This window comes from Lolium rigidum, chromosome 1 (assembly GCF_022539505.1).
Source record: "Lolium rigidum isolate FL_2022 chromosome 1, APGP_CSIRO_Lrig_0.1, whole genome shotgun sequence".
NCBI lineage: Eukaryota > Viridiplantae > Streptophyta > Magnoliopsida > Poales > Poaceae > Lolium > Lolium rigidum.
In genome coordinates, this window is record NC_061508.1 from 62353330 (window position 1) to 62423976 (window position 70647).

At 44.2% G+C, this 70647-nt stretch overlaps 1 long non-coding RNA gene across 1 annotated transcript; it reads right to left on the bottom strand.

Moving 5' to 3' along the window:
• Positions 1-46851: 46851 nt before the first annotated feature.
• Positions 46852-47541, bottom strand: LOC124674195. Its single transcript, XR_006992956.1, has 3 exons — positions 47325-47541; positions 47134-47204; positions 46852-46948 (listed from the first exon to the last, which is right to left on the bottom strand). It is a non-coding gene; the product is annotated as an uncharacterized LOC124674195 (long non-coding RNA).
• Between the last annotated feature and the right edge of the window lie 23106 nt (positions 47542-70647).

Consider the following 70647-nt stretch of genomic DNA (forward strand, 5'->3'; position numbering starts at 1 on the left):
TTTATCCCCAATATTAAACTCTCTTTTGATGATCCTTCTATCATGCCATTTTTTAACTTTTTCTTTAAAGAGTTTAGCATTTTCATAAGCTTCACTTCTCCATTCATCTAGAGAACTTAATTGTAACAACCTCTTATCACCGGCAAGTTTAGGATCTTTATTTAATTCTCTAACAGCTCGATAAGCTTTGTGTTCTAGTTCTAAAGGTAAATGACAAGCTTTTCCGTAAACCATTTTATAAGGTGACATTCCCATGGGGTTTTTATAAGCAGTTCTATAAGCCCATAATGCATCTTTCAATTTACTAGCCCAATTCTTTCTAGATTTACTAACGGTTTTCTGCAAGATAGATTTAATTTCTCTATTTGATAATTCTACTTGACCACTACTTTGAGGGTGATAAGCGGATGCAATTCTATGATTAATACCATACTTAGCAAGAGTTTTTCTAAAACCTCCATGAATAAAATGAGAACCTCCATCAGTCATAATATATCTGGGTACTCCAAATCTAGGAAAAATAATATCTAAAAGCATTTTTAAAGAGGTCTCACCATCAGCACTTTTTGTAGGTATGGCTTCCACCCACTTAGTAACGTAATCAACAGCAACAAGTATATGAGTGTTACCTTTTGAAGAGGGAAATGGTCCCATGAAGTCAAATCCCCAACAATCAAACGGTTCAATAACAAGAGTATAATTCATAGGCATTTCATTGCGTCTGGAGATATTACCAACCCTTCGACATTCATCACAAGATAAAATAAACTTCCTTGCATCTTTGAAGAGAGTTGGCCAATAAAAACCTGATTGTAGAACCTTTTGCGCGGTTCTATCTCCAGCGTGATGTCCTCCATAAGCACTTGCCATGGCATTTACTCAATATCTCTTGTTGTTCATATTACGGAACACACCTTCGCATAATACCATCCACTCCTTCTTTATATAAGTGTGGGTCATCCAGAAATAATGCCTCAAGTCATAAAAGAATTTCATCCTCTGCTGAGCTGAAAAGGTTGGAGGCAAGTACTTGGAAACAATAAAGTTAGCATAATCAGCATACCAAGGACTGTCTCGCGAGCTCACCTTTATTACAGCCAATTGTTCATTTGGAAAACTATCATTAACAGGAACAGGATCATAAGCAATATTTTCCAATCTAGACAAATTATCAGTAACAGGATTATCAGCACCTTTCCTATCTACATTATGTAAATCAAATTCTTGCAAAAGAAGTACCCATCTAATAAGCCTCGGCTTAGCATCTTTCTTTGTCATAAGGTATCTAATTGCAGCATGATCAGTGTGAATTGTAACTTTTGAATCAACAATATAAGATCTAAATTTATCACAAGCAAAGACTACAGCTAACAATTCTTTTTCAGTAGTAGCATAATTTCTTTGAGCGGCATCAAGAGTCTTGCTAGCATAATGAATAACATTTAATTTTTTATCTACTCGCTGTCCAAGAACAGCGCCTACGACAAAATCACTAGCATCACACATAATTTCAAAAGGTAAATTCCAATCGGGAGGTTCAACTATAGGAGCGGTTGTTAAGGCTTTCTTTAGAGTTTCAAAAGCTTCCTTACAATCATCATCAAAAACAAAAGGTACATCTTTTTGAAGAAGATTAGTAAGAGGTTTTGAAATCTTGGAGAAATCTTTAATAAATCTCCTATAAAACCCAGCATGACCAAGAACACTACGAATACCTTTAACATCCCTCGGATAGGGCATCTTCTCAATAGCTTCAACTTTAGCTCTACCAACTTCAATACCTCTCTCAGAAATTTTATGTCCCAATACAATTCCTTCATTAACCATAAAGTGGCATTTCTCCCAATTAAGAACAAGGTTAGTTTCTTCACATCTCTGCAAAACTTTATCAAGGTTTCGCAAGCAACTATCAAATGAATTCCCATAGACAGAAAAATCATCCATGAATACTTCCACAATACTCTCACAAAAGCCATGAAAAATAGCGGACATGCATCTTTGAAAAGTAGCGGGAGCATTACATAAACCAAAAGGCATACGCCTATAAGCATAAGTTCCATAGGGACAAGTAAAAGTGGTTTTCTCTTGATCTTTAGCTTTAACAGACAATTTGTGAAAACCCGAATAACCATCAAGAAAGCAAAAATGAGTATTTTTAGATAACCTTTCTAGCATTTGATCAATAAATGGTAAAGGGTAATGATCTTTCTTAGTAACTTTATTAACTTTTCGATAATCAATGCACATTCTATACCCTACAACTACTCTTTGAGGTATGAGCTCATCATTATCATTAGGCACAACGGTCATTCCTCCTTTCTTAGGAACGCAATGCACGGGACTAACCCATCTACTATCGGCAATAGGATATATAATACCGGCTTCAAGAAGTCGTAATACCTCATTTCTTACCACATCCTTCATCTTAGGAATTAGACGACGCTGAGGTTCAACAACGAGGCTTTGCATCATCTTCCATATTAATGGCGTGTTGGCAAATAGAGGGAGAAATCCCCTTCAAGTCATCAAGAGTATAGCCAATAGCACCTCGGTGTTTCTTCAATATTTGCAATAATCTTCCTTCTTCAAACTCTGTAAGCTTAGAACTAATAATAACATGATATATTTTCTTATCATCAATATGAGCATATTTAAGATTATCAGGTAAAGGCTTTAAATCAAAAACAGGATCTTCCTTTGGTGGCGGTGTTGTACCCAAGTCTTCCACCGGTAAATCATGCTTGAGAATAGGTTGGCGAAGAAAAATCTCCTCAAGCTCCTCTCTTTCTTTCCTAAAAACTTCACTCTCGCTATCCTCCAAATGTTGCTGCAAAGGATTGTTAGGAACAAGAACAATAGATGCACACTGCTCCATTTTAAAATCATTACTAGGCAAATCAGCTTTATAAGGAGTTTTGGTAAATGTGGAAAAGTTAAACTCATAAGATTCACCAGCAAATTTAGTCAAAATTTTCTCTTTCTTGCAATCTATAATAGCTCCACAAGTATTTAGAAAAGGTCTACCAAAAATGATAGGACAATAATCACTAGCAGCGAGAACCAAGTACCAAAAAGTCGGCGGGATATTTAATCTTACCACATAGAACTTCCACATCTCGAACAATACCAATTGGTGAAATAGTTTCTCTATTAGCCAGCTGAATAACCACATCAATTTCTTCAAGTTCACAAGAATCAATTTCGTGCATAATCTCCGTGTAAAGCTCATAAGGTATAGCACTAACACTTGCACCAATATCACATAAACCATAATAGCAATGATCACCAATTTTAACGAGATAGCATAGGAACAGTAGCTTGTTTGGGTTTATTAGGATGTGAAACAATATTAGAAGCATCTTCACGAGAAAATAATATGACCATCCTCTACATTTTCGGTCACAAGATCTTTAACTATGGCAATAGCAGGTTCAACTTTTATTTGTTCTTCGGGTTCTCTAGGTTTCTTTTCACTTTTATGAACCGCACTATTTATAACGAGTACTCTTTCATTTTAGCGGGAAAAGGAGTTTTTTCAATATAAGCTTCGGGAATAACACGATCGAGCGAGTTTCAATTACAACACACTTATTAATAGATGAATCAATTTTATCTTTATATGGTTCATGATACTTATCAAAATTCTTCTTAGGCAATTCATAATGAGAGGCAAAAGCTTTATAAAGGTTTGCGGCAACTTGAGAATCAAGGCCATATGTAGCAGTCATATTACGAAATGTATCGGTATCCATAAAAGCTTCAATGCATTTATAATCATAAATTATACCCGATTCTCTATCTTTGTCGTTCTCCCATCCTTCGGTATTTTCTTGGATCCGATCAAGAAGGTCCCTTTTAAACTTTTCTTTGTTGCGTGTGAATGATCCGGAACAAGAAGTATCCGGCAAGGTCTTGTCTTGAAAAGAAAGTCTTGCATAGAAATTATCAATAATAACATTACCAGGAAGCTCATGAATGGGGCATTTGAGCATTAAAGACTTCAATCTCCCCCAAGCTTGGGCAATACTCTCTCCATCATGAGGCAAGAAATTACATATGCGGTTCCGATCTTTGTGAATTTCACTTGGAGGATAAAATTTTGAATAGAATAAAGGCACAATGTCCTCCCAGTCAAGAGAATCACCATTCTTCAGCAATTTATACCAATGCGCCGCTTTACCAGACATCGATATAGAGAATAGTTTCTTCCTAACTTCATTCATTGCAATACCTGCACATTTGAATAACCCGCATAATTCATGCAAAAACGAGTAAATGATCACCGGGATGGACGAGTTCCATCCCCTTCATAGCGGTTATCCATAACATGTTCAATAATTTTCGTAGGTATTTTATATGGTATTACTTCCTCACACAGCGCCTCATCCACTACCGTTGCGGTAGTAGTAGATTTCCCAAATAGAAATTGAAGAGAAGATCTCTCCATAATGACTTATAGCGACGAGCAGAAATAAAATCAGCACAAACGAGTAAAGGTTTTCCTTACCAATTCCGCTTACCAATAGCGCTTCACTCCCGGAAACGGCGCCGGAAAATAGTCTTGATGACCCACAAGTATAGGGGGTGTATCGTAGTATCTTCGATAAGTAAGAATGTCGATCCCAACGAGGAGCGAGAAGGTGTTGACAAGCAGTTTCGATGAAGGTTTCACTTGTAAATGCTCACGAGACAAGTATTCGGGGGTTTTGATGTAACGAGATGAAATAAGTACGAGTAGGTAAAATGCGAGAGAAATAATTGCAGCGAGTGGCCCAATCCTTTTTAGCACAAAGGACAAGCCGGTTTGTTTACTTATAATGACCAAACGTTCTCGAGGACACACGGGATTTTAGTCTAGTGCTTTCGCTACATACGGCTGATTAATCTTCATTGTTTTGATAAGTGTTGTGTGGGTGAACCTGTGCTAATGTACCGCCCTTCCTAGGACTAATACATACTTGTGATTATACCCCTTGCAAGCATCCGCAACTACAAGAAAGTAATTAAGATAAATCTAACCACGGCCTTAAACTGCGAGATCCTGCGATCCCTCCTGCATCGATATACCAACGGGGGTTTAGGTTTCGTCACTCCGGCAACCCCGCAATCGGCAAACGAGTACAAGATGCATTCCCCTAGGCCCATAAATGGTGAAGTGTCGTGTAGTCGACGTTCACACGACACCACTAGAAGAATAACACCACAACTTAAATATCATAACATTGAATATTACTCAACTATAGTTCACTACTAACATTTAGACTTCACCCATGTCCTCAAGAACTAAACGAACTACTCACGAGACATCATATGGAACATGATCAGAGGTGATATGATGATGAATAACAATCTGAACATAAACTTGGTTCAATGGTTTCACTCAATAGCATCAACAACAAGTATGAATAGATACCGGGAGAGTTTCCCCTATCAAACAATCAAGATCAAACCCAAATTGCTACGGCGGTGACGAGGTGCTGCGGAGGAGATGGCGGTGATGATGGTGGAGATGATGATGATGGTGATGGAGATGATGTCCAGCTCGATGGCGGTGACGATGGCGTCGATTTCCGCCTCCGGGAGGGAATTTCCCGGCGGATTCCCGCCCGCCGGAGAGCTCTTTTCTCTCTGGTGTTCTCCGCCCCGCAGAGGCGGCTGTAACCCTTCGTGAGGATTCCTCTGTGGCTTAGCTCTTCGGGACGAAGGGTTTCGCGAAGAAAAGGAGGCGAAAGGGGTCGTGGGCCCCCCAGACCACATGGCGGCGCGGCCAGGGCATGGGCCGCGCCGCCCTAGGGTGTGGGCCCACCACGGGTCCTCCTGGCCCCTCCTTCCGGCTTCCTTCGTCATCCGGAAAAATAGGATTTTTGGTAAAACTCCCTTCCACGAGTTGATCTTCCGAAATATTGCATTCGACGGTGCTTTTTCCAGCGAGAATCCTGGCTCCGGTGCTCGATCTCCAAATAATCATGAAACATGCAAAATAGATGAAATAACATAAGTATTGTGTTCCAATATGAAATATATCAATGAATAACAGCAAATTATGATATAAAATAGTGATGCAATTTGGACGTATCAAGAAGCAGACGTGGCTAGCTAAGTACGCCACTCCGACAAACCTCCAGAGCTCAGCTCCTGCAGTTGGCTCAGAGCTGGAAAAGCAAGCATGGCTGGCTAAGTATGCCACCCCGGCGAATCTTCAGGGTTCGACGCTTACAGCCATCACCGCGGATCAGATTTGTACAATTCTGAAAGACCAGTTCGGCATGATGCCGAAAAGGAGGACAATCGGCTATTCCAAGCCGTACCCCAACGAGTACGAATTGATTCCGCTACCACCCAAATATCGGCTCCCTGACTTCACAAAGTTTAATGGATCAGATGGTTCCAGCTCCATCGAGCATGTGAGCCGATATTTGGCACAGCTGGGCACGATCTCAGCATCGGACGAGCTGCGTGTGAGGTTCTTCGCACGGTCCCTCACGGGATCGGCTTTCGGGTGGTACACATCGCTGCCACCAAACTCAATCCGGACTTGGAAGCGATTGGAAGAACAGTTCCACGTGCGGTATCACTCGGAGGCTTCCGAGGCTGGCATTGCCGATCTAGCACAAGTACGACGAAGCGCGGGGAAACGGTGGCGAGAATACGTCCAGCGCTTCAGGGCCGTTAGGAACCGATGCTATTCGGTTCATGTAAGTGAAAAAGAAGCAGTCGAGTTGGCGGTGGTGGGTCTCTCATCATCGATCAAGGACGTAGCCTCCCAAGCAGACTACCCTTCACTGGCGCACATGGTGCAAAATCTGTCAGCATATGAACAGCGCCACCCAGATGTTTACCAGGATAAATTCAAGCGTGCGGTGGTCCTGGTTGAGGCGGATGAAGATGAAGGTGCTCGCGGGAGATCAAGAGGTAGCGATGGCTGAATGGACTCGGGGGCAAGCCCCGTGTCCTGTAAGTGGGTTAAGCCACAAGGTCCTCCAAAAGGGTTTGACTTCGACGTGACCAAAGCTGAGCAGATTTTCGACCTCTTACTCAAGGAGAAGCAGCTAAAGTTACCCGAAGGCCACAAGATCCCCACGGTGCAACAGCTGAACGGAAAGCCATACTGCAAATGGCATAACACGTTCACCCACGCCACCAACGACTGCGGGGTGTGGCGTCAACGGAGTCCAAATGGCGATAGAACAAGGGCGGCTAATTTTCAGCCGGTACGCCATGAAGGTCGACACACACCCCTTCCCCGCCGTTAACATGGTGGAGTATACTTACCATGGAGGGTGCCAGCCAGATTTCTCGTGCAATATCAACATGGTAGAACCCGGGCACCACTGCGGTAAGGACGGAGATGAGGGCAGCTGCTCTCATAGCAAGGACACGAGAGGAAGCCGCTCCACGCGATCGGCTCCGCCACGATGGCAAGCTCTACATCACAGAGGGAGAAGTGAGGAACGTAAGATATCAGCGACCTCTCTCTGATCACCTCCTCAACAAGTATGTCGGTCAATACGACCAACGCCGGCGATACAACGACGATGATGAAAAAGATCGTCTGGCTAGGGACGACAGGAGACGTCGTCGGCATGATCGCGACGAGGAGCGATATGAGCGCCACGCCAAGGAAAAGTCGAGAGAGCAAGACGACGAGGATAGGCACCGGGACTACCCCTTCTTCGGACAACTGCTCGGGATTCGGGAATGAGCCGATTGCCTACAATCGGCAACCGCCAGAATGTAAACAAAAGAAGAAGGATGCAGCTAACGTGTCCGTGTTCAAACGTCTAGGGCCTCTCCCGCCTCGGAACAAGCATGCTGAGTCCACTCGGGTCGAAGATCTCGAGGAACTAGAGGACGATGATGAAGAAGAAGACAAGTATCATCGGCCAAGGTGGTGCCCTGATGGGCTCAGCCGTTCCCAAAAATGAAGGGTTCAGTGTCTACGTGGGTTGGAGGAAGCTGAAAGGTTATACCTGCACACGTTGAGGAAGGCGCGGCCTGATCTGGCCGCTAAAATTCAGCGAACCCTGGACGAAGAAGGTCGGCCACAAAGGAAAGAGTGGCACCCCAGACAAAAGAAAGCCGATGATGAGACATCGGCTGGCACAAACATGGTCTTCATCCTTCCAACGGAGTTTAGTGCTCCAAGATTAGACGAAGCACCTGTGGCACAACTGGACTGCGGCCCACGGCCGGTCATCTTTGAGAAGCCACGAGAGAGCATCGACATGACAAAGGACGGGGTTAGGCTGGTTTTATCCACCGGCCTGACCGTGTAACGAAAGCAACATCGATGGACAAACGTGGCGATGCCGATCCAAGTGATCGGCCCCAAGGATTTATGGAGGAACATTGCAAAACCTTCATCGAGCAAGCAACATGGAGGCCGATTCCAGCAATCGGCCAAAATTATCCTCACCATACATTCTGCTTGGGTTCAGCATTTGATCCAACAGGGAATACCGAAGAGGCTGATACCCTCAATTACTTGAAAGAATCGGCTCGGGGGCACCTAGGTGGATAAAACACGAGGATATGAAGTGGAGGTGTCTTTCAAATGCCCAGCAGCCCAAGATATTCTTTGATGATGGGTATTGAAGTATGGGGGCCGATACATAAATCGGCCGTAAAAAAATTGAAATTTTTTTAAGCACAGCCGATGCGCAGACATCGACTTGAGGATAGAAAGCCGATGCATAGCCATCGACTCTAGCACAAATTTCATGGGATCTACCAGTGGCATGTGCAAAACACAAAGGACCTCCAGCTCCGTGTAAGAGGAGTTCTATTTCTGAGCCGTTGTGTGATCATCTGCAATATCGACTTTCAACGGAGGAGGGGTGTGTGGTGACCCTGCATACCACTGCATGTTGTAGTATGCCAGTCGTTGATATAACATTCACGAAGTACCATTCCGCAAATATTACATCCCTCAGAGTAGTACAACAGAACATAGCAGGGTCCCTAACTCATTCACTTATTATTACAAGCATCAAACATATATTGTCTTGGAGCTCCTCTTGGGTCCTAAGAGGAATACTCCTGGGTTCGAGGTGAACCCAACTCAACTTACAATATAGGAGTCTCATTAAACTATACATTTATTGCCTCGAGCAGCTAAATACTAAGAGTTCGGCTGCTCGGTTACTACTACTACTGGATGTCTCTAGGCTTGATCTCCTCCGGAAGCCTTCCCGGATCCGTAGACTATGAGATAGTCTACGCCTTCAACACCTCCTGAGAGGTCAGGTTCTTCATAGCCGATGATCTCGGCTCCTTCATTGTTGTCGTAGTCCTCCTCCAGACGATTCGGACAATCTAAGCATGGGATTTAAGAGTGGTATGAGTACGAGCGTACTCAACAAGTTCATTATAGATAAGAGGTGTTTAATGCACTAGCTACGATATTAGACCAGAAAGTCTAATACCAATGCAAGTTTTGATAAACGTTTCTTCAAGAGATTGCTTTTATTTCAAAGAGCTATGTCCGTCAGCCTTCACCGGTTTACTAGAACTTCATGGTTTTCCTTTCCGGCCGCGTTCGCAGTTCCTCGATCCCGGAACAGGGAGTGACAGGTCACGGTTCTTTACACTCTGCAGAGGTGTGTTGCTTTACCCATAAGAGATCTTAACCTTGGTGCCAACCGGGCAGCTTTCCCGTCCACACTTCCTTCGGTGTGAGGCCCGGTATAAGGTCTAGCCAATCATGTTCCTCCGCTACCTCGAACACCCACCCTTTGTTGCATGCCCCGACCACGGGTCCACGTCGGTCCCATTATTCCTGTAGATTTCAAGGTGGACCCCGACCACGACAACGAGTGCTGGGCTCTACCATACACTCCTACGCCGGTAGCTGCAACCCATCCTAGACCGCAATACCGTGGGGACTTAGGACTCCCCAGCCTCACCATCTTGCTCCTTCGGGCGACAAGTGTACTACGGACTATGCCGTGGGGACTTAGGACTCCCCAGCCTCACCGCTTGCCCCCTTGGATTACAAGTGTACTACGGTAAAGCGCATCCGTTGATGAACGAGAGGTGGAAACACTTTTGACTACTCCGTCCCACTCCGGATCTTATGGTTAACACGGGTATTACGGCACAAGAATCACTGGCGACATTTGTTGTTTAATCCTAGATGGATATAAACCCGTGCAATGGAACCTCCACCATATCGACACAATCCATGGTTCCATTGCCCACCACTTAGTCATATTCATAGTTATGAAAGTAGTGGTTTTGATTTTTGTGCAATAGTGATAACCATAATACTTTGCAAGTAATTTGATAAAAATACTCAAATGACATGAGCAAGTGATGAACTTGCTCGAACAACTGCAAAGTTTTGCGGTTGGATGGTGTGGACTGACCCTTGTCCTCTGTCTGCTGAAAAATAGCATCATTGTCCGATAAGGGCAATGGTTAAAGAAGCAATTATGCATGATTCCAATTTTAGGGTTTGTTTCCCCCTTCCGATGTCGTTGTTATTTTATGAGAGGTTAATACTAAGATAGATTTGGAGATACTATATTTAGTGTAAATACAACCTTGAAATGTTGTCAAGGTGTTTTGAAGTCCAAATGCATTAATGGACTTATTTTTATTATTGAAAATTATATGTGTGATTTAAATGATTATTTAAATCCTCAAATTAAGACTCATTCTTAATTGTCTTCAAAAATTCTCTTTGATATTTTATTTAGATAGAGAATTTTATGCTGATCTATTTTCATATTTTTAATTATTTTTCTAGAGCTATTAATAATTTTCTATGATTATTCAAAGTTTCAGCATTTTTATTTGTTTGTGAAAAGACAAAAACACCCCTGGGCCCACCTGTCGGTGCAACCCAGTGGGTTAGGTCGAACCGACCGGCCCGGTCCGGCTCGACCAGCCCCACTCCTCTCTCTTCTCCTTACGCGCGATCGAACCCTAACCCTAACCTGCTCTGGCGACTCGCGTCGCCTCCGCCTTCGCCGCTCGATTCCGGCGAGATTCGCCGGACTTGGCCCCCGCCATGGTGCGCAATCAACGCGCCACACGACGGCGGTCAATCCTATCCGCGTCAATCTGACGCGGGCGACCTGCTGCTCTCGGTCTCGTCCCCGTCTGGTGCTAGGGTTACGGGATCCGCTCGATCCCGCCGTTCCTGGCGCTCCTGGTGCTTGGACTCCGCCCTGGCTTCGCCGCCGTGGTGCGGGTGGTGCCGTGGTGTCGCCATGGCCTGGCTTGGCTTGGCGCCGCCGGCGCTGCGGCGTGTGCCGCCGTGGCCGCCATGGCCGTGCCTATCTGCTCGACCACGGTAAGTGCGCCACTCTTTCTTCTCCTTTGTATTCTATTTCTTCTCCTCCTAGCTTGAGATGCGGCTACTCCCCTTCATGGAGAGACCATCTCGTGCTTGCTGCTATTGCTCTACTAGGCTGCTCGTTGCTGTGCTTGCTTCGTTGCGATGCTTCTGTCATTGCTGTGCGCATGCTTGCTAGGCTTCTCGTTGCTATCCTGGATGCTAGCTACTGCTTGCTCTCTTGCTAAGCATCTGCTGCTCGTTGTCTTGTTACCATGGCCACAGACTACTGTATTCACACTTGTGTTTGTGCTTGTGCTTCTCTCGTGCCTCTGTTCTTGATGCTATTCTTGTCAATTTCTCGAGTGTATTCATATGAATTGTCCGACTTGATTGCGAGTATGCAATCCTTGCAAGTTTGCAAGAGCCAGTGCCTTTTGGTGCAATTCAGTGTGTTACAATTCATAGACCTGCTCCCTTGAGCATGCCTATGGGTTAAACAACACCATCCCTTGATGGTGTGCTTCTGCATATAATTATATGTTATATTTATGATTATCTGCTTTGCTATTGTTCCTGTTCTGTGGCTGATTCACTTGTCTGACATGTGTTGGTGCTATAATTGATGTTTAACATACCGTAGCATGCTCTTGCATGCATGCGGTGGTCATATGATCACCAGTTTCTTGTAGAAATTGCTCTATGTTGTCCGTGCCTCACTTGTGGTTCACTCTGGTGCTCATCCGAGTGTTGTTTGTGCTACATACGGGCTTAGCTTTGTGGGTGTTGTTCTTCGGCTTAAGTATCATCGATGCTTGCGGTGAGCCTTTGGTTTCTTGTCAAGATGTTGGTGCTTTTGTTCTCTGGACTGTTTCATTTATACGTAATTCCTGGTTTTACTAGATGGATAAATGATGTGAACTAATTAACAGTGATGATCATATGGATTTAATTTGCTTGGCTAGAGGGATGCCAACACTTGTTGGGGACCCTAGCCCACTCTGAACCCACCTGGGTGATGATATATGTGCATGGCTTCTTTGTTGGAATTGGTTAAGTGGTTGAGGTGATCTGGCGGTATTCATGTGCTGCCACGGGATGGCTCCCCTATTTGGTGGCTTTACGTGATGGATAGATGCTCACTGGCTAGTCACTTAGTGAATTTCCGAGTAGCCTTGATGTTGATAATTAGGATAGGCACATGTTGCCTGTCAATCGATGGTTTAGCTAGGTCAATAGGTGCTTTGTGATTCGAATGGCTGCAAGGAGTAAATCCATGCTTGGATTTCTCTGGTTTTGACATCTTGTGTTGTCAAAACCGGTGTTCCCTGGTTTATTTTCCTTTTAGCCTTGGTTGTACTTGCTGGCACCAATTGGTTTAGTAACCAAATGATGATACACCCGGGGTTTTCTACCCTTCTGTGCTCCTGTGATGCAAGCATGCTTAAGTATGAGCAAGATATGATCTTGCTCAGGCTCTTGTGTGGTATACCTCACTCCAGCTCCTAGAAATATTGTTGGTGTAGAGGGTTTGCTTCTGTGCTGGTCTTTTGCTTGCCCTGCTCCTCCTAGCAAGCTTGAGGTCTTGGTTTAATTTCTGGTGATTGTGAATAGATGAGACAGCTCTAGCTGTTCACCTGTTCTTGGTGTTCTTGGCTGTTCTTGGTGCCTGGTGACTTACCCTGCTGCTTGGTCGATGAATGAGCTAGGGTTTGCTGTGGAAAAGTTTTTATATGGTTGGCCCTTGCTTCTCTGATCGACAGCTCCACCTTTCTCTTTGGGTGATTCACTGTGTATGTGTCTTGCATGCACACGGCCATGTGAGCGAGTCGTGTGTGTGTGTATGCTGATACCCTGTACTTGGCTGTGGGAGTTGGATCAGCTCGGCAGACTTGATATTATCCACTATTTCCATTCTTTTTAACTAGCCAAGTGGCTATGCCACTTGGCATAACTTCTTTCTTTGTTGTGCTTGTGTGCAGGAATCAAGAATTGATCAAGTTGATCCAGAAGATCATCAAGTCCAAGATCAAGTGAAGATGTTCTTGTAGTATTAGGATATTTAGATAACTTGTAATTTTTCCTTTTAATTTTTCTATTTCTTCAATTCTTGTAATGTGTTGTAATTCAATAATTCAATTCTGAATATTGTAAAAGACAATGTATTATGTGTGTGATTATCAATAAAGCTCCAATTTTCCTTAATGAGTTTTATATAGTTGTTTTACTATTTATATTCCTAATTACTTATAATTGTTTATTGAATTATCTCAAGTTTGAATTATGAGATAACCATTTGATGTTTGAATTTGAAATTCAAATTCAACCTTAAATTTGAATTCAATCATGCAACTTAATTTTGAATTCAATCATGCAACTTAAGTTTGTGATGCAACATCCCTTCTCTCTTCTCCAAAACCCTAGTTTAGTTGAATAAGAGCAAGTTTGTCGCACTCTCGAAACCCTAACCCTGTAAGGTGTCGAGAGAGAAACTTGTTCTCCTTTGATGCAGTTTTTGTTTAAAAGCGCGAAATTTCCCCGTAAATTACAATGCAATGCACATCCCTTTCTAAAATCTACCCCTCGATCGTCTCTAAACCTGGGACATTACAGCCTTTCCCCCTTAAAGAAAACTTCGTCCCGAAGTTGTGGTTGTAATACCTGAACAGTTCGGGGTATGTTTTCCTCAAGTCTTCTTCCTTTTCCCAGGTGGCTTCCCTCTCGGGATGATGCTTCCATTGTATCTTGCAGTACTTGATCGCCTTATTTCTGAGTTGTTTCCAGCTTTCCTCGAGAATCTTGGCTGGCTTCTCGATGTATGTCAAGTCTGGTTGTAACTCGAGCTCATCATGTGATATTGGTTCATCAGGGGTCTTTAAGCATTTCCTGATTTGCGACACATGGAATACATTATGAACTTGTGCTAATCTTCCCGGTAGATCCAATTCAAAGGCTAAACCTCGATTCTGACTCAGTATCTTGAAAGGTCCTATGTATCTAGGGCTCAACTTTCCTTTTACTCCGAATCTCTGAAGTCCTTTCATCGGGCTTACCTTAAGATATACCATGTCTCCAACTTGTGGCTCCCATGTTCTCCTCTTTTGATCGGCATAACTCTTTTGTCGACTTTGGGCTATCTTGAGCCCGTCTCTGATAATGTCAATGATTTGTTGTTTTTCCTTGACATAATCAGGATTGAACTCTTTGCTTGCTCCGGCTTCATACCAACATATCGGTGATCTACACTTTCTTCCATACAGAGCTTCAAATGGTGCCATCTTGATGCTGCTTTGATAACTATTATTGTATGAAAACTCTGCTAGTGGTAAGTGCTCCTCCCATGATCCTCCGAAGTCTAGGGCACAAGCCCTAAGCATATCTTCTAAGATCTGGTTGGTTCTCTCGGTTTGTCCACCTGTCTGTGGATGGTAAGCGGTACTATAGTCCAACTTGGATCCTAAAGCTTCGTGAAGTTGCTTCGAGAATGCTGATGTGAACACGGATCCTCGATCCGACACGATCTTCTTAGGCACTCCATGCTTACTCACGATCTCTTTGATGTAAAGATCGATAAGTTTCTCTCCTTTATCCTGTTGGTTTACCGCTAAAAAGTGTGCACTTTTCGTCAACCGGTCCACGATTACCCATATCATGTCCTTCTTTTTATTGGTCATGGGTAGTCCGGTGATGAAATCCATCCCTATTTCTTCCCATTTCCACTCTGGAATAGGTAAAGGTTGTAACTTCCCTGCCGGACTGCGGTGTTCAGCCTTCACTCTACGCAGGTATGGCATTCTGCCACATATTGTGCTATCTCCCTCTTCATGTTATTCCACCAGAATAGTTCTTTTAAGTCCATGTACATCTTTGTACTTCCCGGATGTATGGAATATGGTGTTTGATGAGCTTCCGGAGTATTACTTCCTTAATTTCAGCAATATCCGGAACGCAAATTCTTTTCTGGAACCATAATGATCCAGATTCTCCGCGGTGAAATTCTGATGGTCTTCCCTCATCTATTCTTCTCATCTCCTCCACAATGAATGGATCGTCCAACTGACCCATCATTATCTCATTCTTCAGGTTGACATTCAACTCATCGGCTTCTTGCAACGCCGATAATCCTTCATGGGCTTCCTTCTCCCAAAGTTGTATTTGGGCTTGACTTATTTCCTTCCTCAACTCCGGTGATATTTCTTGTTCCACTCCTCCGGTACTCTTCCTACTCAGGGCATCTGCTACAACATTAGCCTTCCCTGGTGTGTAATTGATTGTCAGTTGATCAATTCTAGCCATCTTTTCTGTCTCATGTTGAGTTCCTTCTGAGTGAAGAAATATTTGAGGCTTTTATGGTCTGTATAGAGCTCACACTTAGCTCCATAGAGAAAATGTCTCCAAGTTTTGAGTGCAAATACGACTGCTTGCTAATTCCAAGTCATGTGTTGGATAGTTTACTTCATGAGGTCTGAGTTGCCTCGATCCATAAGATATCACTTTCCGATCTTGCATGAGTACGCAACCCAATCCATGTTTGGATGCGTCACAGTACACGGTGTAATCCTTGCCAACTTCTGGAACTGCTAACACCGGTGCTGTGGTGAGTTTCTCTTTTAGAGTTTGAAAGCTCTTTTCACACTCCTCTGACCACACAAATGGTGTATTCTTCCTTAACAGCTTCGTCATTGGTCCTGCTATTTTGGAGAATCCTTCAATGAACCTCCGGTAATATCCTGCCATTCCGAGGAATCCTCGGATTTCCTTGACAGTCTTGGGTGCTTCCCATTCTAGAACTGCTGCTACCTTACTCGGGTTGACAGCTATTCCATCTTTACTAATGACATGACCAAGAAATTCCACTTGATCTAGCCAAAATTCACACTTACTAAGTTTGGCATAAAGTTGATGTTCCCTTAGTGTTTGCAACACTAACCTCAAATGTTCGGCATGTTCAGCTTTGTTCTTGGAATATATCAGGATATCATCGATAAATACGATGACAAACTTGTCTAGATATGGCATGAAGATCTTATTCATGAGATTCATGAATATTGCTGGGGCATTGGTTAATCCAAAAGGTACTACGAGATACTCATGATGTCCGTACCTCGAGACAAAGGCTGTTTTCGGAACGTCTTCCTTCTTGATCTTTATCTGGTGATAACCGGATCTTAGATCAATCTTGGAAAAGACTCCCGCTCCTCTAACTTGATCAAATAGATCTTGTATTCTTGGAAGTGGATATTTATTCTTGATTGTGACGTTGTTTAGATTCCTGTAGTCTCCGCACATCCTTCTTCCTCCATCTCTTTTATCTACGAAGATCACAGGTGATCCCCATGGTGAAACACTCTCTTGAATGAATCCCTTTTGTTCTAAGTCATCCAGTTGCTCCTTAAGTTCTTTCAACTCCTTAGGCCCCATCTTGTATGGTGCTTTGGCAATCGGAGCTGTTCCTGGAATTAGGTCGATAGTGAATTCTATTTCCCTATCTGGTGGCATACCAGGTAATTCCGCAGGAAACACATCCTGGAATTCATTTACTACAGGTATATCCTCTAACTTCACCTCTTTCATGCTGTTCAGCTGTAGCTCAACTTCGATCTGGGTATGTTTGTCTCCTTGGTAGATCATTCTACTTCCATCGGGCTTTTCAACGATACCGTCTTGTTCACACAGTCGATCAATGCTCCATTAGCTTCCAACCAGTTCATACCAAGAATGACATCAATGTCCTTCATCGGTAAAATGAACAGGTCCGCGTCAAACGCGCACTTATTGATCATAATGACTTGTTTTTGTTTGGCATGGGTTACTACTATCGTTCCCCCCGCAGAAAGTATGGTTATGGTTGTATCTAACTTAGTGCAACTAATCCCATGTTTGATGATGAATTGTTGAGAAATGAATGATGTAGTTGCACCGAGTATCAAAAAGTACTTTGCCGGGATGAGTGAGTATCTGGAGCGTACCTATCACCGCCTGGTCAGAGTTGACCACCTCCTCCAGACTGGTACAGTTCAGCTTGCCGAAGGGCTTCTTATTCTTCCAGCTCCCTCCGGTGTTTCCTCGACTTCCTCCTCCTCCAGATTGACCTCCTCCCGTGTTTCTCTTGGGGCAGTCCTTCAGCATGTGCCCCTCCTGGCGACAACCAAAGCATATAATCCTTGGTTTCTTGCAATCCTTGGCGAAATGCCCTGTGAGTCCACAACTCCTGCAAACGCTTTGATTTGCAGTCTGAAATGCCTGATTCTTCCTACTACCGTAGTAGTTGCTGTTGTTGTTGTTGTTGTTGTTGTTGTTGTTGTTGTTGTTGTTGTTGTTGTTGTATCTTGGCTTGAAACTCAAACTGGTATTGGGCTTGTTACTAACAAACCTTTTAGGCTCAAACTTGGCCTTCTTCCTCTTCTCTTCTTGCAGTTGTTTGAAGTCATCCTCCAGAGTGATGGCTGCATCCACCAACTCCTGGAACTCAGTTGCTCTCATCATTCGGAGCTGTACTTTGAACTGGGGACTTAACCCCCTCAGAAACCTCTTCTTCTTCTTGTCCTCGGTGTTGACTTCTTCAACAGCGTACCGGGACAGTTTAGAGAACTCCCTGACATAGGTCAGGATTGCCTTGTCCTTCTGCTCGAGACTTTCAAATTCTCGACGCTTCAGCTCCACTATACTTTCAGGGACATTGGATTCCCTGAACTTCCTTGCGAACTCCTCCCAGGTGAATACCTTTCCTGCCGGATAAACGGCTACTATATTATCCCACCAAGATGCGGCGGGTCCACACAACAAGTGTGTAGCATAACGGACCTTCTCCTGGTCATTGCATCCAACGGTGTTGAGCTTTCGCTCAGTATCCATCAGCCAATCTTCCGCGTCCATCGGCTCGGGCGCGTATGCAAAAGATATGGGCTTGGTGTTCTGGAAGTCTGCTAAGGAGACTCCCGGGTTCTCAGGTCTCTCCACCCTATTTTGCTGCAACAAATCCTGAAAGAATTTGTTCTGCTGCTCCAACGTGACACGTTGTCTCTCTTCCACCATCTGCATGTACTGAATGAAATTCTGTTGCGTCATGGGTGGTGGTGGTGGTAACTGATCTCTGGCTGCACCCTCAGCCTCCTCCTTTTGTTTGGCTTCGCGCTCCATGCGCTGCGCTTCAGTCTCGTCTCCTAGCGTTCCCGACATAACCCCCTAGTTCTGCAACACAAGATGATACTCATAGTTACTCCATGCGCAAGTTTTCTGAGCTCAACATTGTGCACAGAACTAGTCACGCAATGGAAATCAAGAAGCAAATCCAAATCATACAAAACATATACCATATATTTACATACTTAAGTGGTCTTATTACAATACTCAAGTCGATGTGAGTATGCAAACTCACTTATTAAAGTATATATACAATTTCTACAAAATATTACACTCTACAATACACGTGGTACTTGTGTATTGTAGCTTGGCTTCTCTTGGTGGAATTCTAGTCGATCTTCACTCCCGATACATTCCAGGCTTCCATCCGGTCGAACGTGTCGTTCTCCTGACAAAACACTGGAACATAAGGTCTCCCCGTTGGCTGATAATCGGAATCCGACGATGATCCTAGGGCGAAATCAGTGTTCACAAACTGATCATTCAGTGCATCGTAATCCACCCATCGGGTGTACTCTCCTGTAGCCCCACCATAAGGGTTACCAAAACTCATACCCGACTCAACTTGTGTCGGATATCCTCCGTCCACTCCTTCATTACTAGGATAGCTCTGGTTCTGGGTTGTTGCGTCATCATTCATCTCTCCATCATAATACGCGGTGGTACTATGAGTTCCCGTATCCGATCCCCAACGCCAACCCCTAGAATTCTCGATAGGAGTCTCGGAACGCTGGTTGTTTCCGGATTCCTCTCCGCCTTCGTATCCCCCATAGGAACTACCCAGATAGTTCCCGAGTGTAACAGTGCGGGTTCACGTGCAAGTGGATCAATATCGATATAGTCACCAGCTGAATAAACTGGTGTATGTACCACATTCTCCATAGGTTCTTTCCCCCTACTCTCCTCCTTGGGTTCTGTGAATTCCTCAAGCATCGTATCAATTGCTCCTATCAGATGATGATTCAACTGAAAGAGTCATGATATGAAGTTACGGCTATTGTCCATGTATTTGGCTGCTTCGGCTGGTTTGCTTTTGGCATATTTGAAATGATTCAGCATGGGATCATTGTCCTCCTCCATATGAGGAATGTGTGTGAATTCGGAACCCATAAGCGCTTTCGTCTTATGCTCCCGAATATCGGTTATGGCTCTCATAACAGCTATATGGTAAGCTGTATTGGTTGTCCTTGCTTCCCCAGCTGGCATGACTACGCTCATTCCCAAAGATTCGGGAAGTCGCAATCCTACCCTGCACTTGGCCAACACCGGACCATCATAGAACATGTATTTCTTTACTGGAATCTGGGGATCGCACCCAAATTCTAGTAACATGGCTCGTAGGATATCTGCAAGTCCTCCTTGGTACTCGTTCAGTGTGGAATCCATAACTTTCACGTTTCTTCCCGGTCGTGAGCTTGCCATGTTGGCTTTAGAAATAGAAAGATTATGAGATTAGTAATAATGCATCATAATAGAGATAATAAAGAATTATCGCACTAAAAGATATGGTTGTTGTATTCTCAATTGAATATACACCATATTTTTAGAGAATTCTTTACTAATCCTATTTGACTCCTAACGTTTTAGTCCCATTTACTAGGTTCCAACCTAAGGTCAAAGCTTTTGCTCCGATACCAAGCGAGGTGACCCCGCATACCACTCGCATGTTGTAGTATGCCGGTCGTTGATATAACATTCACGAAGTACCATTCCGCAAATATTACATCTCGATGACCCACAAGTATAGGGGGTGTATCGTAGTATCTTCGATAAGTAAGAATGTCGATCCCAACGAGGAGCGAGAAGGTGTTGACAAGCGGTTTCGATGAAGGTTTCACTTGTAAATGCTCACGAGACAAGTATTCGGGGGTTTTGATGTAACGAGATGAAATAAGTACGAGTAAATAAAATGCGAGAGAAATAATTGCAGCGAGTGGCCCAATCCTTTTTAGCACAAAGGACAAGCCGGTTTGTTTACTTATAATGACCAAACGTTCTCGAGGACACACGGGGTTTTAGTCTAGTGCTTTCGCTACATACGAGTTGATTAATCTTCATTGTTTTGATAAGTGTTGTGTGGGTGAACTCTGTGCTAATGTACCGCCCTTCCTAGGACTAATACATACTTGTGATTATACCCCTTGCAAGCATCCGCAACTACAAGAAAGTAATTAAGATAAATCTAACCACGGCCTTAAACTACGAGATCCTGCGATCCCTCCTGCATCGATATACCAACGGGGTTTAGGTTTACGTCACTCCGGCAACCCCGCAATTGGCAAACGAGTACAAGATGCATTCCCCTAGGCCCATAAATGGTGAAGTGTCGTGTAGTCGACGTTCACACGACACCACTAGAAGAATAACACCACAACTTAAATATCATAACATTGAATATTACTCAACCATAGTTCACTACTAACATTTAGACTTCACCCATGTCCTCAAGAACTAAACGAACTACTCACGAGACATCATATGGAACATGATCAGAGGTGATATGATGATGAATAACAATCTGAACATGAACTTGGTTCAATGGTTTCACTCAATAGCATCAACAACAAGTATGAATAGATACGGGAGAGTTTCCCCTATCAAACAATCAAGATCAAACCCAAATTGCTACGGCGGTGACGAGGTGCTGCGGAGGAGATGGCGGTGATGATGGTGGAGATGATGATGATGGTGATGGAGATGATGTCCAGCTCGATGGCGGTGACGATGGCGTCGATTTCCCCCTCCGGGAGGGAATTTCCCGGCGGATTCCTGCCCGCCGGAGAGCTCTTTTCTCTCGCGGTGTTCTCCGCCCCGCAGAGGCGGCTGTAACCCTTCGTGAGGATTCCTCTGTGGCTTAGGTCTTCGGGACGAAGGGTTTCGCGAAGAAAAGGAGGCGAAAGGGGTCGTGGGCCCCCCAGACCACATGGCGGCGCGGCCAGGGCATGGGCCGCGCCGCCCTAGGGTGTGGGCCCACCACGGGTCCTCCTGGCCCCTCTTTACGGCTTCCTTCGTCATCCGGAAAAATAGGATTTTTGGTAAAACTCCCTTCCACGAGTTGATCTTCCGAAATATTGCATTCGACGGTGCTTTTTCCAGCGGAATCCCGGCTCCGGTGCTCGATCTCCAAATAATCATGAAACATGCAAAATAGATGAAATAACATAAGTATTGTGTTCCAATATGAAATATATCAATGAATAACAACAAATTATGATATAAAATAGTGATGCAATTTGGACGTATCAACTCCCCCAAGCTTAGACTTCGCTTGTCCCCAAGCGAGCCGAACTCTGTAGACAGGTCCACATGTTTATGGAGTGAAGAGTCGATAAATAAAATACGGACAAGAAGCATCATATTCATTCACACAAGACATTATAGTAAACAACTTCTTCATATAACTCAATCTTGAAACAAGTATAAGGTAGTCACAAATAAAGGTGCATAAGGAATCATAATTGGTGATGGCAAACTTTGTTCTTGGTCAGAGAACATTTAACAAATTATATTCATCTATTGAGCAGCGCTCTCATATCAAAAGCTTATGGTAAACTTGCATACTCAATCATATTAATCATTGATGACTTCAAAGCTATATTCATTCAAGGTAAAACTTGTACTAAACAAGAAAGAGTAAAGACATGATGAAACAAATCACAATATAATAGTTTGATCACAACAACTCAAATGCTTGCTTGAGATGGAGGGAAATAGGTTTACTGACTCAACATCAAGTAAAAGACAGGCCCTTCGCGAGAGGGAAGCGAGAGATTAAATCATGTGCTAGAGCTTTTTCAGTTTTGAAATCATATAAAGAGAATAAAAGTAAAGTTTTGAGAGGTGTTTGTTGTTGTCAACGACTGGTAGCGGGTACTCTAACCCCCTTGCCAAACAAACCTCCAAAGAGCGGCTCCCATGAAGGACGTTATCTCTACCGGCAAGGTAGATCATCCCTCTTCTCTTTTGTTTACACATGTATTTTAGTTTATTTAAGGGTGATACTCCCCCAACCTTTGCTTACACAAGCCATGGCTAACCGAATCCTCGGGTGCCTTCCAACAATCTCATACCATGGAGGAGTGTCTATTGCAAAATTAAGTTGCTTGCTGATGAATCAGAGCAAAACATGTGGAGAGAATTATTAATGAAAGTTGATTAATTGGGGTTGGGAACCCCGTTGCCAGCTCTTATTGCAAAATTATAGGATAAGTGGATGAAGCCACTAGTCCTTTAGTGGAGGCTGCCTAACAAGACTGAAAGATAAAACACCACATACTTCCTCATGAGCTATAAAACATTGACACAAATAAGAAGTAATAAGTTTTGAATTGTTTAAAGGTAGCACATGAAGTATTTACTTGGAATGGCAAACAATACCATGCAGTAGGTAGGTATGGTGGACACAAATGGCATAGGTTTGGGTTCAGGTTTGGATGCACGAGAAGTATTCCCTCTCGGTACAGGTCTTTGGCTAGCAAGGTTAATTAGCAAGCATAAGAGTTGAGGGAAACAAACAAATATACATGTGATAGAAACAATCATGCATCTTACTTGTAAGCACAAACAGTTTTAACTTTTAGAATACTAAGCTAAGAGCTGATAAGAAAGATAATAATATCTTCTACATGTACTTCCTCTATTCTTCTAAAACTCAAAGTGTTGTTACTATTGACCATTGCTAAGTTTGCCAAAACCAAATAGATTAACTCAATGCTCCCAAAGTGGTACCAATACTAAAATCAAGATCAATCATATAATAGAAATTGCAAACTAAAATAAGGTGTGCAATATGTAAATGATAAGACTTCTCATTAATATTCCATAACGATAACTCACACCAAGGGATACATAGACAAACTAAAGGAGAGATACTCCACACTTGCAACCCATCTCATACGATAACTTCCCTACTCATGATATGACACTATTTGATAGTAAAAAGTAAAAGGTAATGATAATGTGATACCGCGGCACTCCCCCAAGCTTGGAACAAACCAAGGGGATGCCAATACCGATGATGAATTACTCCTTTGGCGATGGTGGTGCCGAATTCCTGACAAGCTTCTCAATAAGCTCCTGAAGCTCATCAATCCTGTATATGAGGTTGCGAATCATCTCCGAATTGTGCTCGACGCGGTTAAGAAGTCTGTCCGACGACGAGTCCCAACTCTTGGAGTTATTTCCCCAACCTTCGGCTTCGGGCTCCGTCTTTCTCGCATTGTTAGAACGATCTATATCCCAATTGCTAGGCGGTGCTGCCTTGGGAGTCCTTTCAATTTGATTATTGTAGATTAGATTGTGGAAAGGATGGTGAATGCACGAAGAAGATGTCCTTGGAGCTAGGTAATGGCGGGGAAGTCCTCCTCCGGTCCTAATCCGTGCGCTCTTCTTGGCGTTGAGCGAGTTTGTCACCACTTCGACGCTTGCAATGGTGGTGCGTGGATGCTCTTGCGGAACTTCTTCGACTTCCTCTTCATCCTCCTTTGCTTCTTCCTTGACGCTCTTGTCCTCTTCTTTCCACTCACGATCCTGATTATCTTCATCCGGAAGCTCCTTGCCCTTGTTCTTGGAGACCATGGTGCCTCTAAACTGAAAACGGATCCTGGCAGAAACAGCTCGAAACAAAACACGTCGAGAAAACGATATACGGACCTCCAGGGTCCGGGGATTTTATAATAAAAATTTTCAGAACAAACGGAAAGTACCGGATCGAACTAGAGTCGGAAAGGGGCGACGAGGCGGCCGGACCACGGGGCGGCGCGGGCCCGGGCCGAGCCGCGCCGGCCTGTGGTGCCACGCCCTCGTGCGTCCTTTCCACTCCGTTTCGAACTCGTAATTTTTCATATTTTCCAAAAACAACAAAAATAATGTTCGGAAAGTAAATCGCGAACTTTTCATTACCAGTACTGTTACCTATTCAAAGTTGAGTTCTGGCGGACTGTCAATTCGTCCCTTGATGAAAGCTTCCGGTGTTTCCACTCGAATAATATCAACATCAACATTATAAGAATCACCTGAGATATAATGCTTGAGTCTTTGTCCATTCACCACTTGCATAGCATTGCCTTGGAGAGAGCTAATTTTAATTGCTCTCGAACGATACACCTCCTCAACAACATATGGTCCTTCCCATTTCGAGAGTAATTTCCACGCAAAGAATGCGAGGCGAGACCGATACAATAGGACTTTATCCCCAATATTAAACTCTCTTTTGATGATCCTTCTATCATGCCATTTTTTAACTTTTTCTTTAAAGAGTTTAGCATTTTCATAAGCTTCACTTCTCCATTCATCTAGAGAACTTAATTGTAGCAACCTCTTATCACCGGCAAGTTTAAGATCTTTATTTAATTCTCTAACGACCCGATAAGCTTTGTGTTCTAGTTCTAAAGGTAAATGACAAGCTTTTCCATAAACCATTTTATAAGGTGACATTCCCATGGGGTTTTTATAAGCAGTTCTATAAGCCCATAGTGCGTCTTTCAATTTACTAGCCCAATTCTTTCTAGATTTATTAACGAGTCTTTCCCAAAATAGATTTAATTTCTCTATTTGATAGTTCTACTTGGCCACTACTTTGAGGGTGGTAAGCGGAAGCAATTCTATGATTAATACCATACTTAGCAAGAGTTTTTCTAAAACCTCCATGAATAAAATGAGAACCTCCATCGAGTCATAATATATCTAGGTACTCCAAATCTAGGAAAAATAACATCTAAAAGCATTTTTAAAGAGGTCTCACCATCAGCACTTTTTGTAGGTATGGCTTCCACCCATTTAGTAACATAATCAACAGCAACAAGTATATGAGTGTTACCTTTTGAAGAGGAAAAGGTCCCATGAAGTCAAATCCCCAACAATCAAATGGTTCAATAACAAGAGTATAATTCATAGGCATTTCATTGCGTCTGGAGATATTACCAACCCTTTGGCATTCATCACAAGATAAAATAAACTTCCTCACATCTTTGAAGAGAGTTGGCCAATAAAAACCTGACTGTAGAACCTTTTGCGCGGTTCTATCTCCAGCGTGATGTCCTCCATAAGCACTACCATGACATTTACTCAATATCTCTTGTTGTTCATATTCAGGAACACACCTTCGCATAATACCATCCACTCCTTCTTTATATAAGTGTGGGTCATCCCAGAAATAATGCCTCAAGTCATAAAAGAATTTCCTCCTCTGTTGAGCTGAAAAGGTTGGAGGCAAGTACTTGGAAACAATAAAGTTAGCATAATCAGCATACCAAGGACTGTCTCGCGAGCTCACCTTTATTACATCCAATTGTTCATTTGGAAAACTATCATTAACGAGAACAGGATCATAAGCAATATTTTCCAATCTAGACAAATTATCGAGCAACGGGATTATCGGCACCTTTCCTATCTACAATATGTAAATCAAATTCTTGCAAAAGAAGTACCCATCTAATAAGCCTCGGCTTAGCATCTTTCTTTGTCATAAGGTATCTAATTGCAGCATGATCGGTATGAATTGTAACTTTTGAATCAACAATATAAGATCTAAATTTATCACAAGCAAAGACTACAGCTAACAATTCTTTTTCAGTAGTAGCATAATTTCTTTGAGCAGCATCAAGAGTCTTGCTAGCATAATGAATAACATTTAATTTTTTATCTACTCGTTGTCCAAGAACAGCGCCTACAGCAAAATCACTAGCATCACACATAATTTCAAAAGGTAAATTCCAATCGGGAGGTTCAACTATAGGAGCAGTTGTTAAGGCTTTCTTTAGAGTTTCAAAAGCTTCCTTACAATCATCATCAAAAACAAAAGGTACATCTTTTTGAAGAAGATTGGTAAGAGGCTTTGAAATCTTGGAGAAATCTTTAATAAATCTCCTATAAAACCCAGCATGACCAAGAACACTACGAATACCTTTAACATCCCTCGGATAGGGCATCTTCTCAATAGCTTCAACTTTAGCTCTATCAACTTCAATACCTCTCTCGGAAATTTTATGTCCCAATACAATTCCTTCATTAACCATAAAGTGGCATTTCTCCCAATTAAGAACAAGGTTAGTTTCTTCACATCTCTGCAAAACTTTATCAAGATTTCGCAAGCAACTATCAAATGAATTCCCATAGACAGAAAAATCATCCATGAATACTTCCACAATACTCTCACAAAAACCGTGAAAAATAGCAGGACATGCATCTTTGAAAAGTAGCAGGAGCATTACATAAACCAAAAGGCATACGCCTATAAGCATAAGTTCCATATGGACAAGTAAAAGTGGTTTTCTCTTGATCTTTAGCTTTAACAGCAATTTGTGAAAACCCAGAATAACCATCAAGAAAGCAAAAATGAGTATTTTTAGATAACCTTTCTAGCATTTGATCAATAAATGGTAAAGGGTAATGATCTTTCTTAGTAACTTTATTAACCTTTCGATAATCAATGCACATTCTATACCCTACAACTACTCTTTGAGGTATGAGCTCATCATTATCATTAGGCACAACAGTCATTCCTCCTTTCTTAGGAACACAAAGCACAGGACTAACCCATCTACTATCAGCAATAGGATATATAATACCAGCTTCAAGAAGTCGTAATACCTCATTTCTTACCACATCCTTCATCTTAGGAATTAGACGACGCTGAGGTTCAACAACGAGGCTTTGCATCATCTTCCATATTAATGGCGTGTTGGCAAATAGAGGGAGAAATCCCCTTCAAGTCATCAAGAGTATAGCCAATAGCACTTCGGTGTTTCTTCAATATTTGCAATAATCTTTCTTCTTCAAACTCGTAAGCTTAGAACTAATAATAACGGGATATATTTTCTTATCATCAATATGAGCATATTTAAGATTATCGAGGTAAAGGCTTTAAATCAAAAACAGGATCTTCCTTTGGTGGCGGTGTTGTACCCAAGTCTTCCACCAGGTAAATCATGCTTGAGAATAGGTTGGCGAAGAAAAATCTCCTCAAGCTCCTCTCTTTCTTTCCTAAAAACTTCACTCTCGCTATCCTCCAAATGTTGCTGCAAAGGATTGTTAGGAACAAGAACAATAGATGCACACTGCTCCATTTTAAAATCATTACTAGGCAAATCAGCTTTATAAGGAGTTTTAGTAAATTTAGAGAAGTTAAACTCATAAGATTCACCAGCAAATTTGGTCAAAATTTTCTCTTTCTTGCAATCTATAATAGCTCCACAGGTATTTAGAAAAGGTCTACCAAAAATGATAGGACAATAATCACTAGCAGCAGAACCAAGTACCAAAAAGTCAGCGAGGATATTTAATCTTACCACATAGAACTTCCACATCTCGAACAATACCAATTGGTGAAATAGTTTCTCTATTAGCCAGCTGAATAACCACATCAATATCTTCAAGTTCACAAGAATCAATTTCGTGCATAATCTCCGTGTATAGCTCATAAGGTATAGCACTAACACTTGCACCAATATCACATAAACCATAATAGCAATGATCACCAATTTTAACGAGATAGCATAGGAACACTAGCTTGTTTGGGTTTATTAGGATGTGAAACAATATTAGAAGCATCTTCACAGAAAATAATATGACCATCCTCAACATTTTCGAGTCACAAGATCTTTAACTATGGCAATAGCAGGTTCAACTTTTATTTGTTCTTCGGGTTCTCTAGGTTTCTTTTCACTTTTATGAACCGCACTATTTATAACAGAGTACTCTTTCATTTTAGCAGGAAAAGGAGTTTTTTCAATATAAGCTTCTGGAATAACGCGATCAGCGGTTTCAACTACAACACACTTATTAATAGATGAATCAATTTTATCTTTATACGGTTCATGATACTTATCAAAATTCTTCTTAGGCAATTCATAATGAGAGGCAAAAGCTTTATAAAGGTTTGCAGCAACTTGAGAATCAAGACCATATGTAGCACTAATATTACGAAATGTATCGGTATCCATAAAAGCTTCAATGCATTTATAATCATAAATTATACCCGATTCTCTATCTTTGTCGTTCTCCCATCCTTCGGTATTTTCTTGGATCCGATCAGGAAGGTCCCTTTTAAACTCTTCTTTGTTGCGTGTAAATGATCCGAACAAGAAGTATCCAGCAAGGTCTTGTCTTGAAAAGAAAGTCTTGCATAGAAATTATCAATAATAATATTACCAGGAAGCTCATGAATGGGGCATTTGAGCATTAAAGACTTCAATCTCCCCAAGCTTGGGCAATACTCTCTCCATCATGAGGCCAGAAATTATATATGCGGTTCCGATCTTTGTGAATTTCACTTGGAGGATAAAATTTGGAATAGAATAAAGGCACAATGTCCTCCCGATCAAGAGAATCACCATTCTTCAGCAATTTATACCAATGCGCCGCTTTACCGGACAGCGATATAGAGAATAGCTTCTTCCTAACTTCATTCATAGCGATACCTGCACATTTGAATAACCCGCATAATTCATGCAAAAACGAGTAAATGATCACCAGGATGGACAGTTCCATCCCCTTCATAGCGGTTATCCATAACATGTTCAATAATTTTCGTAGGTATTTTATATGGTATTACTTCCTCACCTGGCGCCTCATCCACTACCGTTGCGGTAGTAGTAGATTTCCCAAATAGAAATTGAAGAGAAGATCTCTCCATAATGACTTATAGCAGCAGGCAGAAATAAAATCAGCACAAACAGTAAAGGTTTTCCTTACCAATTCCACTTACCAATAGCGCTTCATTCCCCGGCAACGGTGCCAGAAAATAGTCTTGATGACCCACAAGTATAGGGGGTGTATCGTAGTATCTTCGATAAGTAAGAATGTCGATCCCAACGAGGAGCAGAAGGTGTTGACAAGCAGTTTCGATGAAGGTTTCACTGTAAATGCTCACAGACAAGTATTCAGGGGGTTTTGATGTAACAGATGAAATAAGTACGAGTAAATAAAATGCGAGAGAAATAATTGCAGCGAGTGGCCCAATCCTTTTTAGCACAAAGGACAAGCCGGTTTGTTTACTTATAATGACCAAACGTTCTCGAGGACACACGGGGTTTTAGTCTAGTGCTTTCGCTACATACAGTTGATTAATCTTCATTGTTTTGATAAGTGTTGTGTGGGTGAACCTGTGCTAATGTACCGCCCTTCCTAGGAATAATACATACTTGTGATTATACCCCTTGCAAGCATCCGCAACTACAAGAAAGTAATTAAGATAAATCTAACCACAACCTTAAACTGCGAGATCCTGCGATCCCTCCTGCATCGATATACCAACGGGGTTTAGGTTTCGTCACTCCGGCAACCCCACAATTGGCAAACGAGTACAAGATGCATTCCCCTAGGCCCATAAATGGTGAAGTGTCGTGTAGTCGACGTTCACACGACACCACTAGAAGAATAACACCACAACTTAAATATCATAACATTGAATATTACTCAACCATAGTTCACTACTAACATTTAGACTTCACCCATGTCCTCAAGAACTAAACGAACTACTCACGAGACATCATATGGAACATGATCAGAGGTGATATGATGATGAATAACAATCTGAACATGAACTTGGTTCAATGGTTTCACTCAATAGCATCAACAACAAGTATGAATAGATACGGGAGAGTTTCCCCTATCAAACAATCAAGATCAAACCCAAATTGCTACGGCGGTGACGAGGTGCTGCGGAGGAGATGGCGGTGATGATGGTGGAGATGATGATGATGGTGATGGAGATGATGTCCAGCTCGATGGCGGTGACGATGGCGTCGATTTCCCCCTCCGGGAGGGAATTTCCCCGGCGGATTCCTGCCCGCCGGAGAGCTCTTTTCTCTCCGGTGTTCTCCGCCCCGCGAGGCGGCTGTAACCCTTCGTGAGGATTCCTCTCGTGGCTTAGGTCTTCGGGACGAAGGGTTTCGCGAAGAAAAGGAGGCGAAAGGCGTTGTGGGCCCCCGGACCACATGGCGGCGCGGCCAGGGCATGGGCCGCGCCGCCCTAGGGTGTGGGCCCACCCTGGGTCCTCCTGGCCCCTCTTTCTGGCTTCCTTCGTCATCTGGAAAAATAGGATTTTTGGTAAAACTCCCTTCCACAGTTGATCTTCCGAAATATTGCATTCTGACGGTGCTTTTTCCAGCAGAATCCTAGCTCCGGTGCTCGATCTCCAAATAATCATGAAACATGAAAAATAGATGAAATAACATAAGTATTGTGTTCCAATATGAAATATATCAATGAATAACAGCAAATTATGATATAAAATAGTGATGCAATTTGGACGTATCACATCCCTCAGAGTAGTACAACAGAACATAGCAGGGTCCCTAACTCATTCACTTATTATTACAAGCATCAAACATATATTGTCTTGGAGCTCCTCTTGGGTCCTAAGAGGAATACTCCTGGGTTCGAGGTGAACCCAACTCAACTTACAATATAGGAGTCTCATTAAACTATACATTTATTGCCTCGAGCGGCTAAATACTAAGAGTTCGGCTGCTCGGTTACTACTACTACTCGGATGTCTCTAGGCTTGATCTCCTCCGGAAGCCTTCCCGGATCCGTAGACTATGAGATAGTCTACGCCTTCAACACCTCCTCGAGAGGTCAGGTTCTTCATAGCCGATGATCTCGGCTCCTTCATTGTTGTCGTAGTCCTCCTCCGGACGATTCGGACAATCTAAGCATGGGATTTAAGAGTGGTATGAGTACGAGCGTACTCAACAAGTTCATTATAGATAAGAGGTGTTTAATGCACTAGCTACGATATTAGACCAGAAAGTCTAATACCAATGCAAGTTTTGATAAACATTTCTTCAAGAGATTGCTTTTATTTCAAAGAGCTATGTCCGTCGGCCTTCACCGGTTTACTAGAACTTCATGGAGCTCCTTTCCGGCCGCGTTCGCAGCTTCCTCGGTCCCGGAACAGGGAGTGACAGGTCACAGCTTCTTTACACTCTGCAGAGGTGTGTTGCTTTACCCATAAGAGATCTTAACCTTGGTGCCAACCGGGCAGCTTTCCCGTCCACACTTCCTTCGGTGTGAGGCCCGGTATAAGGTCTAGCCAATCATGTTCCTCCGCTACCTCGAACACCCACCCTTTGTTGCATGCCCCGACCCACGGGTCCACGTCGGTCCCATTATTCCTGTAGATTTCAAGGTGGACCCCGACCACGACAACGATGCTCGGGCTCTACCATACACTCCTACGCCGGTAGCTGCAACCCATCCTAGACCGCAATACCGTGGGGACTTAGGACTCCCCAGCCTCACCATCTTGCTCCTTCGGGCGACAAGTGTACTATGGACTATGCCGTGGGGACTTAGGACTCCCCAGCCTCACCGCTTGCCCCCTTGGATTACAAGTGTACTACGGTAAAGCGCATCCGTTGATGAACGAGAGGTGGAAACACTTTTGACTACTCCGTCCCACTCCGGATCTTATGGTTAACACGGGTATTACGGCACAAGAATCACTGGCGACATTTGTTGTTTAATCCTAGATGGATATAAACCCGTGCAATGGAACCTCCACCATATCGACACAATCCATGGTTCCATTGCCCACCACTTAGTCATATTCATAGTTATGAAAGTAGTGGTTTTGATTTTTGTGCAATAGTGATAACCATAATACTTTGCAAGTAATTTGATAAAAATACTCAAATGACATGAGCAAGTGATGAACTTGCCTGAACACTGCAAAGTTTTGCAGTTGGATGGTGTGGACTGACCCTTGTCCTCTGTCTCTGAAAAATAGCATCATTGTCCGATAAGGGCAATGGTAAAAGAAGCAATTATGCATGATTCCAATTTTAGGGTTTGTTTCCCCCTTCCGATGTCGTTGTTATTTTATGAGAGGTTAATACTAAGATAGATTTGGAGATACTATATTTAGTGTAAATACAACCTTGAAATGTTGTCAAGGTGTTTTGAAGTCCAAATGCATTAATGGACTTATTTTTATTATTGAAAATTATATGTGTGATTTAAATGATTATTTAAATCCTCAAATTAAGACTCATTCTTAATTGTCTTCAAAAATTCTATTTGATATTTTATTTAGATATAGAATTTTATGCTGATCTATTTTCATATTTTTAATTATTTTTCTAGAGCTATTAATAATTTTCTATGATTATTCAAAGTTTCAGCATTTTTATTTGTTTGTGAAAAGACAAAAACACCCCTGGGCCCACCTGTCGGTGCAACCCGAGTGGGTTAGGTCGAACCGACCGGCCCGGTCCGGCTCGACCAGCCCACTCCTCTCTCTTCTCCTTACGCGCGATCGAACCCTAACCCTAACCCTGCTTCGGCGACTCGCGTCGCCTCCGCTTCGCCGCTCGATTCCGGCGAGATTCGCCGGACTTGGCCCCCGCCATGGTGCGCAATCAACGCGCCACACGACGGCGGTCAATCCTATCCGCGTCGATCTGACGCGGGCGACCTGCTGCTCTCGGTCTCGTCCCCGTCTGGTGCTAGGGTTACGGGATCCGCTCGATCCCGCCGTTCCTGGCGCTCCTGGTGCTTGGACTCCACCCTGGCTTCGCCGCCGTGGTGCGGGTGGTGCCGTGGTGTCGCCATGGCCTGGCTTGGCTTGGCGCCGCCGCGCTCTGGCGTGTGCCGCCGTGGCCGCCATGGCCATGCCTATCTGCTCGACCGCGGTAAGTGCGCCACTCTTTCTTCTCCTTTGTATTCTATTTCTTCTCCTCCTAGCTTGAGATGCGGCTACTCCCCTTCATGGAGAGACCATCTCGTGCTGCTGCTATTGCTCTACTAGCTGCTGTTGTTGTGCTTGCTGTTGCGATGCTTGCTGTTGCTGTGCGCATGCTGCTAGGCTTCTCGCTGCTATCCTGGATGCTAGCTACTGCTGCTCTACTGCTAAGCATCTGCTGCTGTTGTGCTGTTACCATGGCCACAGCTACTGTATTCACACTTGTGCTTGTGCTTGTGCTTCTCTGTGCCTCTGTTCTTGATGCTATTCTTGTCAATTTCTCGAGTGTATTCATATGAATTGTCCTGACTTGATTGCAGTATGCAATCCTTGCAAGTTTGCAAGAGCCAGTGCCTTTTGGTGCAATTCAGTGTGTTACAATTCATAGACCTGCTCCCTTGAGCATGCCTGTGGGTTAAACAACACCATCCCTTGATGGTGTGCTTCTGCATATAATTATATGTTATATTTATGATTATCTGCTTTGCTATTGTTCCTGTTCTGTGGCTGATTCACTTGTCTGACATGTGTTGGTGCTATAATTGATGTTTAACATACTGTAGCATGCTCTTGCATGCATCTGGTGGTCATATGATCACCAGTTGCTTGTAGAAATTGCTCTATGTTGTCTGTGCCTCACTGTGGTTCACTCTGGTGCTCATCCAGTGTTGTTTGTGCTACATACAGGCTTAGCCTGTGGGTGTTGTTGCTGGCTTAAGTATCATCTGATGCTTGCAGTGAGCCTTTGGTTTACTGTCAAGATGTTGGTGCTTTTGTTACTGGACTGTTTCATTTATCTGTAATTCCTGGTTTTACTAGATGGATAAATGATGTGAACTAATTAACAGTGATGATCATATGGATTTAATTTGCTTGGCTAGAGGGATGCCAACACTTGTTGGGGACCCTAGCCCACTCTGAACCCACCTGGGTGATGATATCTGTGCATGGCTTCTTTGTTGGAATTGGTTAAGTGGTTGAGGTGATCCTGGCAGTATTCATGTGCTGCCCTGGGATGGCTCCCCTATTTGGTGGCTTTCTGTGATGGATAGATGCTCACCTGGCTAGTCACTTAGTGAATTTCCAGTAGCCTTGATGTTGATAATTAGGATAGGCACATGTTGCCTGTCAATCCGATGGTTTAGCTAGGTCAATAGGTGCTTTGTGATTCGAATGGTTGCAAGGAGTAAATCCATGCTTGGATTTCTCTGGTTTTGACACTGTGTTGTCAAAACCAGTGTTCCCTGGTTTATTTTCCTTTTATCCTTGGTTGTACTTGCTGGCACCAATTGGTTTAGTAACCAAATGATGATACACCCGGGATTTTCTACCCTTCTGTGCTCCTGTGATGCAAGCATGCTTAAGTATGAGCAAGATATGATCTTGCTCAGGCTCTTGTGTGGTATACCTCACTCCAGCTCCTAGAAATATTGTTGGTGTAGAGGGTTTGCTTCTGTGCTGGTCTTTTGCTTGCCCTGCTCCTCCTAGCAAGCTTGAGGTCTTGGTTTAATTTCTGGTGATTGTGAATAGATGAGACAGCTCTAGCTGTTCACCTGTTCTTGGTGTTCTTGGCTGTTCTTGGTGCCTGGTGACTTACCCTGCTTGCTTGGTCGATGAATGAGCTAGGGTTTGTCTGTGGAAAAGTTTTTATATGGTTGGCCCTTGCTTCCCTGATCGACAGCTCCACCTTTCTGTTTGGGTGATTCACTGTGTATGTGTGCGGCATGCACACAGCCATGTGAGCAGGCTGTGTGTGTGTGTATGCTGATACCCTGTACTTGGCTGTGAGGGTTGGATCAGCTCGGCAGACTTGATATTATCCTCTATTTCCATTCCTTTTTTAACCTGCCAAGTGGCTATGCCACTTGGCATAACTTCTTTCTTTGTTGTGCTTGTGTGCAGGAATCAGGAATTGATCAAGATGATCCAGAAGATCATCAAGTCCAAGATCAAGTGAAGATGTTCTTGTAGTATTAGGATATTTAGATAACTTGTAATTTTTCCTTTTAATTTTTCTATTTCTTCAATTCTTGTAATGTGTTGTAATTCAATAATTCAATTGTGAATATTGTAAAAGACAATGTATTATGTGTGTGATTATCAATAAAGCTCCAATTTTCCTTAATGAGTTTTATATAGTTGTTTTACTATTTATATTCCTAATTACTTATAATTGTTTATTGAATTATCTCAAGTTTGAATTATGAGATAACCATTTGATGTTTGAATTTGAAATTCAAATTCAACCTTAAATTTGAATTCAATCATGCAACTTAATTTTGAATTCAATCATGCAACTTAAGTTTGTGATGCAACATCCCTTCTCTCTTCTCCAAAACCCTAGTTTAGTTGAATAAGAGCAAGTTTGTCGCACTCTCGAAACCCTAACCCTGTAAGGTGTCGAGAGAGAAACTTGTTCTCCTTCGATGCAGTTTTTGTTTAAAAGCGCGAAATTTCCCCGTAAATTACAATGCAATGCACATCCCTTTCTAAAATCTACCCCTCGATCGTCTCTAAACCTGGGACATTACAGGGTGATCGGATCTGGCTGGCTCTGCATGGTAGTTCTCTCAGACATGATTGAGCCTAGGTCCATTTGTCTGAATTGCGTGTCCTCGTCTCTGTTTCGCCTTGACTGAGACTCGGGGGGCAGCTGGCCTGGTGGATGCTCTATTTTTGAAAGCCGATTGGGTGGCCATCGGCTAGTCCTGCGTCGTGATTTTCGTCAAGGGTGGTGATCCAGCAGAACTCAAACTCATTGATCGAAAATATGAAGGATAGATCATGAGGGCTTGATGCGCTGACATCGGCTTATTGAGCTTTAACCAAGTTCGCGATCACCCCGTGGTCGAAGAGATGAAGGACGGATTTTGGGGGACCGATGCGTGGCCATTGGTTCGTTGAGCATTGGCTAAGTGACGATCGGCAAAATCAGTATGAGGGGAAATCGGCTAAATTGGCATAAAGGGAATCGGCAAAATCAAGTTGGGGAATTTCTTCATTGATAAACGAGATTTCTTGCATAAAGAGCCGACTGCTCTCAAAAGGAAGTACTAGGGGGATACATTGCCCCATCTACTACTGATCCTATGCTAAGGGCCCTATCTACGGGCCGTCGCTGCCCTCATCGTCGCAGTCGTCGCCGCTGTCGGCGCTACTCCCGGCGGGCTCGTCGTCGCTGCTGTAGTGACCGCCAGCAGGACCCTCGTTGTCCTCGTCCTCCTCGTCAGCGTCGTCGTCGTCGCTGTCGAAGTCGCTGAGGTTTCCCGGCCAGGGGCAGAAGCGCTTGGCCGGCGGCTCGTCGGAGGAGCTGTCGTCGTCGTCCTCCTCCTCCTCCTTCGCCTCCTCGGAGGAGGTGAAGTCGTCCCAGGAGAAGCGATCGTCATTGCTCTCCTCCTCCGATTCCCCGTCGGTGAGGAAGCGGAGGTCGCTCTCCCCGTCCGTCGAGGACTTGTCGTCCTCGGACCAGACGGAGAAGTCATGGCCGGGCTCCTCCCCGGCTTCTATGGCGCGGCGGATGTTGGCCGCATGGACCTCCTGTGGGTCCCGTTCTGGCGTCGGCTCGTGGGAGGAAGAGGACTCGATGGAAAGTCCCGATGAGGCGGAGGAAGAAGAAGACATGGTGGCGCAGGAGGGCTTTTGGAGTGCTAATGCGGAGAGGATGAGGAGGAGAACTGTTCGATGCGGTTAAATAAAAGAAGATGGAGTGGAGGTTTAATGTTCGAACAGTTTTCGAGGAGGTGGTACCAAAAAACTGTCAAATCGTGCAGAGAAGTTGGGAAAGCAAGTCGTCATGATGAAAAATACTGCGACGGTTCTGCTCTGCCACGACATGACCCCTCGGAGGAAAAGCAGAGTGGTTTTGAAATTATCATTACCAAAACCAGGGGGGCATGTGTTATCACCAGATTTTGGCCAAATCAGGAGATGGGCCGTAAGTGAGATGGGCTTGAAGGATATACGCGTGGAGGATCTCTGAAGCGTCCTGATACGAAGAAGTTGGGCTAAATTGCCCGTGTATCTGTATTATAGTAGATCGCATCTTAATTTAGAAGTTAGAGTTTTACCCGTGCACGGTTAGGTGCATGCCTGAATTAGAAAGTCCCCCGGACTATAAATATGTATCTAGGGTTTATGAAATAAACAACAACCAATGTTCACCACAAACCAATCTCGGCCCATCGCCAACTCCCCTTGTCTCGAGGGTTTCTTCCGGGTAAGCACCATGCTGCCTAGATCGCATCTTGCGATCTAGGCAGCACACGTTTATTCGTCGTTCATGCGTTGCTCGTGCTGAAGCCTTTTTGATGGCGAGCAACATAGTTATCATAGATGTCTTAGGGTTAGCATTGTTCTTCGTATCATATGCTATCGTCGTGCAACCCTTAGGCATCTAGCCGCCCTTACGCCTATCACGGGTGTAAGGGCGGCACCCCGCTTGATCATTGTTTAGTAGATCCGATCCGTTATGATTGCTCCTTGTTCTTCAAGGATTAGTTTAATATCTGCATTGTTAGGCCTTACAAAGGGTTGGAGGATCCAGCGGCGCGTAGGGTGTAGTTTGCTAGCCCTAGACAGGATGTTCCGGGGATCAACCTCGTGTTGATTTTTAGGCCCTGTCTAGGATCGGCTTACGATCACCGTACGCGGTCGCGAGGCCCAATCACGAGTAGGACGTTCCGATTTTGCGGTGAAAACCCCAAATCGTAGTAGGTCGCTTTAGCTTTATCTTGATCAAGCAGGACCACCATCTGATCGTACACCTCGTACGTATCATGGGTGGATCGGCTCTTTGAGCCGATTCACAGGATAACCTGAGAGCCGATCGAGGCTCGTATTTAACGTTTACGTGTATGCCATGCAGGAAACTAAGCGAGGCATCATCCAACACCTTCCTGACCAGGTATAGGTCAGGTGGCACGCCCTTGCATCAGCATCGGACGTGCGTGCTGAAGGCTTTGCGGGCCGTCGCTCGGAGGGACCAGGGCCAGCCGCATTCCTGGGAGATTTCCGGCTCTACGGTGTTGCCCGTCGCTGCCCGCCGGTGGGTTTCTGACCGCAACAATAGCATGATATATCGTGCTAAAACTTCATAGCCTTAGCGCGCTATTTTTCAATCTAAGTTGCTTTCACTTTTTCGTGGTGATGAACTACAATATGTTGGTCCCTTTTGTAGATTAGAACCTAATATCGCTAATGGTGATGATTCTTAATAAAGAATTTATATTATGTTGTTGCCTTGTGAAATACTGATGTTAGCCTTCTGAAAAATTAGAGATCTATTTGTTGTATGTGGTTATGTATGTATGATTCAGTCATTTTTTGGACTAAATATCCAACCTTTTTTAGCGAAATCCTTTATTTTTAGAATATATTTAATATTTTTTCAAAACGCTATTTTAAATATAGCACGAAATTAGCATGATATAGCGTCCATAGCGTTTGAAGGAGGCCGACGCTATTTTATTTAGCACGCTATTTTAAACCTTGGTCATGTCGCTTCGATCTCCGGTGTTTAGTACATGCAAATATCTTTGTCGCATTCGAGCCATTCGAGAACTCTTGCCTCCAATCGACCAAAAAGGGATACAACGGGGCGAGATTGCAAAGACGTGAATGAACCAAAATCGCAGCTATGCTTTGCAACTTGCATCGTGACAATGTGGCATGATGGCGCTCCAGTTCGAGTGGCATCCGTGCTCGCATTATGCCGCTGGTTGCTCACTTGTATTATATTAGGTATCAAGTATATACATTTTTTTCTATGTGAGAGGAGATATATAGACAGAACAATGAAACGAAGATAGGTCCATCTCTATTCAAGTCATGATCTAGTATCATACAGGAAGATGCTTTGCTGCATTCTACTTTGTACAATATTATCATGTATTTGTCATGCATATGAACCATTGAGGGTTTGCATCGCAGCTCTCCTTCAGGTTCTCGAAAAAAATTGATGGTTTGCATTATGCAACTACTATAGCTCTAAAATATTTTTTGTTAAGCACAACAAGAGAACAAACTTAAGGAGTTCAAGGTTCCAAACAAAAGAAGGCTCAACTGATGATCTATGGGTAGTGAAAAAGGAACTTGGACCCAACCTCTCCCCGTGAACAGTGCAGAGAGGCGATTTCTGAATCCCCTTCTTGCTCACCTCGCCGGCGGCGATTCCGGCGGTTTCCTCTCCCTCCGGCGGCCGCTCCGGCGGCGGGAGGGTGGGGGAACACCGGATCCCACCGTGTACATAGCGTAGAGCTTAGTAGAGTCTCAGCCGGCGGCGCGGAGGAGATGGCGGCGCAGTCGGTGGTGTTATGCAGGGAGGCGGTCGTCCTCTTCGACGGTGGAGTACCAGTGGTCTCCGTTGTCGACCGCCTATCCTGTCCTTGCTCCTGGTTCCTCGGAGCTTCGGAGCAGGGCTTCCCCTCGCCGGAGTTCGAGTCGCGGCGGCTCCGGTTATGCAATAATCCGAAGACGGTGGTGTATTGGAGCAAGACGAAGATGATGGCGCTGCAGGATGGAGGCTTCTTGAAGCTCGAGGTTCGTCGACTTCCCGTCCGCATGGGGGCTCTCCCGATCCAAGTCAAGAAGAGGAGTAGCAGCGGCGGCGCGCCGGCGGCGCGTTCTGCGTGCGGTGGTTGTCTTCGTGGTCCAGCAGGACTTTGTTGTATTTTTTGCTTTGTTCTGGGCTGATCTGTAAGGATCCTTGTTTTAATATATCAGGTTTTCACGCAAAAAAAAAAAAAGATGATCTATGGGTAGTGGCGGAACGAGAAACGGTGAAAGACAGGTGCTAAATTTTCGCGTGTAAAAAACGTAGATTGCAACTAAAATGGAGCAAGGTGAAAATACATTACCTCCACCGAAACATAAAGAGTCTAATCGAAAAATGGAAAAAGATAAATTACTCACAGAATTTTTCACAAATAGACAATGAGGAATATGAGTAATTGAGCAACCGAAAGGGCAGAAAATGCATACCCTTTGAAATTTATCACTTTTAGAAAATGCCTTTCATATTTTTGAAGGAGAGCGAGAGAAGCGCTAGAAGCGGAATCAAGGCATTGATCAGTGCTGCTAGCGCTACCAATCGATCAGGCCGCCACCCTTTCTCCTTTAGAACAACTTTCTGTAGCATATGAGACGACTCTCTGACACATCATGCATGCAATTTTTTTCGCGATCCTCGTGTGCGTCTCCGCGGACGCTACGCGGTCGCGCCGAGCGTCCACTCGCTTCCCCCACGGGCCCGCCTGGCAGCAACCCTGGTTCGATCGGCCTCGAAAGCACACAACAAGCGCTTGAATATAAACACACATGATAAAGAGAAAGAAGAACACATAAAGGCAACAGAAAAATCAATAACCCCAGTGTGATAATATAAACAAAAAGTTAAGAAACTTCCAATAGAATACTTTTAACTATTTCCTAAGGAAACGAAACAACAAATTTTCTTGCGCTTTGTTCCTCCTTGAAAATTCATAGTCCCCCGAAGGAAAAATGAAATATTTTTCAAAATGGAAAATAATCCTCAACTGAACCAGATTCCATAGTAGAAATTCTTGGTTTCTTAACAAAAAATCGCAATATTATCATCTTACAAAGATTAATTTTTTCAGACACAAAAGCCATGTGTGAAAAAAGTGAGTGCGAGCTCGAATACCAACAAAAATGAATGACGTGGGCCCTTGTGGTGTAGCAAATTACACTATAAAACACAGGAACATTTGGTTACCAAAAAGAAACTCATCGACTCTCCTAAAGGAAACATGTCGCGGACAAAAGAGGACACACTACGACCTACCATGTGAATGAGAGGGAAAATAGAGAACATATACAATATAGCCGGCTCAACTAGCTGATGCACTAAAATATTGAGCAAAACACATGATAACTACGAGCTTCAGATAAACACATTGTTGGATTTTTCATCGCTATATGTGTACATTCCAAGAATAGAGAAAATGACAGGTTGCCGCATTCCTCAATCAAAGAAAATTAGGAGCATCAATAATTACGAAATAGTACCTCGAAACAGGGACTATAAGCTTTTCTTTCTCGATGAACGGATCAACAAACAAAAAAAAAGGAAAATAAATAGGACGGACAAACCAAGCTCCAACGCCGGCCTCTCTCCCTCTCCATGTCCCACCTCTCTTTGAAACTCTCCAAAATAAGAGGAAATAGGGCAAAGGAACCAACACACTATTCTTATGATTACCTTTCTCGGTTGCTTAGCTGCATCCCAAAAAACGCAAGTGTGTCTTCTCTTAACTGCCACCTCGGTGCCTCTCCTCTTTCCAAGATATACCGTTCCAAATGCTCCGACTCCTAGTTCGTGAAGCTTATTTGGCCATTAGGAAAAAGAAATGGACTTTTTTTTGAAAAGAACCTGAAGCTTCTCTATTCCATGTGGGCCCCTCTGCACATAAAAGGTGAGACGTTGTGGTGGCAATAGTATGTCGTCAACATGCATGTGTAACATTGAACATTCAGTTGTGCAATAGTTATATTAGCAAAAGAGAAGGGGTAATATGATTCAACCACGTAACTGAGCAACGTATAAGTTGAAGGAGAAGTAATATTCATATGGATGTCTTACCTACGTTGAAGCCGGGGGGGGCGGTGGCCCCCACCCCGCCGTCGGCACTGAGAGATCCTACCTTGCCAGAGATACCTTGGCGAAGGCAGATGCGCAATTTTTATGGTGCCACTTCTTCAAGCTCATGATGACGGGGGAGCACAATGAGAACCATAAGAATCCCTCCCACGATGGAGAATACGACGATAGCTTCGGTAGAAATTGCTCCTCCTCCGTGGTGCTGAGGCGGAGGAGCTGACGGTGCCACATGGACAGGGGGAGATGAATGTTCACCTGTGGCGGCGGTGATCCAATCATCGGGTAGAGCGGCTACCCGAACATGACGGCAGGGCGACACGGTCACAATACAGACTTTAGCCTGAATCAGCGGACACCTGTTCTGAAGACATGTTTTGTTATGACAAATGTGGGTGGAGGTGGTCTCTCCGTCCCAGTGACTCCCCACCTTACACCCTACTCTCTATCTCCCCATCTTAAGATGCATGTTATATCGTACTCGTTCTTACAACAATAGTTGCCGTCCACCGTGGAGCCTGAGGCACCTGGAGCATGGATCCAGAGGGATCCGCATTCGCAGGCATCAGAGACACCAACACCATCGATCCTGATCTATATGCCGACAACTTATCCATCATCTATGATGATGAATGCTGGATTCCGGCTAGGGTGCATGATAACCCTCAAAAGTAGGGGATCAATGTAGCACATTTCAATGTGAAAGTATATATGTGTATCAATCTGCAAACAGCCAGAAGGAAACAATATTTACTCTCGACAACTAAAGTACGTGTCACATTTCTAATTGTTTATGCACTAAACAAAACAACGTAACAAAAGGGGATTTAAGTTGGTTCTGCGCATACCGCATTTCTCTCATCTACCTACAGCCAATGTTGTCAAACACATCGTGATGTGGGTACACAATGCATTAACACTAGCATTACCCTGATGCTTCTGTGACATATAATGAAAAACAAACGCATACATATCATAACCATGATTCCAAATTATGACAAGCTAGAAAGTCTCAATACAACAACAAATCCATAACATGTATCATCAAGTGCCACAATATCCACCATAGGAATTACATAGGTAGTACCGTAGTAATGTAGGAAAGCTCAAACGGGCTAGAACAATGATCATACATAGAAATATTGGATCAATTTAACTACCACAAACCCCAAGTGACACATTTTTTTGAAAATTTACGCATCGTCGTTAATCCCTGCAAAATATAACCTCTGCGTCTACTGTAATTCACGGGGAACCGCCTTCTCCTCCTCCTCTTCCTCCTCCTCCTCCTCCTCCTCCTCCTCCTCCTCCTCCTCCTCCTCCTTCTCCTCCTCCTCCTTCTTCTTCTTCTTCTCCTTCTTCTTCTTCTTCTTCTTCTTCTTCTTCTTCTTCTTCTTCTTCTTCTTCTTCTTCTTCTTCTTCTTCTTCTTCTTCTTCTTCTTCTTCTTCTTCTTCTTCTTCTTCTTCCTCTTCTTCTTCTTCTTCTTCTTCTTCTTCTTTTTCTTCTTCTGCTTCTTCTTCCTCTGCTTCTTCCTCTTCCTCTTCCTCTTCAACACCGCCACGACATGAGCGACTACACCCTGTCGTCGGACTCAGAGAGCGAGGGCAAGTCGCCGGATGGCTGCATTGACCGCGGGCAATTTGGACGTCTACGTCGTGCCGCTGGAGATGCCCTAAATGAAGTAGGAGTGTGTCACAAACTTCTTTGTAATAAGTAACTCAAAAGATCTCATGTCTCCTGTATACTACGGGGCCTTGGAGACCAGATGTCTACGCCTGTGGTCTCGTTTATACTCCAATGCATGTGAAATATTATGATATTCCTATCCAATCAGTTTGGCGAATAAATGGCTAGTCAAACCTATACACTGCACGCGGAGTGTTCCTTCGCTATCTGGTGTGGTCATAGCCTACGGCATTGAATTGTGACTTGTTAGCACATTCAAGTAACCCTCCGTTTACAAATCGTAAAAACTAGTACTAATTTTAAATTAAGGTTTAAACATTAATGATCATACATGAAAATTTAGGTAAATGTAAATTTGGCAACTGATGTGTGCTGCTTACACAACTGTGCAACTCCAGTACAATATGGCAACGTAATCATATCTTCATCATCATCATATTTTAAAGAAAGAATAAAAGCGCAAGATATCGTACTGGTTCCAGTCATACATTTATCCACGAGTGGACATAAACACATAAGTTCCTCTTTTTTCTTTGAGGGGAGTGAATACGAAATTCATTGTAGAATATGTTGAGATACATATCTTGTGTAATTATGTGTAGCGATACATATCTTCTGTATTTATGTTGGGCCCGCCTCCTTCCTTGCATAGTCGAGGATGTGACCTATATATGTAACGCCATATGCACCCAATCAATACATTGTGAGTTACATCCCTTTCTACATAGTATCACACACCTACCGTTCCTAACCTAGCCGCCGTGCCCCCTCTCCCCCGCGCGCGCCGCCCCACCCTCCAACCCTAGCACCGCCGCCCTTGTGCCGCCGCGTGTGGTCCTCCTCACGCCGCGCCACCGCCGCATCTGCAGCCGCCGCCACGCCTCCCTCCCCAACCCCCGCACCGTCGCCGTCCCCCGCTCGCGCGTCGTCATGTCGTCGGTCTCCAACGGCAGCAACCCCTTCGCCTCGGACGCCTCCGATGACTTCTCCTTCCCCAACCCCGCCACGCTGCGCGAGGTCCACATCACCGACCATGTCCCCGTCAAGATCTCCCTCGCCGAGAAGAACAACCACGCCTGGAGGACCTACTTCTACCTCCTCTTCCGCGAGTACAACCTGCGCGACCACATCAACGGCTCCGTCGACCTCTTCGCCCAACGCAACCCCGACTGGCTCGCCATCGACGCCACCATCATCCGCTGGCTCTTCCTCACCTTCTCGTCGGACATCTTCAAGACGGTGGTCCGCGAGGGCGACGACGTGCACACGGTCTGGACGAAGATCAATGGGCTCTTCACCGACAACAAGCTGCAGAGGATCGTGTTCTTGCAGCATGAATTCTTCGGCACGCTGCAGAACGACCAGACCCTCGACGCCTATTGCCTGCGCCTCAAGGCGATCTCCGACGAGCTTCACGACCTCGGCTTTAAGATCGGCGACGAGATTCTTCTTTCCACTCTTAATGCAAGGCTCAATGAGGACCTCGCGAACGCCGCCTTCAAACTCACCCTCATGACCGAACCCACCTTCGAACGGGCGGTCACCTACCTCAAGCTCAAGGAACATCGGCTGAAGAACCTCTGCACCCGCGCCGTCCACACCGCCTTCGCCGCCGGCTACCGCGCCCCTGCAACGCCGGCTCCCGCGCCTCCTCAACAGGCGCCGCGCCCGTGGACCGCGCCGCCCCTCCTCCCCACGCCGCCCCAGCAGCCGTAGCAACAGCAGGGCCGCAACAACCGCCGCCGTCGCGGCGGTGGCCGCAACAACGGGGGCAGGAACGGGGGCGGGAACGGTGGTGGCAACACCCAGCCCCTGCCACCATGGAGCGGCGGCTACAACCCATGGACGGGGGTCATCCACGCCTACAGCATGCCGGTGGCCCGCCCGCCCCCGGCACCTTCGGTCCTCGCCCGCCGACTCACCAGGCGCTCTTCGCCGCGACACCGCCCTACGCCCCGGCCTTCACCGCCACGTCGCGCCACCACCCTACGCGCCGCCGCAGCCCGCATGGGACCCGGCGCTCTTCGCGGCACTGCAGCAGGCGCCCACACCTGGCTCTTACGCCGGTGGCGGCGACTGGTTTATGGACACAGGCGTCTCGTCTCACATGGCGGCTCACCCGAGTAACCTTTCACATTCCTTTCCCACTTCCACCGAGTCTCGCATGTCGGTAACGGCGCCGGTCTTCCTATTTCTCACATTGGTTCTGCTAATTTTCCTTCTACTTCCAAACCACTGTCTCTTAATAATGTCATTGTGTCTCCCCAGCTTATTCAGAATTTAGTCTCTGTTAAAACTCTATCTCGTGACAATTCTGTGACTGTTGAATTTGACGCTTTTGATTTTTCTGTCAAGGACGCCCGCACCAGGATGGTCCTCCACCGATGTGAGAGCCCCGACGATTTGTATCCGGTAATGTCGCCTTCCACCCCCGGCGCCGCACATCATGCTCTCTCCACAGGCGTTGATCTTTGGCATGCTCGTCTTGAACATCCCAGTGCCAACACGCTTCACCAAATAATGAGTGATTTTTCGTTTTCATGTAATAAACAGTCTTCACATAGTTGCGAAGCGTGTCGTCTTGGTAAATACGTTCGTCTTCCTTTTAGTCAGTCTTCCATAGTTGCGTCTTTCCCTTTTAAGTTAATTCATAGTGATGTATGGACCTCTCCAAGACCGAGTAATTCTGGTTTTCTTTATTACCTGCTTATTCTTGATAATTTTTCTCATTTTATGTCGCCACCACTCTCACAGCCTTCTACGCCTATGTTTCCACCCAGTTCGGTCACCCCATCCACGCCCTACAGACTAACAACGGAAAAGAGTTTGACAATGTCGCCGTCCGCACCCTACTCTCCTCTCACGACACTATTTTCCGTCTAACCTGTCTACAACAAAAAATGCATGTAGAGACGTCTAATTTATGTGCTAAAGACGCTTTATTTCATCTCTACATGAATGTAGAGTCGCTAAGTAAAACGTCTTAGAAGTGTCTCTTTATGCACCGTCGCAAGATATGTAGAGACGCTATGTTGAGCGTGTTTAGGAGACAATGAGACGTTGATAAAGCATCCTTACTGCCATATAGACGTTTTATTTGATGAGCTTACCCATCGCCTCTAATCATGTTGAGCCGTTTTATTGTGTCTTACATAATTGGAATGCATCATATTGTTTCTTTTTATTTGGTATTGCTGATAATTACCGATTGAAATCTGGAAGTAATTTGTTCTGTTACAAACAACAAAACAGTATAAAATTACAACTCACTGTGGGAAAAATATATTTATTTCTTAAGATCAATAGTATTTTACAATCAAACTCTAGATCCATTACAAAAAGAAAATCTGATTCCACCGAACAAACTCCCTTAAATCCTAAATACATTGTGTACCTAGTTAACATCTATCTTTTATATATATAAGCTTATGCATAGGGTTAACAGTACATGATCTCCCAGGTCGCCATCTTAACCTCTCCTTAGATTTCCTTCAGACTTTTATCGTACGGCTTCAAAAATCACCGGAACCAGTTACCCTGAACAAAAAATCAAATCAAATACAAATAGATTAACTAGAACACTTCACTAGAAAGTCTCACTTCCAATAAGAGATATCTACAATGTATATCATTATAAACATACGAAGAGTAAATATTGTGTTGAACATGCATGAGATCACTTTCTAGAAACTAGTGACTAGCAAGAACTATGGTTTTGCTACCTTGTCAGTTTTTGTTCTCTCCTCAAATAGAGACAAGTTTAAACAGACTCCTATCTAATCATCAACATATCCTGCAATGGCAAAACAAGACAACTGGATCATAACAAAATGGAACTTCAAAGATATTCATGTGAAGTTTCAATATGCGAAGCATCTCCATGTACATCGAATAGAAGGGAAGAGTGACAAACCTTGCCAAGCATTGGTGTACATCAGAAACAGCTATATGATGCACAGCCAAATTAAATCAAAAGGTTGTAACCCAGCCTGCAATGCATCTACTAGAATAGTCAGAGTTCACGACATGGCCGGAGATAAATCTGGTGGAGGTTACGTACCTTGTTCCATCAGTTGGAATTCCGGACAGTAATAAAACTTCATCAAAATAGCAGTCTAATATATATTTAAGCCCAACTTCACTAACCTGATGCCAAGTTTGCAGCAGTTAACTGGAAACCGAAAGTAATTTCATCTCAGTAATATTATCGAACACCTCATCTGTATGCACATAGGATGGAAGGCAACGATGATCTAACCTGCGGATCTTGCCATGTGCGAACTAGCACTTCCGTTGGCTGCGCAAATAAAAGGGTGCTTCACGAAGGAGAGGCGGAATTGGTCGCTAGCTGCCGCGGGAACGCCATGACCGCTGGTGTCGGTAGAGAAAAAGAGTGCTAACTCCTAACCTTGACGTCCATGGAGAGAGAGGGTCCAGGTCGCAGAGATGATGGCAAGAATGAAAGGCGGCAAGAGGAGGAGCAGCAGGAGGGCTGGCACTCTGAAGATCGGCGGCGTAAAGGAGGTCGCCATTTTCTTGTGGATGGGAACCGGCGGCGGTAGTTTGTTTTGCCCATCTCAGATCTAATCAGGCGGTAGGAGGCGCAAGTTTTTTTTTCTAACTCAGAGATGGGCAGCAAACTATTAGGGTTATAAACGTGGTGCATAACCATACATGAAACATGTGACGTTTTGTACAACGTCTCCAATAACGTCTCTACGTGCTAACCGGCTCTGAATTTTAAGACGAATACAAGAGCGTCCTATGTAGAACGTCCCTAGGTGACTGTTTTCTTGTAGCGTATCCTCCCGACTGCATCCGCACCCTCCTATTCCACAGTCATGTTCCCCCCACTTTTTGGCCTGACGCCTTAGCCACCGTCACCCTCCTCGTCAACCTTCGTCCGTGTCGTCTCCGCTGGAACTATGCACCTCATCACCTCCTTTACAGTTCCACTCCATGCTACGACAGTCTTCGGATTTTCGGTTGTCGTTGTTATCCTAGTATCCCCGCCACCATTCCTCATAAACTCACCCCTCGTTCCGTTCCGTGTGTCTTCCTCGGTTACCCGGCTAACACCAGAGGCTATCGTTGTTACGACCCCGTGTCCCATCGGGTCATCACCTCGCGGCACATTTCCTTTGATGAGTGTTGTTTCCCATTTGCACAGGCACAGGTGGCTGCACCCCTACCCCGGCAGCGCCTCCTGCGGCGCCCTCGAGTTCCACCTCGGGCGCCCCTCCGTCGCCTCCCACGGCGCCCTCGAGCTCGGCCTCGGGCATCGTTTGACAACCGGCGACTTCACCATCGTCGCCCTCGAGCCCTGCCTCAGGCGGCACCGCATCGGCCGCTTCGCCCTCGAGCCTTGCCTCGGGCACCCCCGCATCGGCCGCGTCGTCCTCGAGCTTGGGTGCTGCCCCTACGGACGCGCCGCCACCGAATCCCCCCCCCCCCGTTGCGGGGCCCATCACCTGCGCACGTGCGGGTATCTCTCGTCCGAGCACCCGGTACCCCCGGATGCGTACGCCTGCCCCCCGTCGACTTCCACGCCGTCGACCTCCACGCCGTCCCTGCTGCCCGCCTCTGCCCGGGCGGCGCTCCGTGACCCTCACTGGTTCACCGCCATGCAGGAGGAGTTTTATGCTCTGCAGTGAAACCAGACTTGCTAGCTTGTTCCGCGTCCCCCCCACGCCAACGTCATCACCGGCAAGTGGGTCTTCAAGCACAAGTTCGCTTCGGACGGCACTCTTGACCGTCATAAGGCCCACTGGGTGGTTCGCGGCTTTCACCAGCGTGCCGGCGTTGACTTCACCGACACCTTCGCCCTGGTTGTCAAACCCGGGACAATACGCACCGTCCTCCAGCTTGCGGTATCTCGCCGTTGGCTGGTGCATTAGATGGACGTCTCCAACGCCTTCCTCGACGGCCACCTTGAGGAGCAGGTCTTCTGTCAATAGCCTACCGGATTCGTCGGCATCGCCCACCCCGATCACGTGTGCATGCTCTCACGCTCATTATATGGGCTCAAGCAGGCGCCCCGTGCCTGGTACCAGCGCATTGCATCGTTTCTTCATCAGCTCGGCTTCCGCTCCACTCGCTCCGATGCATCGCTGTTCGTGTACCGTCAGGGCTCCACCACCGCGTACCTGTTACTGTACTTCGACGACATCATGCTCATGGCATCCACCGCGGACCTTCTATGACAACTCACTGATCGTCTCCGTGCTGAGTTCGCCCTGAAGGACTTGGGGCCTCTGCACTACTTCCTCGGCATCGAGGTCGTCCGCCGTGCTGATGGCTTCTTCCTTCATCAGCGCAAGTACGCCCACGAACTCCTTGACCGCGCCGGTATGCTTAACTGCAAACCCGCGGCCACCCCCGTCGACACGAAGGCCAAGCTCTCCGCCACGGATGGGTCACCAGCATCGGACGCGTCGTCTTACCGCTCCATCATCAGCGCCTTGCAGTACCTCACTCTGACCCGCCCAGAGCGGCAGTATGCTGTTCAGCAGGTGTGTCGCCATGTGCATGCTCCCCGTGACTCCCATTGGACTGCGTTGAAGCGGATCCTTCGCTATATCCGCGTCACTCTCGACCTTGGGCTCTCTCTACACGCCTCCACCACCGTGGACATTGTCGCCTATTCGGACGCTGATTGGGCTGGCTGCCCCGACACACGGCGATCCACGTCTGGCTAATGCGTCTACCTTGGCTCGTCCCTCATATCTTGGTCATCCAAGCGACAACCCACAGTTTCTCGTTCTAGTGCCGAGGCAGAGTACCGAGTTGTGGCTAACGCGGTCGCCGAAGTCTCCTGGCTACGGCAGCTTCTCGGAGAGCTCTCTTGTCCTATCGACAAGGCCACCGTGGTCTACTGCGACAACGTTTCCGCTGTCTACCACTCCGCCAACCCCGTTCATCACCGCCGCACCTGGACATCCACTTTGTTCGCGAACAGGTGGCTCTTGGGCATATCCGCGTGCTCCATGTGCCTACCTCTCAGCAGTTTGCGGACATTATGACCAAGGGACTTCCTACGACATCTTTTGAGGAGTTTCGGTCCAGTCTTTGCGTCAGATCTAGCGACGCTTCGACTGCCGGCGGGGGGTGTTGAGATACATATCTTGTGTAATTATGTATAGCGCTACATATCTTTTGTATTTATGTTGACCTCGCCTCCTTCCCTGTATAGTCGAGGACGTGGCCCATATATGTAATGCCATATAAACCCAATCAATGCATTGTGAGTTGCATCCCTTTCTACAGAATACACTAGTTAGTTTGCAGTTTTTGTTTTCCACGACAGAGAAACTAGTAAACTTGGGACAGCAGAGTTTAGCAACCATATATCACCACTCTAGAGAAATAAACTCAAGGCACATACCCTTTGGGTATGTTTGTAATCTAACCTCCACTTAATATATGAAATATGCAAACAAAAAAGAAATTCTTTCTTTCAAAAAGACATACAAATTGTTCATTCTGACCCTTGCACTGGTGCAATGCAATGCAACGCCCATGCTCACTGGAAATGAACACAAAAGACAACCATATACCCAAAGATTTTCTGGTGCAATGCAACAAGCTATCCTCACGGCGGTCAACACCACTTTGAGGACCATATTAGTCGAAAGCGATCACACAAATATAGCGTTATATGTGATCGGCAACGAGAGCCTCGTTTTTTTTTACCTGGACTACGGCGGGCTTACGCCAGCATGAACCACTTTATACCAATAAAAGGAGCATACAGGGTTTCTTTTACAACACTTGAGAGGGAGCAGAGGAGCAGAAAAAGATAGAGAGGGGGCTCAGGGAGGGTCATAACCATTACACCAGGAGTTAAGGAAGGAGGTGGAGGAGGGGGTGGTACATCTATAAGCCCATAGTCTAATATCCTCAATACATCTGCGGGAAACTAAAGGGAGGTGCTCAGTGACGCCATTGAATGTTAAGGCGTTTCTACGTTTCCAGATGTTCCAGGCAATGGCCGTGTTGATGGTGGCCTCCTCATAGGTGCAGTTGCGTTGTAGGCAGAAGTCAGAGAAACCGGAGTATGCGTCGGGGTCGAAGCCGCGGTGGAAGTACCCCCAGACTTCTATCGCTTGGGGGCAGAAGAGCAGCAGGTGGTCAGTGTCTTCATCGAGGGGACAGGAGAGGCAGGTCGCCGAGGTGGAGAGGTGGTGCCTGAACCGTCGTTCGTTCGTGGGTAGACGCCTTTTCCGGGCAAGCCAACAGAAGATCTTGCACTTCAAGGGGGCCGCACTCCTCCAAACCATTGGCGCGACGTCATCTGTCTGCAAATGTCTGAAAGAGTTGACATAGAAACACTTGTTTGAGAGTTTTTTGTTAGAGAGGTGAGTGTCCCGTAGGTCCGGAACATCGAGGCGGAGATCCACCAGGTTTAGCTCGGTAGCCAAGACTCGAAGGTCATCTTCCGCGGCAGCAGTGAGGCGCGGTCCAAGAGAGCTGCGAAGCCCTAGAGAGAGGGTGGCCTCAACATTGATGTTGGGGCGGGTGGAGTGAGAGAAAAGGTTTGGAAAGCGCTCCTGAAGGGTTTAATCGCCCAGCCACTGGTCGAGCCAGAAGGCCGTGGAGGAGCCGTTGCCAAGAGAGACTTTAGAAATGGAGCGGAAGGAGGAGAGCCCAGCCACGATGTCCTTCCAAATGGGGGTGTCAAGGTGGTGACGATCTCCCAAGTCTCGAGAGCTGTTCCAGCCATACATACGACGGAACCAGGAAGCCCAGGGGGCCGAAGTGTCAGAGTGAAGCTTGGTGAGGAATTTGGACATGAGGGCCGAGTTTTGAGCCGGAAGGGAGATGACGCCAAGCCCCCCAAGAGTCTTTGGGGTGCAGACGCTTTCCCAGGCGACCTTGCATTGGCCGCCATGGCAGGTTTCTTCGCCGGTCCAGAGGAAAGCACGTCGCCTTTTGTCGATGGCCTCAATAACCCCAACGGGAAGGAGCCCAGCGGTCATGGCATGTGAGAGCATGGAGGTGAGGACCGAGTTGACAAGGATCAAGCGGCCACCAATAGGGAGGCAACGGCCACGCCAACCAGAGAGGCGCATGTTGAAAGGATCGTATGCCGCACCTAGAGGGGGGGTGAATAGGTGCTAACCAATTTTTAGTTCTTTTTCAATTTAGGCTTGACACAAAAGGTAAATTCTCTAGATATGCAACTAAGTGAATTTACCTATATGACAAGGATATCAACTAAGCAAGGTATAGCTACGCAATAGTAGATAGAGTGGGAAAGAGGTAACCGAGAGTGGAGCACGCGATGACACGGAGATGATTCCCGTAGTTCCCTTCCTTTGCAAGAAGGTACGTCTACGTTTGGAGGAGTGTGGTTGCTACACAAGCCAAACCAACAGCCACGAAGGCTTCACTCAGATCTCCTGTGAGCAACGCCACGAAGGCCTAGCCCACTTCCACTAAGGGATTTCCTCGAGGCGGAAACCGGGCCTTTACAAAGTTCTTGGGGCACACATCCACAACCAAATTGGAGGCTCCCAAATCTGTAACAATACAACAATCAACAACAACACATCAACAACAAATCAACTAGGGAACCAAATAGGAACACTAGCATGAGATCCCTCAAACAAGAGAGGGGGAAATGAAGAACGCTTCGGTGAGGATGTAGATCGGTGTCTTCTCCTTCGAATATCCAAAGATCAAGAGCTTTGGTTGGGGGAGGAAGGAGATCTTGCAAATCTTGACTTTCTTGAGGTGGCTCTAATGGAGGTGGCTTGGCAGATTTCTTGTGTAATGATTGAGCAAGCAACCAAGGTAGAAGAAGGGGGTATTTATACCCCCTCTCAAAAATGAGCCGTTGTCTGCTTCCGGGGGCCGGATAATCCGGCCTAAGTAAGGGCCGGATAATCCGCCCCCCGGATAATCCGGCCTTCGGAACAAAACCGTGACAAAATCCGGCCAAAAGTCCGGCCCTATGCCAGAGAAGCTTTTCTTCCGGTCCTTAGCCAAAATCGGGGGGGCCGGATATTTCCAAAATATCCGGCCCGGATAATCCGGCCCTGGTACAATACCGGGACATTATCCGGGCAAATGTCCGGCCCCCATACTGCGCAGCATTTCCTCGAGGACTTAGCCAAAACCAGGGGGCCGGATATTTCAACAATATCCGGCCCGGATTATCCGGCCTGGCCAAACTTTTTCTGATGACTTTTGACAGACGATCAAATCCAACACACATGAGTAATTATCTATGTAATCCCTGTACCACTTAATCAAACATTAGTGTATCACATATATTGACATCAAACACACAAAACATAATGTGAGAGATGTTCTTTGAATCTCCCCCTTTTTGGTGTTTGATGACAATATACGGATTTGCCAAGGAATCACAATAGAGACAAGCATGATGGCAAGACATAGAGGCACTCCCCCTACAGGTGTGCATATAAGTAATTTGCATTTGAATACAAATACACAACACATAGGAGTATGGTGCCTCAACACAAGAGATATCCAACATGAGCTCTAACAAAAGACATTGACACATATGAAGTTGAGATAGGAAGCAAGAAATCATACCCATGTGTAGATATATAATGCGGAGATATAGCATCACACACAATGTAATATCCTTGATCTCAACAAATAGAAATCCGAAAACCATAACAATGTCTCACACCACATAGCACATAGTTTTGAACGGCACACAAACAAACCAAATAGTTCAACTAAAGAGGGAACACAAGCAATATAAGAATGATAAACGCATATGCTTGTGCCCAAACCATGCAAATCCCCGAGAATCCTAATAGAACACTTCTCCCCCTTTGGCATCGAGACGCCAAAAAGGGGACAAGCGCGATGCTACACGTCCCATGAGAATCACTCGGAGGAATCACCATCATCGGACTCGTATGCCTCTTCCTCTTCTTCCTCATCAGTGTCAGGTGCATCCGGAGAGCGGCGAGAGGTGATGGACCTTTGAAGGCAATCATCAAGATCACTCCATGGAACCTGTGCGGAGTGCCATCCACTGTAACCCTGGTGAGCTGGAGGCTGAGGCGGGGGACCTTGATCACCACTAAGCTTGTGAAGAATAACCGCCTGAGTATGCTTAATCTCAGAACGCTCTCGGCTAGCTGCATAGTTCTCCTTATGGATCTCAATGTTCATGCAAAGGATGTGGCGCCGGAACCAACTAAGCCGGGTCACTTGCTTCCTCATAGCCGGGACATCACGATGACGAGCAGGAGCATAACCACTAGAACGAGCATCACCCATGAAAGAGTCAGGAGCAGGTACAGCTGAAGAGACTGGCTTAACCTTGTAGGCCTTCTTGACATGGTGCTAGCTTCACCAAAGGGTACCCACTCAAGTCTTCACCAACCACAGCCACAGTGTTGTTGATGAGAAGCTGAATGTAGGGAGCATAGGGTATGGAGGTCCGGGAGACCATGGCATCATGGATCTCATGGAAGATAAAGTCCATGACATCAAGAGTGAAGTTCCGTTCCTCATTCCCATCACGAGCACACTTATAGCTGAGGTGCATAAGGTTCACAAGGACTCCCCGGAGAGCATCATTGTTACCACCACTTGGGCAAATGGTTGCCCGAAAGAACCGAAGCAGCTGATTGTATATGGGAAGCAGCCCCTTAGTATAACCAATTTTTCCTGCTGAGGTATAGAGATGCACAAGAGCATTCTTATCTGCCTGTTGTGGTCCATGAAGGCGACGACCCCCTTCAACAGGAACTCCAAGAAAACCAGCAAATTGGCGCAGAGTGGCACTGCAGTGAGTGGAGCCACGCATCCATTCCATAGTGTGTTCCTCATCTTTCTTGATTGCCAAAGTGGCAAAGAATTGCTTCACCAAAACTGGGCTATAGTCACATTGAATCTTCATGATATCATGCAAACCCAACCTTCCAGCTACCCAGATTGCATCTTCAAAGTGATTGTTTTCAGCCAGAATGTCCACATCGATAGCTTGCATGGGTCTCAGATTCTTCATGGGCTCATAGATGTCCTTGTAGATGAACTCCTGCTCCATGCACCAAGTATCTCCTACCCTCTATCTCTTCATCCCTTGGGACATCTTCATACCAGTTCTTCATGCGGATAGCGGAATAAGAGACTGGGTCCATGGCCTTGTAGTTCTCCCTCACTTCCTTGTTCTTCTGCCTTGAAGAGACTGACTTGCGAGGTGCATTGGGTGCAAACTCGTCACTCGATCGATCATGCCTTGAGCGTCTCCGACCACCCCGAGAAGCACCACCTGTGAGAAGCAAAGGCGGGTAGCAAAGGAAAGGTAATGCTCATAAGTCATGTAAGATACAGTAATGTACTCGAGAAGCATGCTATAAGTCGGTACAAATCTAGACATGATAGATTGAAGCAAAAACTGCAGCGGCGATGAAGCTCCAGGCCGGATAATCCGGTGTCCTTTGGGGGCGGATAATCCGGCCCGGCCGGATAATCCGGCCGGCTCGAGGGGCGGATAATCCGGCCCTGCGAGATAAGCAGTTTTCCAATCAAAAAACATGTCTAAGACTAGATCGGCCTCATAGCATGCAAGAGGAGTACATGATGTCTACGGGAGCTTCTATTCTTGTAGACAGTGTTGGGCCTCCAAGAGCAGAGGTTTGTAGAACAGCAGCAAGTTTCCCTTAAGTGGATCACCCAAGGTTTATCGATCTCAGGGAGGAAGAGGTCAAAGATATCCCTCTCATGCAACCCCGCAACCACAAAGCAAGAAGTCTCTTGTGTCCCCAACACACCTAATAGGTGCACTAGTTCGGCGAAGAGATAGTGAAATACAGGTGGTATGAATAAGTAGTAGCAACAAGCACCTGAAAAGTGCTTTGCCCAGGACAAGTAAACAAGCAGTAGTAACGCAAGCAGTAGTAACGCAAAGAAACAAGAAACAAGCAGACGATAGCGGTATTTAGGAACAAGGCCTAGGGATTACACTTTCACTAGTGGACACTCTCAACATTGATCACGTAACGTAATAGATAAATGCATACTCTACACTTTTGTTGGATGATGAACACATTGCGTAGGATTACACGAACCCTCAATGCCGGAGTTAACAAGCTCCACAATAATGCTCATATTTTAGTAACCTTTAGTGTAAGATAGATCAACGTGACTAAACCAAGTACTAGCATAGCATGCACACTGTAATCTTCATGCATATGTAGGAGGAATAGATCACATCAATATTATCATAGCAATAGTTAACTTCGCAATCTACAAGAGATCATGATCATAGCATAAACCAAGTACTAACACGGTGCACACACTGTTACCTTTGCACACGTGCAGGAGGAATAGAACTACTTTAATAACTTTGCTAGAGTAGCACATAGAATAGTGGTGATACAAAACTCATATGAATCTCAATCATGTAAAGCAGCTCATGAGATTATTGTATTGAGGTACATGGGAGAGAGATGAACCACATAGCTACCGGTACAGCCCCGAGCCTCGATGGAGAACTACTCCCTCCTCATGGGAGCAAGCAGCGGTGATGAAGATGGCGGTGGAGATGGCAGCGGTGTCGATGGAGAAGCCTTCCGGGGCACTTCCCCGCTCCGGCAGGGTGCCGGAACGAGACTCCTGTCCCCGCATCTTGGCTTCGCGATGGCGGCGGCTCCGGAAGGTTTTCCGTATCGTGGTTCTCCGTATCGTGGTTTTCGCGACGGAGGCTTTATATAGGCGAAGAGGCGGCGCAGGAGGGTCGAAGGGGTGGCCACACCATAGGCTGGCGCGGCCGTAGCCCGAGCCGCGCCACCCTATCATCCGGGCCCACAGGGCCCCCTCTGGCGGCTCTCGGGTGTTCTGGATGCTTCCGGTGAAAATAGGAACCCGGGTCTTGATTTCGTCCGATTCCGAGAATATTTCGTTACTAGGATTTCTGAAACCAAAAACAGCAGAAAACAGGAACTGGCACTTCGGCATCTTGTTAATAGGTTAGTTCCGTAAAATGCACGAATATGACATAAAGTGTGCATAAAACATGTAGGTATCATCAATAATATGGCATAGAACATAAGAAATTATCGATACGTCGGAGACGTATCAAGCATCCCCAAGCTTAGTTTCGCTCGTCCCGAGCGAGTAAAACGATAACAAAGATAATTTCGAAGTGATATGCCGTCATAACCTTGATCATACTATTTGTAAACATATGTAGTGAATGCAGCGATCAAAACAATGGTAATGACATGAGTAAACAACTGAATCATAAAGCAATGACTTTTCATGAATAGCACTTTCAAGACAGGCATCAATAAGTCTTGCATAAGAGTTAACTCATAAAGCAATAAATCAAAGTAAAGGCATTGAAGCAACACAAAGGAAGATTAAGTTTCAGCGGTTGCTTTCAACTTGTAACATGTATATCTCATGGATAATTGTCAACATAGAGTAATATAACAAGTACAATATGCAAGTATGTAAGAATCAATGCACAGCTCACACAAGTGTTTGCTTCTTGAGGTGGAGAGAGATAGGTGAACTGACTCAACATAAAAGTAAAAGAATGGTCCTTCAAAGAGGAAAGCATCGATTGCTATATTTGTGCTAGAGCTTTTATTTTGAAAACGTGAAACAATTTTGTCAACGGTAGTAATAAAGCATATGAGTTATGTACATTATATCTTACAAGTTGCAATCCTCATGCATAGTATACTAATAGTGCCCGCACCTTGTCCTAATTAACTTGGACTACCGGATCTTTGCAATGCACATGTTTTGACCAAGCGTCACAATGGGGTACCTCCATGCCGCATGTACAAAGGTCTAAGGAGAAAGCTCGCATTTTGGATTTCTCGCTTTTGATTATTCTCAACTTAGACATCCATACCGGGACAACATGGACAACAGATAATGGACTCCTCTTTAATGCATAAGCATGTGACAACAATTATTATTCTCATATGAGATTGTGGATATATGTCCAAGATCGAAACTTCCACCATGAATCATGGCTTTAGTTAGCGGCCCAAAGTTCTTCTCTAACAATATGCATGCTCCAACCATGAAGGTGGTAGATCTCTCTTGCTTCGGACAAGACGGACATGCATAGCAACTCACATGATATTCAACAAAGAATAGTTGATGGCGTCCCCGGAAGCATGGTTATCGCACAACAAGCAACTTAATAAGAGATAAAGTGCATAAGTACATATTCAATACCACAATAGTTTTTAAGCTATTTGTCCCATGAGCTATATATTGCAAAGGTGAATGATGGAATTTTAAAGGTAGCACTCAAGCAATTTACTTTGGAATGGCGGATAAATACCATGTAGTAGGTAGGTATGGTGGACACAAATGGAATAGTGGTTGGATCAAGGATTTTGGATGCATGAGAAGTATTCCCTCTCGATACAAGGTTTAGGCTAGCAAGGTTATTTGAAACAAACACAAGGATGAACGGTACAGCAAAACTCACATAAAAGACATATTGTAAACATTATAAGACTCCATACCGTCTTCCTTGTTGTTCAAACTCAATACTAGAAATTATCTAGACTTTAGAGAGACCAATTATGCAAACCAAATTTTAGCAAGCTCTATGTATTTCTTCATTAATAGGTGCAAAGCATATGATGCAAGAGCTTAAACATGAGCACAACAATTGCCAAGTATCACATTATCCAAGACATTATAGCAATTTACTACATGTATCATTTTCCAATTCCAACCATATAACAAATTAACGAAGAAGAAACTTCGCCATGAATACTATGAGCGAACCAGCGGAGCGTGTCTCTCTCCCACACAAGAATGATGAACTTATTCAAACATAAATAAAAACAAACAGACGCTCCAAGTAAAGTACATAAGATGTGGCCGAATAAAAATATAGTTTCAAGAGAAGGAACCTGATAATTTGTCGATGAAGAAGGGGATGCCTTGGGCATCCCCAAGCTTAGACGCTTGAGTCTTCTTAGAATATGCAGGGGTGAACCACCGGGGCATCCCCAAGCTTAGAGCTTTCACTCTCCTTGATCATAGTATATCATCCTCCTCTCTTGACCCTTGAAAACTTCCTCCACACCAAACTCGAAACAAACTCATTAGAGGGTTAGTGCATAATCAAAAACTCACATGTTCAGAGGTGACACAATCATTCTTAACACTTCTGGACATTGCTCAAAGCTACTAGAAGGTAATGGAACAAAGAAATCCACCCAACACAGCGAAAGAAGCAATGCGAAATAAAAGGCAGAATCTGTCAAAACAGAACAGTCCGTAAAGACGAATTTTAAAAGGTCACCAGACTTGCTCAAATGAAAATGCCCAAATTGAATGAAAGTTGCGTACATATCTGAGCATCACTCACGTAAATTGGCATAATTTTCTGAGTTACCTACAGAGAATTAGACCCAGATTCGTGACAGCAAAGAAAGAAATCTGGAACTGCGCAGTAATCCAAATCTAGTATTTACTTTACTATCAAAGACTTTACTTGGCACAACAAAACATAAAACTAAGATAAGGAGAAGTTGCTACAGTAGTAAACAACTTCCAAGACACAAATATAAAACAAAGTACTGTAGCAAAATAACACATGGGTTATCTCCCAAGAAGTTCTTTCTTTATAGCCGTTAAGATGGGCTCAGCAGTTTTAATGATGCACTCGCAAGAAATAGTATTTGAAGCAAAAGAGAGCATCAAGAGGCAAATTCGAAACACATTTAAGTCTAACATGCTTCCTATGCATAGGAATCTTGTAAATAAACAAGTTCATGAAGAGCAAAGTAACAAGCATAGGAAGATAAAACAAGTGTAGCTTCAAAAATTTCAGCACATAGAGAGGCATTTTAGTAACATGAAAATTTCTACAACCATATTTTCCTCTCTCATAATAACTTTCAGTAGCATCATGAGCAAACTCAACAATATAACTATCACATAAAGCATTCTTATCATGAGTCTCATGCATAAAATTATTACTCTCCACATAAGCATAGTTAATTTTATTAGTTGTAGTGGGAGCAAATTCAACAAAGTAGCTATCATTATTATTCTCATCAAGTGTAGGAGGCATAGTATAATCACAACAAAATTTACTCTCCATAGTAGGTGGCACCAAAAGACCACTATCATTATAATCATAAATAGGAGGCAAAGTATCATCAAAGAAAATTTTCTCCTCAATGCTTGGGGGACTAAAAAGATCATGAAAACCAGCTTCCCCAAGCTTAGAACTTTCTATATTATTATCAACAATGGTGTTCAAAGCGTTCATACTAATATTACTACCAGCATGCAAATAAGATTTCATAGGTTTTTTAATTTTCGCATCAAACAATCCATGTCTTAAATCAGGAAATAGAATAAGAAGCTCATTGTTGTCCATTATGCCAAACTAGTGTAAACAAGAAACAAAAAGATGCAATTGCAGGATCTAAAGGAAATAGCTTCGAGCACAAACACAATGGCGCCAAAAAAGTACTGTTACCTGGAACCGGAGTATGAGAGCCTTTTACCTTTCCTCCCCGGCAACGGCGCCAGAAAAGTGCTTGATGTCTACGGGAGCTTCTATTCTTGTAGACAGTGTTGGGCCTCCAAGAGCAGAGGTTTGTAGAACAGCAACAAGTTTCCCTTAAGTGGATCACCCAAGGTTTATCGATCTCAGGGAGGAAGAGGTCAAAGATATCCCTCTCATGCAACCCCGCAACCACAAAGTAAGAAGTCTCTTGTGTCCCCAACACACCTAATAGGTGCACTAGTTCGGCGAAGAGATAGTGAAATACGAGTGGTATGAATAAGTAGTAGCAACAAGCACTAGAAAAGTGCTTTGCCCGAGACAATAAACAAGCAGATAGTAACGCAGTAAAACAGTAAACAAGCAGCGATAGCGGTATTTAGGAACAAGGCCTAGGGATTACACTTTCACTAGTGGACACTCTCAACATTGATCACAGAACAGAATAGATAAATGCATACTCTACACTTTTGTTGGATGATGAACACATTGCGTAGGATTACACGAACCCTCAATGCCGGAGTTAACAAGCTCCACAATAATGCTCATATTTTAGTAACCTTTAGTGTAAGATAGATCAACGAGACTAAACCAAGTACTAGCATAGCATGCACACTCGTAATCTTCATGCATATGTAGGAGGAATAGATCACATCAATATTATCATAGCAATAGTTAACTTCGCAATCTACAAGAGATCATGATCATAGCATAAACCAAGTACTAACACGGTGCACACACTCGTTACCTTTGCACACGTGCGGGAGGAATAGAACTACTTTAATAACTTTGCTAGAGTAGCACATAGAATAGTGGTGATACAAAACTCATATGAATCTCAATCATGTAAAGCAGCTCATGAGATTATTGTATTGAGGTACATGGGAGAGAGATGAACCACATAGCTACCGGTACAGCCCCGAGCCTCGATGGAGAACTACTCCCTCCTCATGGGAGCAGCAGCGGTGATGAAGATGGCGGTGGAGATGGCAGCGGTGTCGATGGAGAAGCCTTCCGGGGGCACTTCCCCGCTCTGGCAGGGTGCCGGAACAGAGACTCCTGTCCCCCAGATCTTGGCTTCGCGATGGCGGCGGCTCTGGAAGGTTTTCCGTATCGTGGTTCTCCGTATCGGGGTTTTCGCGACGGAGGATTTATATAGGCGAAGAGGCGGCGCAGGAGGGTCGAAGGGGTGGCCACACCATAGGCTGGCGCGGCCAGGGCCCGAGCCGCGCCACCCTATCATCCGGGGCCCACAGGGCCCCCTCCGGCGGCTCTCGGGTGTTCTGGATGCTTCCGGTGAAAATAGGAACCCGGGTCTTGATTTCGTCCGATTCCGAGAATATTTCGTTACTAGGATTTCTGAAACCAAAAACAGCGAGAAAACGGAACCGGCACTTCGGCATCTTGTTAATAGGTTAGTTCCGGAAAATGCACGAATATGACATAAAGTGTGCATAAAACATGTAGGTATCATCAATAATATGGCATAGAACATAAGAAATTATCGATACGTCGGAGACGTATCAAGCATCCCCAAGCTTAGTTCTGCTCGTCCCGAGCGAGGTAAAACGATAACAAAGATAATTTCTGAAGTGATATGCCGTCATAACCTTGATCATACTATTTGTAAACATATGTAGTGAATGCAGCGATCAAAACAATGGTAATGACATGAGTAAACAACTGAATCATAAAGCAATGACTTTTCATGAATAGCACTTTCAAGACAGGCATCAATAAGTCTTGCATAAGAGTTAACTCATAAAGCAATAAATCAAAGTAAAGGCATTGAAGCAACACAAAGGAAGATTAAGTTTCAGCGGTTGCTTTCAACTTGTAACATGTATATCTCATGGATAATTGTCAACATAGAGTAATATAACAAGTACAATATGCAAGTATGTAAGAATCAATGCACAGTTCACACAAGTGTTTGCTTCTTGAGGTGGAGAGAGATAGGTGAACTGACTCAACATAAAAGTAAAAGAATGGTCCTTCAAAGAGGAAAGCATCGATTGCTATATTTGTGCTAGAGCTTTTATTTTGAAAACGTGAAACAATTTTGTCAACGGTAGTAATAAAGCATATGAGTTATGTACATTATATCTTACAAGTTGCAAGCCTCATGCATAGTATACTAATAGTGCCCGCACCTTGTCCTAATTAACTTGGACTACCGGATCTTTGCAATGCACATGTTTTGACCAAGCGTCACAATGGGGTACCTCCATGCCGCCTCGTACAAAGGTCTAAGGAGAAAGCTCGCATTTTGGATTTCTCGCTTTTGATTATTCTCAACTTAGACATCCATACCGGGACAACATGGACAACAGATAATGGACTCCTCTTTAATGCATAAGCATGTGACAACAATTATTATTCTCATATGAGATTGTGGATATATGTCCAAGACTGAAACTTCCACCATGAATCATGGCTTTAGTTAGCGGCCCAAAGTTCTTCTCTAACAATATGCATGCTCCAACCATGAAGGTGGTAGATCTCTCTTGCTTCAGACAAGACGGACATGCATAGCAACTCACATGATATTCAACAAAGAATAGTTGATGGCGTCCCTGAAGCATGGTTATCGCACAACAAGCAACTTAATAAGAGATAAAGTGCATAAGTACATATTCAATACCACAATAGTTTTTAAGCTATTTGTCCCATGAGCTATATATTGCAAAGGTGAATGATGGAATTTTAAAGGTAGCACTCAAGCAATTTACTTTGGAATGGCGGATAAATACCATGTAGTAGGTAGGTATGGTGGACACAAATGGAATAGTGGTTGGATCAAGGATTTTGGATGCATGAGAAGTATTCCCTCTCGATACAAGGTTTAGGCTAGCAAGGTTATTTGAAACAAACACAAGGATGAACGGTACAGCAAAACTCACATAAAAGACATATTGTAAACATTATAAGACTCCATACCGTCTTCCTTGTTGTTCAAACTCAATACTAGAAATTATCTAGATTTTAGAGAGACCAATTATGCAAACCAAATTTTAGCAAGCTCTATGTATTTCTTCATTAATAGGTGCAAAGCATATGATGCAAGAGCTTAAACATGAGCACAACAATTGCCAAGTATCACATTATCCAAGACATTATAGCAATTTACTACATGTATCATTTTCCAATTCCAACCATATAACAAATTAACGAAGAAGAAACTTCGCCATGAATACTATGAGCGAACCAGCGGAGCGTGTCTCTCTCCCACACAAGAATGATGAACTTATTCAAACATAAATAAAAACAAACAGAGGCTCCAAGTAAAGTACATAAGATGTGGCCGAATAAAAATATAGTTTCAAGAGAAGGAACCTGATAATTTGTCGATGAAGAAGGGGATGCCTTGGGCATCCCCAAGCTTAGACGCTTGAGTCTTCTTAGAATATGCAGGGGTGAACCACCGGGGCATCCCCAAGCTTAGAGCTTTCACTCTCCTTGATCATAGTATATCATCCTCCTCTCTTGACCCTTGAAACTTCCTCCACACCAAACTCGAAACAAACTCATTAGAGGGTTAGTGCATAATCAAAAACTCACATGTTCAGAGGTGACACAATCATTCTTAACACTTCTGGACATTGCTCAAAGCTACTAGAAGGTAATGGAACAAAGAAATCCACCCAACACAGCGAAAGAAGCAATGCGAAATAAAAGGCAGAATCTGTCAAAACAGAACAGTCCGTAAAGACGAATTTTAAAAGGGCACCAAACTTGCTCAAATGAAAATGCCCAAATCTATCTATTATATACTAAAAGCAAAATAAGGGTGTTTTTCGAGGCGTTACGTTAATCCACATCATCTAAATTATTATGATAGTCAGATCTAAAATTTACGGCTGTGATTTTTTAACAAGGTTATAGTTACGTAAAACTGTCACGTTCTGATTTTTGACTAGAAAACGTTTAGGTAAAACTGTCACGTTACAATTAATGTATCACGTGGCCAAACTATACATACTTTAAATTAGACATGGACCATGCGTGTTTCCATGGGACTCTACCTGCACGTCTTCGCCAGGAAAAAAAAGACCTTGATGCATCTCCTATACGAGCCCACCAGGCACTAATATAAATACTTGATTTTGTCTATTAATCTACCTTGAACATAACCTATCAAAAAACACCCGCCAGAATTTCTAAAGCAAAGAGAGAGAGATAATAAAGCTGCTACCTATCAAAATCCATGAACATTATGAAGAAAGCTGCTACGTATCAAAATCCATGAACATTATGAAGCAATAAAAAAAAAAGTGGCTTTACTACATCAATACTTTCTCCGTCCAAAAATATAAGGCGCCTAAAGATTAGTCAAAAGTCAAAATTTACTAACTTCTACTAAATATTAAGAAAAAATATCTGCATATACAATATTGAATGGACACATTAAAAATATATACTTTATGGCGAATCTATTGATATTGATTCAGTATTGTAATTATTCATAATTTTGTATATAAAACTTGATCAAACTTATAAAATGTTGACTTTTGACTAATCCTTTGACGCCTTATATTTTGGGATGGAGGAAGTACAATATATGAATATTTTGTATTTTTACGACGCATTACATATGTATGACTAATGTCATTTATGTTATATACTAAAAATATATATATAGGAATATAATAGAGACACCACATTAATCCACATGACCTTAATTATCATGATACGTAGATCAAAAATTTACTGCTACGGTTTAACAAAAGGTTACCATTTAAATAACTATTTTGACGCAATATATGTTGGCAACATCAATGTGGGATCGATAGATAAAGAAAGAAAGATAAACAAATAACTCCGTCCACTAAAAAAGTAACGTGTACGCTAGCTATTATCAAACAGAAGTATAACTAACTGCTCTAGAACCTGGTACAGTAGATTTTAAAATGCGTCCACTTAGAAAAAAACCCTATACGCTAGCTACTCTAAATAAAAGTGCGCCAGCTGCCGATTATAAAAAGCGTCCGCTTAAAATGTATATGTGTATCCTTTCTATCGTAAAAACAGGTACACTAACTGCCTGAGTTGCAATTTGATAGGTTTTAAAAGGAAAAAATAAAAACTAGCTAAATGCTATCACATACAGTGCAATTCAGAATTAGGATGAGAGGAATATGTGCAGCGTGTGCAACCTTACGTTGAGATGCATGGCTACTCGAAGGTAATCATAGCTTTGCTCGTAGATTGGTCGATGAATTTCTCTAGCAAGCATGCTGCCCTGTATTTCTAGACAAGGTTATGCACAAAATCTCGCTGTTTAGTTGGTCTAATATAAAGAAAAGTAGACTCCTTTCTATTTATACCATATTGTTTTTTTAAGTCATAATGTTTTGAAACAAATTCTACAGACATCCTCCATCCAACAAAGGTTTTTCCAGATTTTTCTAATTTTGGATGTATCTATACACTAAATAGTGTCCAGATATATCTAAATATAGATAAATTACGACAACATTTCGGGAAAGGCGGGGTGCACGAGCTGTAATGTGATAGGTTTTAAAAGGAAAAAATAAAAACTAGCTAAATGATATCACATACGGTGCAATTCAAAATTAGGATGGGAGGAATATGTGCAGCGGGTGCCACCTTACATTGAGATGCATGGCTACTGGTAGGTAACCATCACTTTGTTTCTAGATTGGTCGATGAATTTCACTAGCCAGCATATGCCATATTGTTTTTTTAGTCATAATGTTTTTACTAAAACAAATTTTACATACATCCTCCATTCAACAAAGGTTCTCGCAGATTTTAATTTTAGATGTATCAATACACTAAATAGTGTCTAGATATATCTAAATTTAGACAAAATTATGACATCATTTTCGCGACGGACGGGGTACTAAAGATGATGCCATGAACCCTTGCATTAAGATGATGCCCTCGCATTTGCGAGGGCCACTGTGCTAGTTGAATGAAAGTTGCGTACATATCTGAGGATCACTCACGTAAATTGGCATAATTTTCTGAGTTACCTACAGAGAATTAGACCCAGATTCGTGACAGCAAAGAAATCTGGAACTGCGCAGTAATCCAAATCTAGTATTTACTTTACTATCAAAGACTTTACTTGGCACAACAAAGCATAAAACTAAGATAAGGAGAGGTTGCTACAGTAGTAAACAACTTCCAAGACACAAATATAAAACAAAGTACTGTAGCAAAATAACACATGGGTTATCTCCCAAGAAGTTCTTTCTTTATAGCCGTTAAGATGGGCTCAGCAGTTTTAATGATGCACTCGCAAGAAATAGTATTTGAAGCAAAAGAGAGCATCAAGAGGCAAATTCGAAACACATTTAAGTCTAACATGCTTCCTATGCATAGGAATCTTGTAAATAAACAAGTTCATGAAGAGCAAAGTAACAAGCATAGGAAGATAAAACAAGTGTAGCTTCAAAAATTTCAGCACATAGAGAGGCATTTTAGTAACATGAAAATTTCTACAACCATATTTTCCTCTCTCATAATAACTTTCAGTAGCATCATGAGCAAACTCAACAATATAACTATCACATAAAGCATTCTTATCATGAGTCTCATGCATAAAATTATTACTCTCCACATAAGCATATTTAATTTTATTAGTTGTAGTGGGAGCAAATTCAACAAAGTAGCTATCATTATTATTCTCATCAAGTGTAGGAGGCATAGTATAATCACAACAAAATTTACTCTCCATAGTAGGTGGCACCAAAAGACCACTATCATTATAATCATAAATAGGAGGCAAAGTATCATCAAAGAAAATTTTCTCCTCAATGCTTGGGGGACTAAAAAGATCATGAAAACCAGCTTCCCCAAGCTTAGAACTTTCTATATTATTATCAACAATGGTGTTCAAAGCGTTCATACTAATATTACTACCAAGCATGGAAATAAGATTTCATAGGTTTTTTAATTTTCGCATCAAACAATCCATGTCTTAAATCAGGAAATAGAATAAGAAGCTCATTGTTGTCCATTATGCCAAACTAGTGTAAACAAGAAACAAAAAGATGCAATTGCAGGATCTAAAGGAAATAGCTTCGAGCACAAACACAATGGCGCCAGAAAAGTACTGTTACCTGGAACCGGAGTATGAGAGCCTTTTACCTTTCCTCCCCGGCAACGGCGCCAGAAAAGTGCTTGATGTCTACGGGAGCTTCTATTCTTGTAGACAGTGTTGGGCCTCCAAGAGCAGAGGTTTGTAGAACAGCAACAAGTTTCCCTTAAGTGGATCACCCAAGGTTTATCGATCTCAGGGAGGAAGAGGTCAAAGATATCCCTCTCATGCAACCCTGCAACCACAAAGCAAGAAGTCTCTTGTGTCCCCAACACACCTAATAGGTGCACTAGTTCGGCGAAGAGATAGTGAAATACAGGTGGTATGAATAAGTAGTAGCAACAGCACTAGAAAAGTGCTTTGCCCAGGACAGTAAACAAGCAGTAGTAACGCAGTAAAACAGTAAACAAGCAGCGATAGCGGTATTTAGGAACAAGGCCTAGGGATTACACTTTCACTAGTGGACACTCTCAACATTGATCACAGAACAGAATAGATAAATGCATACTCTACACTTTTGTTGGATGATGAACACATTGCGTAGGATTACACGAACCCTCAATGCCGGAGTTAACAAGCTCCACAATAATGCTCATATTTTAGTAACCTTTAGTGTAAGATAGATCAACGAGACTAAACCAAGTACTAGCATAGCATGCACACTCGTAATCTTCATGCATATGTAGGAGGAATAGATCACATCAATATTATCATAGCAATAGTTAACTTCGCAATCTACAAGAGATCATGATCATAGCATAAACCAAGTACTAACACGGTGCACACATCTGTTACCTTTGCACACGTGCAGGAGGAATAGAACTACTTTAATAACTTTGCTAGAGTAGCACATAGAATAGTGGTGATACAAAACTCATATGAATCTCAATCATGTAAAGCAGCTCATGAGATTATTGTATTGAGGTACATGGGAGAGAGATGAACCACATAGCTACCGGTACAGCCCCGAGCCTCGATGGAGAACTACTCCCTCCTCATGGGAGCAGCAGCGGTGATGAAGATGGCGGTGGAGATGGCAGCGGTGTCGATGGAGAAGCCTTCCGGGGCACTTCCCCGCTCCGGCGAGGTGCCGGAACGAGACTCCTGTCCCCGGATCTTGGCTTCGCGATGGCGGCGGCTCGGAAGGTTTTCCGTATCGTGGTTCTCCGTATCGTGGTTTTCGCGACGGAGGCTTTATATAGGCGAAGAGGCGGCGCAGGAGGGTCGAAGGGGTGGCCACACCATAGGCCGGCGCGGCCGGGGCCCAGTGCCGCGCCACCCTATCATCCGGGCCCACAGGGCCCCTCCGGCGGCTCTCGGGTGTTCTGGATGCTTCCGGTGAAAATAGGAACCTGGGTCTTGATTTCGTCCGATTCCGAGAATATTTCGTTACTAGGATTTCGAAACCAAAAACAGCGAGAAAACAGTGAACCGGCACTTCGGCATCTTGTTAATAGGTTAGTTCCAGAAAATGCACGAATATGACATAAAGTGTGCATAAAACATGTAGGTATCATCAATAATATGGCATAGAACATAAGAAATTATCGATACGTCGGAGACGTATCAGTACACTACGAACGATTTGGAACAACTAGACACCAATTCCACCAAGAAAATAGCACATATAAAACACAACATCTAGGGTTAGAGATTGTGAATCATACCCACATCCATTGTGGAAACCGCTTGGAGGAGAAGGTAGCTAGGGAGGAGATGCACCCGATCAACCCAAGAACTCCGAGAGGGGGCGGATGGAGCGTCTCCGGCGAGGAGGAGGAGGTCCGGCGATCTTGAGAGGAGAAAGAGAGAGAGAGGCGCGTGGGGGAGAAGGTGTGAACCGTTTCCCCCCGTGGCCTCGACCTCAGCCCTTTCAAGATCTGCCCAGGCCGGATAATCCGGCCCTAGCTTAGGGCGGATAATCCGGCCGGGCCGGATTATCCGGTGTCTCCTGGGGCCGGATTATCCGGGGTGCTGGAAAATTCCAGAAACACCGGGAATCCGGCCCATCTTTCGTTGGTTATTTGCAAGACCCATATGTGATGCAATAATGTATCACGTCACATATAAGGTGCAAATTTACCAATAAGATGGAGCCACCAAGATCATCCGACCGACCCACCTCAAACTCCAAGTTTTTACCAAACATGACAAATGAGCAAGATGGAAATGGCTTATAGGGGAGAGTAGGCTTAGGTTTTAGAAGATACAAACTGTTGATGGTACATGGTCACTCAAGTTTGCAAGATATGAGCAAATAAGGCCAAACTAGAGTGATTTCCCATAAGAACATGGAGTTGTCAAATAAGAGGCGATAAGATCCAAATAACTCCAACTCTTCACAAAGAAGAGTGTGGTGGCCTAGGCCACCATATATGAGTGTTGTGGCATGGCACCGCGAAGATATATCTTGGGTCCAAGCCACTACTCATCATTGAAGCTCACATATCAACATATGATATAAAGAGAATGATTTCTTAATGTTGGCATTATGGGGGAGGGATAGCTCAATAATTTAAACCGCACTCCCCCTATTTCCATGCCCACATCTAAACCAAATAAAGTTTTGAGACGAAGGTGTGTTTGCAAGATGGTCAAGTTATACTCCTTGAATCAATGATATTTAGCTCATTCCTCAAATAAGAGGTGCTGTCCTGTGGAAGTCGTTCTTTAACC